At 48.9% G+C, this 72,089-nt stretch overlaps 1 long non-coding RNA gene across 1 annotated transcript; it reads right to left on the minus strand.

Annotated features, from left to right (window-relative positions):
- Nucleotides 1–13,572: 13,572 nt before the first annotated feature.
- LOC141169429 (uncharacterized) lies at nucleotides 13,573–39,309 on the minus strand. The gene is made up of 3 exons (XR_012252294.1): nucleotides 39,243–39,309; nucleotides 35,462–35,548; nucleotides 13,573–13,720 (listed from the first exon to the last, which is right to left on the minus strand). It is a non-coding gene; the product is annotated as an uncharacterized lncRNA (long non-coding RNA).
- Between the last annotated feature and the right edge of the window lie 32,780 nt (nucleotides 39,310–72,089).

Raw genomic sequence — 72,089 nt, forward strand, 5'->3', positions numbered from 1 at the left:
TTCTGCTGGAATTTAAATTGCTGAGGCACACCTTGAGGATGGATATCCTCCGAATCTAAGAGACTTGCGGCCTAGCGGGAAGAACCGGTGACCCCCGCTAGGGCCAAGAAGAAAAGAGACTCACAGGGTGTTACCTGTGACGGTGTGCCTCAGAATGTAGCCCCAGGAGGGGATTAAGGGCTATTGAAGAGTTGACCTGATTTAAAAATGTGGACATGGACACTTCGGTTCCAGGGTCCTTACCAAGAAGGACCGGTGCCTCTGAAAAAGTTGATAGTGGACTGTCCTGAATTGCTGTTCCAGGGCCCTTAACCGAGAAGGGCCGGTCTTCCAGCCAAGAAGATGACCTCAGGACCAGTCGCTTACTAAGAATGTTTTAGTAAAATTTAGTAATGTAATTTTATAACTGTTGATTGATGTTTATTGCCTAGTGTGGTCAGGGACGACCAACATTAAAGTGTCGGGGAATGTAATAGTGGGGAAGGGCGTAGCCTTCCCTTGAGACTGAGAGAATAAAAGGAAGAGTTCCTGAAGACAGACCTCCCCAACTGTGGTAGGCCAAGCTAAGGGGGTTAGCTTTAGTGGTCCGGTTGGTAGAGCAGAGGGGGAACTTAGTGCCCTTATCAAGCCTAGAGAGATATAGAGCTTGTTCCTGGTATAGTTCCTTCTGGGCTGTAGTACCTGAAAACAGCCACAAGATGCCACTGTTCGGGGTGCAGATGTCAGGATGAGTCTGCTAGCCGAGCTATAGACAGTGATGGGTTAAGGTTCTGTGATGACAGCTCACTGAGGGTGGGCATATTAGGAAAGTCTCTGTTTTAATTTCCTGAATCAGGAAGTGATAGAGTAGTACAAGAAGGGATTGCGACCTGATGAGACAGCCTTACTATAGTGGCTGCTAGGGTAGACGGGAGCTCCGAACCCTCAGACAGTGAGATCCCAGTGCGCAGTTCTCCCCACGCAAGAGCACGAGTCCTGTTCGCTCGCCGTAGAAACTCACCAAAGCGTAGTGAGGACACGGGGCACTTCTGGTCTGCAGGCAGCAGAGGAAGCTAAACAGTACTCCAAGCCAAGACGTGGGGGAGAGATATCGGATCCGTTCACTGTTAATACAGAGGAGTCTCTAGGTCCAGGAATTATAGCCACAGAGATGCTCCGCTTAAAGAGGGAACCAGGGCTGAAGCAGTTAACGGCGCCTGTGAGGGAGATGATTACCTGTCGGGCCTTATCCATTATATCTGACTGTAAATACTGTAAATATTCCTCTTCCCCAAGTAAAGTCAAAGTTCTGGTTAAGAACCTCGTGTCCTCTGAAATTATTGCTGCCCTGGTCCCAGAAGAAAATTGCCTGGAGACAGCCGCGATCGGATGGCGTGAAGTAAGTGAAGAGCACTACATACACAGCCACACTTCAGAGAGAGGACACGTATTGTCTGTAGGGTGCCATAGCGAGAGGGGGCTACAGCTCGCCCACGACTACCTCGCTGGGGCACCTTACATTTGGCGTAGTCGGCAGGATGCGAGCTCCTCGCATGAAGAAAGCGGGGAAGAGCCGACACAGAACACTGAGGAGAAAGTGTTGGAAGGCATGCGGCCCAAGATGGCGGCCCGAAGCATGGATTCCAAGATGGTGACGACGGCGGTAAAGTCTGGGAGAAGAACCGCCCATCGTGGGAGTGGACGGCGCTGGAGAGCGCGAAAAGATGTCCAGCCCCTACGAGTTCCGGCCCGAAGAGGGATGGGCCCAGCGGTGAAGATGCGCCCCAGGATGGGACGTCCAGTGAGGAAGAGGGTGCGGCGGAAAGTGAAGTCCGGCCCCGTGAGTATCAGCGCGCGCAGAGAGGGGGCGCGGCTGAAGGCAGAGCGGCCGAGAGTGACGAGTGACGCGGCGGTTGCGTCAGAGGTCCGGCCCAGGAAGAGGCGGAGCTGGACGCGCAGGACGCGCGTCACCGGTAAGCGACCGGCGCCATTTTCTGTCCGGCACGTAAGGAGAAGGAGGTGCGGCAGCAGACGTCCTGAGAGGATGGCAGCCCCAGAGCCTGACAACGTGCGCGAGGCAAGCGGTGAGGCGGAACCCCTGAAGATCACTACACCAGGGGCCGCGGCTGGAAGTCGTCCGCCGGCGGGCGCTGCCCGCGATCCGCTGCCTTTACCCCCAGTGGCTGTTCAGTGGGCCACTAGGCCTGATCCGGAGCTGGGCCTGCTAGTCCACGAGCTTCACATGTGGTGCTGGAGCCGGATGCCGGAGGAAACGTCCCCCTCGGCTGAGGGAGGAGAACATCCAGGTGGGGCCGGAGCAATAGCTGCAGCGAAGCTTACAGAAGGTGAGCGGTCCATGCCCCAGCGGCCGGTCACGTCTGCGGTACCTGCCCCAGTAGTTTCCGTGGCAACAGAGGCCCCCAGGCCTTCAGGGGACGGTGCGGAAGGGAAGCCCCCTAAAAGAAAGGCCCCGCGGGAGAATTTCTGGTCGTTGGCCTTGGAGGCCCTACATTCCCCCTCGGCAGAGCGGTACGCCGAGCCCAGGAGTCCTAAGTGGGCTACCCGGGACCCCCCGATGACCGCGCGAGAACAGCGGCGATGGACCGATACCTTCCTGAGAGGCTGGCTGGAGGGGTCCAACGCGGCAAGAAGGGAGTCAGTGGAGGAAGCTCAGACCCGGGGGCGGGTCATAGAATTCCGTATCCATGAGGGGTACGGGTTTCTGGAAGAAGAATGGACCGGGCACGAGGTGTTCGTGTCCCGCGAGGCGGTAAAACGGGACTATCTGCCTGACCGTTTACACAACCTGCACGTGGGGGACATCGTGCACTTTGTAAAATGTGAGTGCCAAAACGGGTGATATGCGGCTGCGGTCACCCGCCCATATAAATGGGAAGACGTCCTAGAGAAGGACCGACAGGTCTTCGAGAGGAGGGCCAAAAGAGAGGCTAAGCAACGCTGGGCTAGGGAAGCCCCTAAAGGCTTTCTGTCCCCACCTAAGGCCAGTACTCCACCGACAGAGAAGCCTGGGAGGCGGCAGTGGGGAGATATTGTGAGCGACGAGGAGGAGGATGTCGCCAGCAGCAAGGAAGCCGATTTCCTTAGTGAGGTGCCAGAGAAGGAGTCGGCACCACAACACCCAGGAGGGGCTGAGGCAGTTGAGCAGGGGGCTGCCAGAGAGACTCAGGCTGGTGTTAGCCAGGAGGTCCATCATTTTTCTGTCACCAGCTACGGCCCTACCCAGGTCGGCTGTGGCAGTGCTACGTCCTCGGACGAGGACCCCGGGCCTAGCAGATACCCCGATCAGCCGTGGAAGTGGAGGAAGCCACCTTCATCTGCAGCATGGGCCACCTTCATGAGGGAACAGAGGGAGGCCCGGAAGAAGTGAGCTAAGTGGGCTAAAAGGTCCGTTGACCTTTCACTTCTTCTCCTACTAGGACCCATCGGTGGTGGTCCTTTCTGTAGTTTGGGACTGTTACCCAGTGGGGGCGAAGTGCCCCATGTTGACTTCAGTTGAAACAAAAAAAAAAAATGGAGGACTGTTCCCCTACCTCCTAGGCCAGGAAGGCCTTAAGCAGCACCCAAAAAGTTGCGTGCCCGGGAGAGCTGCTCTTTTTGTTTTCTTTTTGTTGCGCTTGTTGCGCCTTTTTCTGCTGGAATTTAAATTGCTGAGGCACACCTTGAGGATGGATATCCTCCGAATCTAAGAGACTTGCGGCCTAGCGGGAAGAACCGGTGACCCCCGCTAGGGCCAAGAAGAAAAGAGACTCACAGGGTGTTACCTGTGACGGTGTGCCTCAGAATGTAGCCCCAGGAGGGGATTAAGGGCTATTGAAGAGTTGACCTGATTTAAAAATGTGGACATGGACACTTCGGTTCCAGGGTCCTTACCAAGAAGGACCGGTGCCTCTGAAAAAGTTGATAGTGGACTGTCCTGAATTGCTGTTCCAGGGCCCTTAACCGAGAAGGGCCGGTCTTCCAGCCAAGAAGATGACCTCAGGACCAGTCGCTTACTAAGAATGTTTTAGTAAAATTTAGTAATGTAATTTTATAACTGTTGATTGATGTTTATTGCCTAGTGTGGTCAGGGACGACCAACATTAAAGTGTCGGGGAATGTAATAGTGGGGAAGGGCGTAGCCTTCCCTTGAGACTGAGAGAATAAAAGGAAGAGTTCCTGAAGACAGACCTCCCCAACTGTGGTAGGCCAAGCTAAGGGGGTTAGCTTTAGTGGTCCGGTTGGTAGAGCAGAGGGGGAACTTAGTGCCCTTATCAAGCCTAGAGAGATATAGAGCTTGTTCCTGGTATAGTTCCTTCTGGGCTGTAGTACCTGAAAACAGCCACAAGATGCCACTGTTCGGGGTGCAGATGTCAGGATGAGTCTGCTAGCCGAGCTATAGACAGTGATGGGTTAAGGTTCTGTGATGACAGCTCACTGAGGGTGGGCATATTAGGAAAGTCTCTGTTTTAATTTCCTGAATCAGGAAGTGATAGAGTAGTACAAGAAGGGATTGCGACCTGATGAGACAGCCTTACTATAGTGGCTGCTAGGGTAGACGGGAGCTCCGAACCCTCAGACAGTGAGATCCCAGTGCGCAGTTCTCCCCACGCAAGAGCACGAGTCCTGTTCGCTCGCCGTAGAAACTCACCAAAGCGTAGTGAGGACACGGGGCACTTCTGGTCTGCAGGCAGCAGAGGAAGCTAAACAGTACTCCAAGCCAAGACGTGGGGGAGAGATATCGGATCCGTTCACTGTTAATACAGAGGAGTCTCTAGGTCCAGGAATTATAGCCACAGAGATGCTCCGCTTAAAGAGGGAACCAGGGCTGAAGCAGTTAACGGCGCCTGTGAGGGAGATGATTACCTGTTGGGCCTTATCCATTATATCTGACTGTAAATACTGTAAATATTCCTCTTCCCCAAGTAAAGTCCAAGTTCTGGTTAAGAACCTCGTGTCCTCTGAAATTATTGCTGCCCTGGTCCCAGAAGAAAATTGCCTGGAGACAGCCGCGATCGGATGGCGTGAAGTAAGTGAAGAGCACTACATACACAGCCACACTTCAGAGAGAGGACACGTATTGTCTGTAGGGTGCCATAGCGAGAGGGGGCTACAGCTCGCCCACGACTACCTCGCTGGGGCACCTTACATTTGGCGTAGTCGGCAGGATGCGAGCTCCTCGCATGAAGAAAGCGGGGAAGAGCCGACACAGAACACTGAGGAGAAAGTGTTGGAAGGCATGCGGCCCAAGATGGCGGCCCGAAGCATGGATTCCAAGATGGTGACGACGGCGGTAAAGTCTGGGAGAAGAACCACCCATCGTGGGAGTGGACGGCGCTGGAGAGCGCGAAAAGATGTCCAGCCCCTACGAGTTCCGGCCCGAAGAGGGATGGGCCCAGCGGTGAAGATGCGCCCCAGGATGGGACGTCCAGTGAGGAAGAGGGTGCGGCGCAAAGTGAAGTCCGGCCCCGTGAGTATCAGCGCGCGCAGAGAGGGGGCGCGGCTGAAGGCGGAGCGGCCGAGAGTGACGAGTGACGCGGCGGTCGCGTCAGAGGTCCGGCCCAGGAAGAGGCGGAGCTGGACGCGCAGGACGCGCGTCACCGGTAAGCGACCGGCGCCATTTTCTGTCCGGCACGTAAGGAGAAGTAGGTGCGGCAGCAGACGTCCTGAGAGGATGGCAGCCCCAGAGCCTGACAACGTGCGCGAGGCAAGCGGTGAGGAGGAACCCCTGAAGATCACTACACCAGGGGCCGCGGCTGGAAGTCGTCCGCCAGCGGGCGCTGCCCGCGATCCGCTGCCTTTACCCCCAGTGGCTGTTCAGTGGGCCACTAGGCCTGATCCGGAGCTGGGCCTGCTAGTCCACGAGCTTCACATGTGGTGCTGGAGCCGGATGCCGGAGGAAACGTCCCCCTCGGCTGAGGGAGGAGAACATCCAGGTGGGGCCGGAGCAATAGCTGCAGCGAAGCTTACAGAAGGTGAGCGGTCCATGCCCCAGCGGCCGGTCACGTCTGCGGTACCTGCCCCAGTAGTTTCCGTGGCAACAGAGGCCCCCAGGCCTTCAGGGGACGGTGCGGAAGGGAAGCCCCCTAAAAGAAAGGCCCCGCGGGAGAATTTCTGGTCGTTGGCCTTGGAGGCCCTACATTCCCCCTCGGCAGAGCGGTACGCCGAGCCCAGGAGTCCTAAGTGGGCTACCCGGGACCCCCCGATGACCGCGCGAGAACAGCGGCGATGGACCGATACCTTCCTGAGAGGCTGGCTGGAGGGGTCCAACACGGCAAGAAGGGAGTCAGTGGAGGAAGCTCAGACCCGGGGGCGGGTCATAGAATTCCGTATCCATGAGGGGTACGGGTTTCTGGAAGAAGAATGGACCGGGCACGAGGTGTTCGTGTCCCGCGAGGCGGTAAAACGGGACTATCTGCCTGACCGTTTACACAACCTGCACGTGGGGGACAACGTGCACTTTGTAAAATGTGAGTGCCAAAACGGGTGGTATGCGGCTGCGGTCACCCGCCCATATAAATGGGAAGACGTCCTAGAGAAGGACCGACAGGTCTTCGAGAGGAGGGCCAAAAGAGAGGCTAAGCAACGCTGGGCTAGGGAAGCCCCTAAAGGCTTTCTGTCCCCACCTAAGGCCAGTACTCCACCGACAGAGGAGCCTGGGAGGCGGCAGTGGGGAGATATTGTGAGCGACGAGGAGGAGGATGTCGCCAGCAGCAAGGAAGCCGATTTCCTTAGTGAGGTGCCAGAGAAGGAGTCGGCACCACAACACCCAGGAGGGGCTGAGGCAGTTGAGCAGGGGGCTGCCAGAGAGACTCAGGCTGGTGTTAGCCAGGAGGTCCATCATTTTTCTGTCACCAGCTACGGCCCTACCCAGGTCGGCTGTGGCAGTGCTACGTCCTCGGACGAGGACCCCGGGCCTAGCAGATACCCCGATCAGCCGTGGAAGTGGAGGAAGCCACCTTCATCTGCAGCATGGGCTACCTTCATGAGGGAACAGAGGGAGGCCTGGAAGAAGTGAGCTAAGTGGGCTAAAAGGTCCGTTGACCTTTCACTTTTTCTCCTACTAGGACCCATCGGTGGTGGTCCTTTCTGTAGTTTGGGACTGTTACCCAGTGGGGGCGAAGTGCCCCATGTTGACTTCAGTTGAAACAAAAAAAAAAAAATGGAGGACTGTTCCCCTACTTCCTAGGCCAGGAAGGCCTTAAGCAGCACCCAAAAGTTGGTGCCCGGGAGAGCTGCTCTTTTTGTTTTCTTTTTGTTGCGCTTGTTGCGCCTTTTTCTGCTGGAATTTAAATTGCTGAGGCACACCTTGAGGATGGATATCCTCCGAATCTAAGAGACTTGCGGCCTAGCGGGAAGAACCGGTGACCCCCGCTAGGGCCAAGAAGAAAAGAGACTCACAGGGTGTTACCTGTGACGGTGTGCCTCAGAATGTAGCCCCAGGAGGGGATTAAGGGCTATTGAAGAGTTGACCTGATTTAAAAATGTGGACATGGACACTTCGGTTCCAGGGTCCTTACCAAGAAGGACCGGTGCCTCTGAAAAAGTTGATAGTGGACTGTCCTGAATTGCTGTTCCAGGGCCCTTAACCGAGAAGGGCCGGTCTTCCAGCCAAGAAGATGACCTCAGGACCAGTCGCTTACTAAGAATGTTTTAGTAAAATTTAGTAATGTAATTTTATAACTGTTGATTGATGTTTATTGCCTAGTGTGGTCAGGGACGACCAACATTAAAGTGTCGGGGAATGTAATAGTGGGGAAGGGCGTAGCCTTCCCTTGAGACTGAGAGAGTAAAAGGAAGAGTTCCTGAAGACAGACCTCCCCAACTGGGGTAGGCCAAGCTAAGGGGGTTAGGTTTAGTGGTCCGGTTGGTAGAGCAGAGGGGGAACTTAGTGCCCTTATCAAGCCTAGAGAGATATAGAGCTTGTTCCTGGTATAGTTCCTTCTGGGCTGTAGTACCTGAAAACAGCCACAAGATGCCACTGTTCGGGGTGCAGATGTCAGGATGAGTCTGCTAGCCGAGCTATAGACAGTGATGGGTTAAGGTTCTGTGATGACAGCTCACTGAGGGTGGGCATATTAGGAAAGTCTCTGTTTTAATTTCCTGAATCAGGAAGTGATAGAGTAGTACAAGAAGGGATTGCGACCTGATGAGACAGCCTTACTATAGTGGCTGCTAGGGTAGACGGGAGCTCCGAACCCTCAGACAGTGAGATCCCAGTGCGCAGTTCTCCCCACGCAAGAGCACGAGTCCTGTTCGCTCGCCGTAGAAACTCACCAAAGCGTAGTGAGGACACGGGGCACTTCTGGTCTGCAGGCAGCAGAGGAAGCTAAACAGTACTCCAAGCCAAGACGTGGGGGAGAGATATCGGATCCGTTCACTGTTAATACAGAGGAGTCTCTAGGGCCAGGAATTATAGCCACAGAGATGCTCCGCTTAAAGAGGGAACCAGGGCTGAAGCAGTTAACGGCGCCTGTGAGGGAGATGATTACCTGTCGGGCCTTATCCATTATATCTGACTGTAAATACTGTAAATATTCCTCTTCCCCAAGTAAAGTCCAAGTTCTGGTTAAGAACCTCGTGTCCTCTGAAATTATTGCTGCCCTGGTCCCAGAAGAAAATTGCCTGGAGACAGCCGCGATCGGATGGCGTGAAGTAAGTGAAGAGCACTACATACACAGCCACACTTCAGAGAGAGGACACGTATTGTCTGTAGGGTGCCATAGCGAGAGGGGGCTACAGCTCGCCCACGACTACCTCGCTTGGGCACCTTACATAAAGACAGGTTTTATTTTTATCAGACAGCACACGGACCTATAGAGTTTTATAGCCTCATTCACACATCTGTAAAAATCACAGATCCGAGAATGATATCCGTGAGACTCAGAACAGGTCTTATTCTGATTTGATTTTAAGGATCAGGATAGGACATAATGGGTCTGGGCGCTGGGAGCAGGGAGGAAGCAGTTCCTGGGTGCACAGTTAGAGAGGTATAAAAGGCGGGCACCATCTTAGTTCAGTCAGTTCAGTTCAGTCTGAAGAGAGGTGACAGGGAGCAGGGGCTTTGCACGAGCTCTGCTCCAGAGGCGGGCCTAGCAACTGAGGCCCAAGCCTGGAGGAAGGAGAAGGAAGGAAGCGGAGCGCAGGAGCTCCAGGAACAAGGAACGAGGGGACCCCAGGGGTGTGGACCGGCTGGTAGCGACCACACGCCCGAATCTACCTGAGTGGAGGGGTCAGGCCAAAGGGGGAGACCGGTCCCCGAAACTAGTGGAGGCGGGAAACTACCCTCAGCTAGAAACCGGAGGCTGTGACATTTCATGTGGCGCAGCCACTTGCCATACCCGTTAGGAAGGCACCACATAGGGTCAGGGAAACGGAGGCCACCGTTTACCTGCCAAGGCCCGAGGCAGCCGGACAGAAGCGTGGTCCCTGGGGGGGTATGAACGGCCAGAGAAAGGACACACAAAGGGGGTCCTGTGAAGCGCTCCAAAGTTATCTGAGAGTCGGCCGAGCCCCTCACCTGGTGAGCACAGTGCGACCCGGGAAGTTACAACCGGCCTGAGTAACGTGGAGTAACGAACTGTGAGTAAAGATCCTGGACTGCATTACAGAGACTCTGAGTCATTATTCCCGCGCACCATCACCCCTAACATCCGCACAAATTGCCCTGAGGCTACACTCCTCCCGTGGGGAGTTATACTACCCTCTGCTGCACTCACCATCAGCCTCAGAGGTCTGCCCCGCAGCGGCGGTTCACTCTGACCGCAATCCACGAGTGGCGTAGTCGGACATTTATAATAACAAAACCCTATAAACAGACTGCCATTTGGTTTGACTGCCCTGAGCCACGGAACCGGGTCCCCGCTACGCAAGGACTACAACCCCCAGCATCCACGGAAGGTCCGGTTCCGGGTATCCCCACACACACACGGCCCAGGGGGCGCGTCATATACAAATGTTAAAAGACTGGCCGTCACTTCCAAAACAGAAATCTTGTGCGTACAGGTGCTTACTAAGAGTAGCCATCTCCATATATAACAAACAAAGCAGCACTCTGCAATGCTAAATATGCGAACATGAAATATATGAAATTTGAATAGCATTACTGCTGTAGAAAATAGCATTGCAGAGTGCTACTTTATTTGTTAGTTGTTATGTATAGAGCCATTCCTTAGTATATAGCGTACATTCTAGTTGTATGTTTACTGTATAGCGCCAACCCTTATTAAATAGTTTACTCTCTTATGCATAGCATTATTCCTTATTACAAAACATCTCCTCTAGTTATTAATGTCCCTTATTAAATAGTGTCCTCTCTTGTTATGTATAAAGTCGTCCTATTATTACTTCGTGTCATCTCTTGTTATGTATAGCACCGTCCCTTATTAAATAGAACATTTTCTTGTTATTTTTGCTTAGCATATAGTCTACTCACTTATTATGTATAGCATCACCCCTTAGTATATGGTGTACATTCTTGTTATGTATAGCGCCATCCCTTATTTGGTTTCCTTTCTTATTGAGTATAGCACAGTCCCTTATTACATAGCATCCCATCTAGTTATATTACTGTATGATGCCGTCCTCTCTTGTTAAGTATAGCCGCTACTCTTTATTACATAGCGTCCTCTATTGTTAGATATAAAATAAAAACACTGCTGGTGGAGCAGTATGTGACCAGACCAGTCTGTCAGCCTGCTCCATTAGAAAAGCAGCTCTCATTATAGTATATATATATATATATATATATATATATATATATATATATATATATATATATATATATATTGCAAACAGCATGCCTAATCTTTGTCAACATAAAAGAAGAAGAGCCCAGACATAGGGGCCTCAACCTGACAGTGTCCACCGCTACTGATAGCCGTAACTTTTTTCTTTTTCTGCTGCTTAACGTATTGTTTTTATTGATACCATTTTGGGTACGTATGATGTTTTGATTGCTTTTATTTCATTTTTCTAGGAGAGGTGGAGCAAAATTTTTTTGCTGACATTTATTTTATGGGTTAAATAATTTAATATTTTGATAGATGGGGCTTTTACAAATGCTTCAATTTTGAATATATTTATTTTTCAATTTTTATCCTTTTGATTTGAATTTTTTTTTAAATGAAATATTTTGTAAACCCCCTTTTTTTAACTTTTAACTTTATTTTTTAGTCATCCGATCACATGTTCTATATACTGCAATACCACTGTATTTCAATATTTTGCTAAAATCATGGTCTCCTATGAAGCTCAGCTTCTGGCTAGGCTTCACAGCAGTACCACAATGGAAGTCATGTTGGCCTTCAGCTGGCCTCGACTGCAATGGCAACTCATTTTTCACCCTGTGATTGTGACGCGCCCCCTGGGCCTGCGTTGTGGATGCACGTGTGCGGGAGTACCCGGAGCCGGATCGCAGGTGGGATGCTGGGGGTGGTAGTCTCCGTGTGGCGGCGACCCGGTCCGTGCCCAGGGTGGTCAATTCAGTGGCAGTCTTAGTGCAATAACAAATGTCCGACTACGCCACCCGTGGATTGCGGGGACTGCCGCTGCAGGGCAGACCGCTGAGGCTGGTATTATGTGTGCAGCTTAGAATGGGATGAGTATAGCCTCCGGGCAGTTAGTGTGGAGATGATGGGAGTGATAGTGCGCGAGTGTCCCAGCACCAGTTGTGCTGGTGCGGTGAAGAAGCACAGAGACGTGGGGTTGCAGTTTCCAATGCTTTACTCACAGTTGTTATTCGTGTCAATCCTGCAGGCGATGACTGCCCAAGCCGTGCTGCGTCCACCAGGCAGGGGGACTCGACCAACTCCCAGGCAATTCCAGAGCGTGGCACAGGGCTCCCTTCTCTTTCCTTTCTCTGGCCGTCCCCACCAGTGACCCACCTTTGTCCAGCTTCCTCGGGCCTTCTATTGGCGAAACCTATCTCCGGTTTCCCTGACCCTATATGGTATGCTTTCCTGGTGGATGTAGTGAGGGGTCGCACCAAGATGTGGTCACAACCTCTGGTCTTTGGCTGAGGAATCTGTTGCCTCCACCAATTTGGGTCCCTGTACCCTGCTCTGCCAACCCGTCACCCGCAATCTCCTGGGTCCTTAGGGTTCCCTCTGTCCTCGTGTCTCTGGGCCTTTCTTGATGTTCTTGTTCCTTTCTTACTTTCCTTTCTGTTCCTTCTTCTCTCTCTCTCTCTGGCCCCGGCCTCCTGACAAGGCCTGCTTGGGGAGCACAGCCCATGCAGCAGCTCTGCTCCTTGTCACTCCTCCTCAGACTGCACAGACTTCCCTTCTCCCTGAACAGACTCCTCTATCTAAGATGGTGCCCACCTTTTATACCTCCCTCTAGCCATGAGCCCATGTGACTAGCAACCAATGGGCCCTGCCTATGCCCAGAAACCCTCCCCTATCTGCTCCTACACCACAGGGTTTTCCTCCCCCCCTCCCCCACTCCAGCCAGGGACAGATGCTGTCGTGCCTGCACTTCTGTGGGAGCACCGTTGAACTGTCCCTCGGAAATGGGGTGTGTGTGGTGCATGCAGCTAAACGAGTCCTGGTCCACACTCCATCCTTACCCGGGAGTGGAATATCACACCTCTGGGTCGAGGTGCAATACCCCTGTAGCAGCCGAGCCCTCGGGGTGCTACAATTGAGTCATGGGAGTAGGGGTGTTTGGGAGAGCCAATGGGTGCCTGACATGGGCCATGGGCGCCACTCCCGGGCCTGTATGCCTTAAATATCATTATCAGTGATTGACTTTGCAATTTAAGTGGTTACCAACAGCGATCGGAGCTTAGACAGATGAAGGCTGTGTAACGCAGCTCCTGAGCCTGATGGAGCATCCACACCTGACATATATGGCAAATGTCTGGAAGGGGTTAAAATCTACTACAATTGTCGGTATGCAGCTCCCATGGAGAACTGTTTCTCCATGGAAACTTACTAGAAACAATCCTGGTACAGTCTAGTGCCACTCAGTTTCCTTTGCCCCCATATCTAGCTAATCCATAGACAGTGAGTGAGGAAGCAGATGGAAGAGGATTTCACACGGCGGCAGGATCAGACTACACATGACTTGTTTGTAGTCTGTTACCATGGAGACACATGGATCTGCATAGGAGCTGTAGACACAAAATGGTCAACTATTTTTTTTTATTTTTGAATACTTGGCTAACTTGAATAATTTTTTAACTCACATCAATGTCCAAAACCGAACTGACCAGAATTATTTTTCATTCTGATGCGGACATATTCCTACCAATGTTCCTATGACTGTACTATTTCTTTGGAATAAAGTAATAGATTATATACATCTTGTAATTGATAGTTGAAAAATGTTTTGTGCAGTACAGAGTATTTCAGATTCAGTGGAAGAATCTATTCACGGAAAACCATTAGATAAAAGGAAACGTGAGATGAGAAACTGGTCGGATTTCAACACAATAAAAATGTCCTAAAGGGGCTGGTTACGCAAATGTCAACAATACCACCATTCACTATGTATATATCTATACGTGAGTCATGGGAGGGAACGGTATATAGAAATGCCGACAATACAAACACTTCAGTTGCGAAATACTGTATATGGTGCAATTACCATTTCTTTAAAGGGACGTGAGGTCTTTAACCCCTTTCCGATTGTGCCAATTTTTTCATTTTTGAGATTTTGTTTTTTTTTCTCCCCTTCCTCCAAGAGATGTATGCGTTCTTGTTTTTTTTTTGCTGGACGAGTTGTAGTTTTGAATGACACCCTTCATTTTACAAGATAACGTAATGGAAAATGGGGGAAAAAAGTAGAGTGAAATATTAACAAAAATTGCAATTCTGCAATTGTTTTCTTTTTTGCTTTTTCGGCGTTCATTGTGTGGTATAAATTACAGTGATACTAAACTTATACACATAATTGTAGGAAAAGGACACATCCAAGTACAACAAACCTCTTAGTTGGGCCTGTTAGGTGTAAACAGGCTAGGACTCGCCTGCAGGAGAACAGGAGAATCCTCCGGGGGGCCACCACCCTCTTACATTGGGTACGGAAAGTATTCAGACCCCTTTAAATGTTTCACTCTTTGTTTCATTGCAGCCATTTGATAAATTCTAAAAAAGTTCATTTTTTTCTCATTAAAGTACACTCTGCACCCTATCTTGACTGAAAAAAAACAAATGTAGAAATTTTTGCAAATTTATTAAAAAAGAAAACTGAAATATCACATGGTCATAAGTATTCAGACCCTTTGCTCAGTGTTGAGTAGAAGCCCCCTTTTGAGCTAGTACAGCCATGAGTCTTCTTGGGAATGATGCAACAAGTTTTTCACACGTGGATTTGGGGATCCTCTGCCATTCTTCCTTGCAGATCCTCTCCTGTTCCGTCAGGTTGGATGGTGAACATTGGTGGACAGCCATTTTCAGGTCTCTCCAGAGATGCTCAATTAGGTTTAGGTCAGGGCTCTGGCTGGGCCAGTCAAGACTGGTCACAGAGTTGTTCTGAAGCCACTCCTTTGTTATTTTAGCTGTGTGCTTAGGGTCATTGTCTTGTTGGAAGGTGAACCTTCGGCCAAGTCTGAGGTCCGGAGTACTCTGGAAGAGGTTTTCATTAAGGATATCTCTGTACTTGGCCGTATTCATGTTTCCTTCAATTACAACCAGTCGTCCTGTCCCTGCAGCTGAAAAACACCCCCATAGCATGATGCTGCCACCACCATGTTTTACTGTTGGGATTATATTGGGCAGGTGATGAGCAGTGCCTGGTTTTCTCCACACATACTGCTTAGAATTATCACCAAAAAGTTCTATCTTCGTCTCATCAGACCACAGAATCGTATTCCTCATAGTCTAGGAGTCCTTCAAGTGTTTTTGAGCAAACTCTGTGCCGGCTTTCATATGTCTTGCACTGAGGAGAGGCTTCCATCCAGCCACTCTGCCATAAAGGCCCGACTGGTGGAGGGCTGCAGTGAGGCTCTTCTCCCATGATTGCTCAGTTTGGCTGGACGGCCAGGTCTATGAAGACTTCTGGTGGCCCCAAACTTCTTCCATTTAAGGATTATGGAGGCCACTGTGCTCTTAGGAACCTTGAGTAATGCAGAAATTATTTTATAACCTTGGCCAGATCAGTGACTTGCCACAATTCTGTCTCTGAGCTCCTTGGGCAACAAAAATGAACTTTTTAGAATTTGCCAAATGTCTGCAATGAAACAAAGAGTGAAACCTTTAAAGGGGTCTGAATACTTTCCGTACCCACTGTATATGAGCAGTACTCGGCACAATATAATTGAATCACTATGTACAGACAAAGGCAGCATCTTATTCATTTACCAATCTACCCAGTTCATGGTTATATAAATTTGTAATTGAGGATAATGTCACATTTGCATGTAGCTAAATAGTGGGGCCTTGGAGTTGAAGTTACTGGTGGGCCCTTGGCACCTCAATCCAACACTGGGTGTAAACCACCACGACAGCTCACAAGCAGGGGAGCGACCTCGGTGTCCCTCATCACCCATGCTTCCAGGCAAAGCCACCATGGCTCTGGATCACGTCATCCCACAGACACAGCGACAATGGCCGTCACACAGCACCAGCACCAGCACCAAACTGATCTAAATTTTTAAAAAAAAAAAAAAAAACATGGCGAAACTGCAAAAATAGTTCCACCTATATTACTCTCGGCTTTTTGCCCGAGGCCGCATGGAAGATTACTTTTTTCGATCAGTTCACTTGGTGCTGGTGCCGTGTGGCAGCCACTGCTGCTGTGGTATGACCCTGTCAATGGAGCAGCATGAGGGGATTGGTTTTCTGTGTGGCATGCCGTCATTTTCATTGCTACCATTTTGGGGTACATAAAACATTTGAATCTATTGTTATTGCATTTTTTGATGCTGTGATGAAAAATGACAATTTTAGTGTTTTAGTATTCTTTTACTAAGGGCGTTTACCATACGGGTTCAATTAGTTTCATTAATCAAATTTTTACGGATGGGATGATCAAGATTTTTTTTATTATGTCTTTTTGTACTGGGTAAATGGTAGTAAACCAAACTTTTTTTTTTTTTTTTTAGTTTCACTTTATTTTGAGTTTGTAATCAGTTATTCTATGTACAGCAATATTTTATTGCGGTGTGTAGTGAAATTGGCCGTGTCCCCTGAAGCCCTGGCACACCGTTGTATGCGGTTTCCCTCAGATATTCGTCTGGATGAGAGCATTTTATATGGCCTGGCACCTGAGGCAACAACATTTCTTATTATTTTCTATCACTGTTACCTTTATACTATTTCACATTATGATATAATAATAATAAAAAGTAATAATAATAATAATAATATGAAATAGTAGAAAGGAAACAGTGATAGAAAATAATAATAATAGTATTAGTAATAATAATATCACTATTACCTTTCTACTAGTTCACATTATATAATAATAATAATAATAGCAATAATAATAATAATATGAACTAGTAGAAAGGTAATAGTGATAGAATATAATAATAATAATAATAATAATAATAATAATATGAAATAGTAGAAAGGTAACAGTGATGGAAAATAATAATAATAATGTGAAATAGAAAAGTAATAGTGATAGTAGCTAATAATAATAGTAATAGTAATAATAATATCACTATTACCTTTCTACTATTTCACATTATATAATAATAATAAAAGTAATAATAATAATAATATGAAATAGTAGAAAGGTAATAGTGATAGAAAATAATAATAATAATAATAATAATGTGAAATAGTAGAAAAGTAATAGTGATAGACATTAATAATACTAATAATAATAATATCACTATTACCGTTCTACTATTTCACATTATTTTTATTATTATTTTATTACATTACATAATTTAAGGAGATGTTACTATATGTCGGTATTATCTGAGTACAATGACGGTATTACATCACAGTCTCTCAGACAAGAAACCATTTTTGGAGAGTATGATGCTTTTTGGGCACCATTTGCACATTGTATGGTGGCACAGCATATATGTGAACCTATACTCCTCTGCATGGTGGCCATATAGACTTATAGACTCCTATGGCTGCTGTATAACATGTATATGAAGACTTTGTCCTCTCTTTGGCAGCATTTTATAGATGGACTTTGTTGCCCATAGCAACCAATCACAGCGCAGCTTTCCTTTCACCTGAGATGTTTAAAACATGAAAGCCGAGCTCTGATTGCTTGTTTGGAGCAACAAAGGCCTTGGATTTTCAGGAGGTTAACATGATCATTACCAGTGAGGGAAATTACCTCAGACCTCGCTGCTAAAAGTAAAAATAAGTCAAATCAGGAACCACAAGAGCTAAAAAAATCATTGAAATATAGGAATTAGGCTGAATTTTTTTCAGTGCCTGTGTATGGAGCGGGCTCGGGAGCTGAGTCCGTTACTCAGAGAGGCGGGTGCAGGCGGTATAACACAATTGGCACCTGTCGCTGACAGCAGCGGCCAGAGTTGGCACGATAGGAGCAAGTGTGTGACTCACGCGCGCCTTCTGTTAGCCCTACCCTGGGAGATGGGGGAGTCGGGTCCTGTGATGTAGATGGGGTGCAGCCGTGGCCCGGACCCGCTCCGTGCCCAGGGCCGTTGCACTAAAAAAAGAGATGGTACGGGCTTATCCGGGTTGAGTGGCTGATCTCGACTACGCCACCTGTGGCACCTGGTGAAGGCCACCAGCGCCGCTGCAGTCCGCCGAGGCATGGTGTTATCGCAGCCGTCGTTGTTACTACTCCCCACAGGCGGAGCAGGGCCTCAGGGCAGAAGGACAGGATGGAGGGGGTAGTAGTCTAGGAGGTCTGGTGCTGCATAGTGCGGTGTAGTGCAGAATAAGAGTCCGGAGGCCATAGGGGTTAACTTCCAGGGTTTTTACTCACGAAAGATATGGCAGTAGTAAGGTGTCTCCCTGCTCCTTGCGGAGTTCTGCGGTCACCAAAGACGGGGGTCCGACAACCTTCGAGTAAGTCCAGTGTTAAATCAGGACCCCGCAACAGAGTGTTCCTACACTTCAGACCGGGTCCTTTCCTGTCTGTGTGTGTGTAGATAGGCCGGGTCTCCCTCTGAACTTCACTCAGAAAAAAAAGGTACGGTAGCAGCTCCGCTCTTTCCGTTACCGGGTGGGATCCTCAGGGCCTACCGGGCTTCCCTGACCAGGACGTAGAGTAGCAAGGTCAGGTGTCGGGGGCCGGTACCCCTCTTGCAGCCGGAATCCCTCTGAGTAGATCAGGTTGGCGATAACAGGTGGCGTATACCGCTTCGTCTGCATCCTCCCTGGGATCCATTTGCGGTGGAGCTACACTCCTAAGCTCCGGGCCTTCTTGGTCATGGTCCTTGACCGGGTTGAGACATACATTATCTACAACCTGCCCCTCGACCCAAGGCCAGGGTACGAGGGCTGTGTCTCCATCCATTGCAGGCCCACACAGGATCCACGTTCAGGGTGGGAGAACACAATCAAAAGACGATCAAAGAACCAAGAACCAAAATGGCTGTGTATTAAATATGAAATTTAAAGTGTCACTAAAATGTGAATCCTCCACCCTCACCCACTAATTGGTTCCCCTATCTCTTGGTTCCCCAGTCTCCCAATTCCAGTAGGGGCTGCACCTAGTGCATAACAGCCCCCTCTGGTGGGAGAAGTGTGGTGTTGGATGTGGAGGTGGGGTCCTGACCATCACACTGTTCTTACCTCAGAGGAGGAACACCACACCCTATTAAAGAGGTGCAGCATCCCTGTGGCGGTCGAACCCTCAGGGGCGCCACACAAATACAAGTGATCACAGGTTTAAGACTAACAATAAAGTAAAATAAAGGTAAATGTTTTAATGATAGAAAAAAAAGCAACATAAAAATAAAAAAAAATCAATATAAAAAATTAGCATATTTGGTATTTCCAGGTCTGTAAAAGTCCAATCTGATAAAAAAAAAATGTAATAATTTATAGTAAAAGTTGTATGGGTTAAATAATTGTAAGGCAGAATTTCTATTTTTCGATCACTCCACTAAAAATGCAATAAAAGCTGATTAAGAAGACGTATGTACCCTAAAATGGTATCAATAAAAACGACAGTCCGCTGCACAATAAACAAGTTTGTATGCAGCTCTATCATCAGGAAAATAAAAAAGTTATTCACCTTAGTGCTTGTTCATACGCTGCGTTTTTTTCTGTGCGTTTTTCAAGGGTAACAAATGCAATACCAGCAAATTGAGTGAGATTTCTAAAATCTCCTGCACATATTGCTCATTTTTTCCTTGCAGATTTGTGCCGTCAAAGTGGTTTTTGAAATTTGCATCATATCAATTCTTTAAACGTTTTTTGCAGCATTTTTCACCCATTTAAATGAATGTTAAAAAAAAAGCATTAAAAAAAGTATAAAAAACAAACATAAAAAGGCATCAAAAAGTGTGTATTTTATGCCGTGTTTTTCCTGCCAACACTCTTGACTTTTAATGCAGAAAAATCTGCTGCAAATACTCAATGTGTGCACATACCCTTGGAAAATGGCGTCACAAAGTTTTTTTTTCCAATGTTCATCATTTTATAATCATTAAAATAATAATAATAATAATAATAATAATAACTACCTAAGTCTGGTTTCACCGCAAATTGAACTAACGTGAAGAATCTATTTTTTTACTGCACCGATTTTCGTAAAGGAGAAAAAAAAGAAAAAAGCAAATAAACCAATGGTAGAATAATCTTTTTACAATTTCATCCCTTTTAAAAAATTTTTTTCCTGTTTTTCAATACGTTATATGGTAGAATGAATGGTGTAATACGACTGGTCTGCAAAAAAAAAAAAAAGCCCCCATATGCCTATGTGGATGTAAAAATCTAAATTATGGCTCTTGGAAGAAAGGGAAAAAATAAGACAGCGTAAAAGTGAAAAATTGGCCATGTCATTAAAGGTTTAGGAACCTAGAGATATATGATGACTAAAGAGCAGATATTCTTGCCTCTCTTGTTTGTCAGCCTGCAATATTTTCTGCATGTTCCTGACTTGTAGAAATCCTGAGAGGGCGGGACTTAATGATCTTTGCGCCCCACCATAGGCGGAGCTGTGGGGGGAGGCTCCTGCTGCAGCCCGTTGTCTGTCTGTCACATACAGTCCAGTGAGGAGGAGAAAAACACGCACGGAAGATTTCTTTATACATTTAATTGTAATATCAGACAAAATAGGATCAAAGAAAGGAAATGAAATGCCGGGATATTATTTTTCTATTTTTTTTTGTGTTCCCATATTTGAAAAATTGTGTAACTTTTCAATAAATATTTGCTGAACCCTGAATACTAGAGGAAAAAAACAAATTTATGTCTTTGTTCTTATAGATGACACATTACTATATTTATACTGATCTATGGGAAGTGCTGACTGCCATAAAATGTAGCGTTCTAGAACATTGTTTTAGGCTATTTTTTTTTTCATTTCTTTTTTTAAAGTTGCTTTTCCCAGCAGATTTGTGAATTAAGAACACAGCAAGGAATGGGAAACATTTTATAGGGTTCACCGGAGCTGGCCTGACCAGACGAGGTGGCATTTCTGGTCTTTATTATCAGCACAGCGAGACCAAACATGCAGATTGCATAAGAGGACTGAGTCACAGCGGTAGTAGTAAATCCTAACTGCTTTCCATAGGTGGTCACTCCGCTAGTTTTCTTACTACCTCATCGTTACCTTCGACGAACTTGTGAAAATATTTAAAATTATAGGCGTGTTTCAGGTTTTTTTGTAAATACAGTAAGAACGTTTTATCCTTTGTTTTGCTTCTTAAACATTTTCAAGAGAAATAAAATTTGGAATTATTTCGGTTTACGCAGCTGATATTGTGCTGGATTATTTTGGGTGTTGGAAAGGTGTTAAAAAAACTATAAAAGATTATACTCGCATGTCCTAGGTTCATCCATGACCACTACCGCTCCCGCCTTGATCCTCTGGTCTTCGCTTTGGATCTTTTGGTCTTGGTCTTCGGATCTTCTGGCTATGACTAGGCCCCAAGTGCCCACATAAGACCCAAAGACCAGACGGAACGCCATTACAGTTGAGTATACTCTTTCAGTATTGATTAACCCCTTACCTTCCCTCGTTTTTTTATTTTTATTTGTTGTGCTCTAGAGAGACCTTAGAGCAGGGATGTCAAACTCAAATACACAGAGGGACAAAATTAAAAGCTTGGACCTAGTTGCGGGCCAACCCTGATATTTATTAAAAAAATGTCTACAGTTGAGGACGCTTTTCCTTAACATCAAATATAACGATGAACTTTTTCGTACTGAAACAAACTTAAAGGGGTTGTCAAAGTACATTTTAATTAATAGATCTTAGAATATAATATTGGAATAATATAATATGTTATGTAAGAGCAGTAAAAAGCATATGGCCCATTGGCCTAATTTAAATATGTAATAACAAAGGATAAAAAACCTTTAATAAAATTATAATACAGATAATAATTAATAAAGTATGATGCAAACAAAAGTGCCCCCAAACACAGTATGATATCCCCACAGTGATTTCCTCCACAGCACCCTCCACACGCACGGTAAGATGACCCTCCTGTACCCTCTTCCCTCAATCTCCCGACAAAGAATGGTGACCCCATCACAGTATGATTCTCCATCTGTAATCCCCACACAGCCCTCCATACTGTATAATGGCTCCACACAGTCTTTCTTACAATGTAATGGTCACAAAAAGTGCTTCACACAGTATAATGGCCCCATATATTGCTTCATACAGTATAATGGACTCACATAGTCCTCCATACAGTATAAAGGGCCCCACATAGTCCTCCATAGAGTATAATGGGCCGACATAGTGCTCCATACAGTATAATGGGCCCCACATAGTCCTCCATACAGTATAATGGGCCAACATAGTGCTCCATACAGTACATAGTGCTCCATGCAGTATAAAGGGCCCCACATAGTCCTCCATACAGTATAAAGGGCCCCACATAGTCCTCCATACAGTATAATGGCCCCACTTAGTCCTCCATACAGTATAATGGCCCCACATAGTCCTCCATATGGTATAAAGGGCCCCACATAGTCCTCCATACAGTATAATGGCCCCACATAGTGCACCATACAGTATAATGGGCCTCACATAGTCCTCCATACAGTATAAAGGGCCCCACATAGTGCTCCATACAGTATAATGGCAGCACATAGTGCTCCATACAGTATAAAGGGCCCCACATAGTGCTCCATACTTTATAATGGCAGCACATAGTGCTCCATACAGTATAAGGGGCCCCACCTAGTGCTCCATACTTTATAATGGCCCCACATAGTCCTCCATACAGAATAATGGTCCCACATAGTGATCCATACAGTATAATGACCCCCACATAGTGCTCCATACAGTATGATGACCCCCACATAGTCCTCCATACAGAATAATGACCCCACATAGTCCTCCATACAGAATAATGGCCACAAAAAGTGCTCCATACAATATAATGGCCCCACATAGTGCTCCATACAGTATAATGACCCCACATAGTGCTCCATACAGTATGAGGACCCCCTCATAGTCCTCCATACAGTATAATGACCCCACATAGTGCTCCATACAGTATGATGACCCCACATAGTGCTCCATAAAGAATATTGGCCACAAAAAGTGCTCCATACAGTATAAAGGCCACAAAAAGTGCTCCGTACAGAATAATGGACCCCACATAGTCCTCCATACAGTATATTGACCCCCACATAGTGCTCTGTCAGGAAAATATTAATGTCAGTAAAATGTTCTTCTATATTTGCCTGACATAGATGTTCACCCCCCTCCCTTACTCCCCTCACCACTTGTCAGCACCGAGCTGTCCCATTTTCAGCACAAAAGCCCCAATTAACAAACGCCTAAGAAATAGCTTATGCAAACAATGCCAGCCAAAGAGTGTTATAACTTCGTTAGGAAGCAAGCATCTTGTGTTTGAAAGACGCAAGAGGTAATTAAAACGCTGGCTTGCACTAATTTGCGTGTAACCGTGAGGCTGCTTCCCGAGCCTCAAAGGGAAATTTGCAGACGCGCTGACTCCGATATGAACTATGAAATATCGTAAGTTCCAAACGTCCGACAGTAACGGGACCCATATGTTTAGTGACCAAATCAGCCCAGGAATGTATATGTAGTTTTTCAGGCTTGTAAGCAAAATCAGGGAGCTGTAGCGCAAAAACACCAGAATAGCAGACTGCAGCTATGTGATGTGTGGTCTCTAAATAAAGATAAAATCATAAGGGAAAAAATGGCGTAGTTTGCAAGCTTCTGCGATCAACGAGCGATGAGTTATTGCAGAAGTTAGCGTCTTTAAGAAAAAATGTATGCACAGGCTGGAGACCGGCCCACATGATGTCACCACAAGGGGCGTGTGGCAAGATCTCCCCTTAGGTATAAGAGAACCCATGGACAGTACAGAATCACTCATTGCCAGGGGGAATAAGGACTATAAGCAACGGGTCCTGCTCAATAACAGCATAATTTAACTGCGGAGCACCTCACCCACCTATATTGAATAGTCTCCGCGATCATATAGTGTAAGTTATCTTCGTTCATCCTGTTTATTTTATGTAACTGCGTATGTATTTTAATGTCTCCTTTGTAACATCCTTATGTATATATGTGGCGCCCCTGAGGATTCGGTCGCCACAGAGGTACTGCATCTCACCCAGAGGTGTGGTATCTCACTCTCAGGTAAGGAAGGAGTACAGCTCGGGACCCTAACACCTGCATCCAACACATACCCGCAGTGGGGGTAGGGCGAGATTGCTCCTAAGGGAGAGCACAGTCCCGGGTCCTTAGCTGTTGGGAGGGGCTATGTAGTGGGTGTGGGTGGAGGAAATAGCTTAGGGGAGCACATGAGAGGAAGGTATAAATAGAGAAGCCATCTTGTAAAGACAGGTCAGTCCAGGCAGAACAGTCTACAGTGGGAGGAGTGGAGCAGGGCTCTGCAGGAGCTCTGCTCAGGCAGAGGGCCTGAGGAGAGGCCCAGGACTGAAGGAGAGGAGAGAGGAGCAGGAAGGGCTCCAGGAACGAAGGAAGGGACCCCAGGGGTACGGGCAGTGCTGGAGGCCACCCGTACGCCCGAATCTACCAGGAGGTGGAGAGGTCAGGCCACACAAAGGGGACCGGTCCCTCAACTAGCAGAGGACTTTATGACTTGAGTAGAAACCGGAGGCTGCAGTATTTCAAGTCCTGCAGCCAACAGTCCATATCAGTCTCACCAAGAAGGTAGCTATAGAGGACCCAGGGGACGGAACAGACGTCGCCCAACAAGGCCCGCAGGTACCGGATTGGGACACTAGGTATGAGGTGCAGGGAGACGGCCAGAGAGAGGACACAGAAGGGGGTCCCATTAAGTACTCCGGAGATATCTGAGGGTTGCTCGAACCCCTCCCTGAGTAAGCGCAGCACGATGAGGGAAGTTACATTGGTACCTGTAACTTGGACTGCAATAACCGTGATTAAAGACCCTGAGGACTGCACTCCACTGTCTCTGTGATTATTGTCTGCACCATCAACCCTGCACTACAACACCCAGCACAACCTATACCATCTACACTGCCCTGGAGCTAAGCTCTACCTGTGGAGAGCCACACCAGCTTCGCTGCACTAACATCAGCTCCAGAGGACCTGTTCCGCAGTGGCGGCTCCCTTTAGCCGCATACCACAGGTGGCGTCACGAACTTTGTACATAAATCCCCTGTAAATAATCCCTATTTTATTGACCGCCCTGGGTCACCGACCGGGTCATCGCCACTGTGACATCTCCCATAGCAACGACCGGCCCGGGGGCAAGTCATATATTTTTCTTAAACACTGCCTCCCTTTTGGATTAAACATAAAATTTAATAGTTCTGTTTCTTTTGTTCTGTAATCTTTCCCTTTCCCGAAGCCATATACGCTACCAAAATGCAGGCGTCCGGCCAGGCCTGTATTATATTTCAAACTCTGCTGATTGTGGCAGCGAATATTATTAATTGGGCTATCGTGAAGCTGACAGTGACTGTATGGAGGGCATTAAACACGGGTTCCAGGCTTTGGAATCCCCGAGGTGTGACGCCATACGCTCACTGGTCGCTTGCCAATATCCACATAGAGAGTAGTCTGGATCGCGTGCTCGCAACTACAGATGAAACACGGACAGCGTGACGGCAAAGGTGAGATATTGAGAGATCTCCCCGGTGTCGTCCCTCTGTGTGTGTTGGAATTCTTGACAAATTGGTGGCAAGCGGTGGGATATTACAGAACATCAGTGGCTGGATCGAACAATCATTCCTGTCACTGAAAACTTGCACGGTTCTTGCGAGAATCCTGTGCAGAGTTTTAAGAAATCAGACTCAGTGTTTTAATATTTTTTTTTTTCTGGGACATTACTATACGTGTAGCAGTTGCAGCAGTTGTATCCCCTCCCTTCTCTTGTTTTTATGTCCTATCTTTTATTTGGCAATAATGGCTACACGTGGAGAGCCCTGGTATCACCAGCAGGCGAAGACCACTATCACTGCCCTCTGTGAGCTGAGGAAAATTGACCCCATGGGCAAAACCAAGGCCCAAATGATTGCTGAACTGTTGCAAGGTGATGCAGAGCCTGTCCGACAGCAGAGCCCTGATGATGGGGCGGCCAGCCAAGGCCCGGATGTAGCTGCTACAGGGGTCCCACCTGTGATTGCCAGCCATACCCGCAGCCAGGGTAGTGTGGACCCTCACCTGCAGATGGCCTTGGAGCAGATCAATGCGGACGATCATGATGGACGACTGCAGCTGATCCTGAAATTCCAGGAGCGAGAGGCTGAGAGAGCTGAGCGACAAGCTGACCGAGAGGAGCGACAGGCACAAGCTGACCGACAACACCAGCTGGAGCTAGCCCGGATTCAGAAGGAGTCATCCTCCACGCAGACCCATGAGTCCAACAGTGCCAACTGCTTTAAACCCCGTCCTGAGCACTTCCCTGTGATGGAAAAGGATGGGGACTTGGACATGTGGTGCCCCTGAGGGTTCAGTCGCCACAGGGGTACTGCACCTCAGATAGAGGTGTGGTATCTCCTCTTCCAGGTAAGGATGGAGCATCACTCAGGACCCCACTTCACCACTCAACACTACACCACTCCTGTCCTGAAGGGGGCCTGAACGCACCAGGGTGCTGCCCCGGTCCGGGATAGAGGAGATGGGGGGGAACCAAAGATAGGGGGAACCATGTAGTGGGTGAGGGTGGAGGACACACTTTTAGGAAGCACTTATTGATTCATATTTAATCTACGGCCATCTTAAGTTCAAGGTCTTTGATTGAGGGTCTTCTGTCAGGGTCCAGCAAGAGGCTGTAGCTGGCTGAAGATTCGCAGTCCTCGTACTCTGGCCTTGAGATGAGGAGCGGGTCAGAGTTAACCATTGTCTCTACCCGGTCAGGGTCCTGTCCTAAGAAGGCCTTGGAGGGGAGCAGAGGAGATAGGCTCCACAGGCAAAAGGATCCCAGGGGGATACGAACGGAGCGGAGTCGCCACCTGTATTCTTTACTCTGGCCTAGCCAGAGGGATTCCTGCTGCTAGAGGGGTAACCGGCCCCCGATATCTGACTTTGTTACTTCACGTCTCAGTCAGAAAAGCCCGGAGGCTTAGTGGATCCCAGGGGGATACGGACGGAGCGGAGTCACCACCTGTATCTCTCACACTGCGTTTATCCAGTGGGACCCAGCCTTACACCACGTTCATACCACACACAGTCAGGAGAAGACTCAGTGGGAGAACTTACAAAGGAGAGGAACATACACCAGTGGGGTCTCAACAGGTGCTCCTGATCTACCTGGGAAGTGCTGAACCCCCTTCCCGGTTGCCGCAGTACGCCGTGTGTAGCAGAGAGAAGCTTTGCGGCTGAAAGTTCATCTAAAGTGAGTAAAGACCCGGATGACTTCATTCACCGCCTCCGCTTGTTTATTCCTGCACTGCACCCACCATTCCTTCTCACACTGCCCTGAGGCCTGCTCCGCCTGTGGGGAGCTGTCCCATCTTAGCTGCCCCTAACACCAGCCTCAGTGGACTGTTGCAGCGCTGGTGTCCTTCACCAGAAACCACAGGTGGCGTAGTCGAACAACCACTCATCCAATAAGCCCATCTCCATCCATTATCATTATTTTTCATGTGACAGCCCTGGGCACGGAACGGGTCCAGGCCACGACTGCATCCCCCGCAACTCCCACACTGACCCGGCTCCGAGTAACCCCGCCGCTCAGGGCCGAGGCGTCACAGACACATTTCTGCGAGGCTTTGAAGGCAGTATCAGCTGCCCACGGACCAGGGGCCAGGCACTTAACTCCAGGAAAAGCCTTGGAGGTGTTTGCTTCCCTCCGTCGAGAACGAGATGGAGACTATGAGGCCGTCAAGCAGGCTCTGATAAGAAAGTACCAGCTGACTCCGGAGGTTTACCGGAAAAAGTTCAGAGCCCTCCAACATGGGCCCTATGATAGCTACAGTGACGTGGTAGACGGGCTCAGAACCAACTTTGAGCAGTGGATCCGAGGACTGTCAGTCACCACCTTTGAGGACCTGAAGGATCTGATGGTGAAGGACCAGTTTCTTCATCTTTGCCCAGTGGAAGTGAGACAGTTTGTGCTTGACCGGGAGCCGAGGGAAGCCGCCAAAGCAGCCCAGATCGCGGATACCTATGAGGCCAACCGCACACCAGAGGTGCGGAAGTCAGCCGCCGCCATCTGGAGAGGGGATAAGCCGACGACCACCTCCAGTGTTCCAGCTAGCGGGCCCTCAGCGGGTCCTGCCCCATCTTTCAGCACCCGGCCTGCATCTGACTCCCGTAAGTGCTACACCTGTGACAAGACTGGTCACATCAGCCTCACCTGCCTGCAGAGGCAGAAGAAGAACCCCACACCTAAGGCCCAGGGGCCTGTTGCAGCAGTTCTTTTTGTGGGTGGGGTGGTTGGAGGGGTCTGTGACAATTTGCAATCAGTCACCGTGGATGATAAAGTCACTATGGGGCTCAAGGATACCGGAGCCGAACGGACCCTCATCCACCCTGAGTTGGTTTCCCCTGAAGATCTTATCCCTGGGAAAACCCCGACTGTCACCGGGATTGGGGGTGTTCACCGTCCTTTGCCCATGGCCCGGGTTTTCCTAGACTGGGGTGTGGGGAGGGGGTTGCGGGAAGTGGGGGTGCCAGAGAACCTCCCGACCAATGTTTTATTGGGGACTGATCTGGGACGGTTGATTGCCCAATATGTTCCTGACAACCCTCCCAGATCTGATATGTCATATAATGCCACTGTCGATGACGTCTGTGATGAGAATGGCAGTGACATGAACACTAATATAATGTTTAATGATGATATGTATTGTGGTAACGGAGTGCTCAGCCACGTCGCCCGGCCGGGTGATGTTGCTGAGGACTCCCAAGACGGAGCCAGCATGAGTGCTAGCGCGATGGGAGCAAGCCCGGGAACCTTGAAGCCAGTGGTCCCGTGCCGCCGACCAGTGTCACGACGGACTGTGACTTGGCCGATTGCAACTACCCCATGACTGGCACGGCTACTGAGGTATTGGGGGATGGTGGGGAGGTGGTGCCTCCAACCTGTCAGGCTGATGGTAAGGGGTTGTTGTCCTCCGGGAAGACGGCCTACATAGCCGCTGTCACCTGTAGTATGAGTACCCAGAACGCACACGATGCGCTGCCTTCTGGGCCCTCATCCCATGGTGGGACAGCAGAACTGGCTGTGGACCCAGAGCCGGTCCCAGACAGTTCTAGCGAGGTGAGGGCCCTAAAGTCGCTTCTGGCTACCCCCAGCCAGGAGTTCCAGGCCGCTCTGCGCTCAGATGTCAGCCTAGAGGCGTTAAGGGACCTCGCGGAGAAGCCCATCTCCGAATCCGATAAGGAGAGGGTATTCTTGGATAAGGGGAGGTTGTACCGAGAAACGGTCCCCTGTAACCCCCAACACAGGAGTGGATGAGGGAGAGACAGCTGGTTGTGCCCTATCAGTTTAGGGAGGAGTTGTTGCGGGTTGTCCATGAGATTCCACTAGCTGGACACTTGGGGGGCCGCAAAACCAAGGCCTGGCTGTCGCACCACTTCTATTGGCCCCAAATGGGGACAGACATTGCCAACTACTGCAGCTCCTGTATCACGTGCTAAAGAGTCGGGAAGTCGGGCCATTCCAGAGGATTGCGGTGGACATCATTGGCCCGCTGGCCTTTCCCAGCAGCTCTGGAAAGCAGTTCATCCTTACTGTGGTAGACTATGCTACCCGGTACCCGGAGGCAGTAGCTCTGTCCTCCATTCGAGCCGATAAGGTGGCGGATGCCCTGCTGGCCATTTCCCAAGGAGATGCTTACAGACCAGGGGACTCAGTTCATGTCTCGCCTAATGGAAGCTCTCTGTAAGAAAATGCAGGTGCAGCACCTGGTATCAAGTTTGTATCACCCACAGACCAATGGGTTGTGTGAACGATTCAATGGTAGCCTTAAGCAGATGCTTAAGATGCTGGTTGAGTCCCATGGGTGCGACTGGGAGCGGTACCTCCCACACCTGCTCTTTGCGTACAGAGAGGTACCACAGGCCTCAACGGGGTTCTTCTCCTTCGAGCTCCTGTATGACAGACGAGTCCGGGACCCCTTGGTCTGGTAAGAGAATCCTGGGAAGGGGAACTGAACACCCCCAAAGTGTCCGTCATAGAGTATGTCATGCAGCTCCATGACAAAATGCAGGCAATGACACAGCTGGTGCATGAGAATATGGTGCAGGCCCAGGCCAGCCAGAAGCTGTGGTACGACCGGAATGCCCGGGAGCGGGTGTACGAAATGGGTGAGAAGGTGTGGGTCTTACTCCCCATGACCCAGAACAAGCTTCAGGCGGCCAGGGAAGGCCCATACCCCATATGCCAGTGCCTCAATGATGTGAACTACGTGGTCACCATTGACCATGCCAGGAAGAGGCAGAAGGTCTTCCACATCAACATGATGAAAGCTCATCGTGACAGGGAGGCCTGTGCCCTTCCTGTATGTAGTGTCCCTGAAGAAGGCGAGACAGAAGTCCTGGTGGACTTACTGGCCGCCGCCCGGGATGGAGGGTCTATTGAGGACGCGGAATTCAACCCGCAGCTATCCACGGACCAGAAGTCCCAGCTGCGAGAGGTGTTCCGGCCTTACTTGACCCTCTTCACAGGTGTCCCCGGGAGGACGCAGCTAGCTGTCCACCAGGTGGACACAGGTAGTCACCCCCCAGTTCGTCAATCCGCTTACCGTGTCTCTCTAGAGGTGCAGAAAGACATGAAGGAAGAGATAGATGAGAAGTTGGACCTAGGAGTGATCCAACGGTCAAAATGTGTGTGGGCCTCACCTGTAGTCCTGGTCTCGAAAAAGGACTGGACCACCCGGTTCTGTGTGGACTACAGGAGGCTAAATGCCATCACAGCTCCTGATGCGTACCCGCATCTATGAGCTGTTGGATAGCTTAGCCGGGGCATGGTACTTGACAATTATGGACCTGAGTCAAGGATACTGGCAGATTCCTCTGTCTTAGGAGGCCCAGGAGAGGTCCGCCTTCATTACACCGTTCGGGCTGTATGAATCCCTCGTCATGCCCTTTGGCATGAGGAATGCACCTGCCACTTTCCAGCGATTAGTCAACCAGCTGCTCGAGGGACTGGAGGGGTTCGCAGTTGCGTATCTGGATGACATTGCCGTCTTCAGTCCCACCTGGGAGGAACACCTGGCACACCTGGAGCAGGTGCTCAGGCGGGTCCAGGGCGCTGGGTTGACTATCAAGCCTGTAAAGTGTCAGGTAGGCATGACGGAGGTGCAGTACCTTGGACACCGAGTGGGTGGCGGAACTCTGAAGCCCAAGCCCGGGAAGGTTAATGCCATCATCTCCTGGCCCTCCCACAAAACCAAGAAGCATGTGATGTCCTTCTTGGGTACGGCAGGGTACTATAGGAAGTTTGTTCCCAACTATTGTGCCCTTGCTAAGCCTCTGATGGACCTCACGAAAAAGAAGCTGCCGCAGACAGTCGACTGGACAGCTGACTGTGATTGGTCCTTCACGGTGCTGAAAGCTGCACTGGCCAGTTCCCCAATTCTGCAGGCCCCGGACTTCACCCGGCGGTTTGTAGTCCAAACGGACGCCAGTGAGTTTGGCCTGGGTGCTGTGCTCAGCCAAGTAAACAGGCAGGGGGAAGAGCATCCAGTGATGTTCCTCAGCCGCAAGCTCTTGCCCGGGAAGTGGCATACGCTACTGTGGAGTAGGAATGCCTCGCGATAGTGTGGGCCCTGCGGAAGCTGCAGCCCTATCTATATGGCGCAATTTCACCATAGTGACTGACCACAACCCCCTCAGCTGGCTGCACCGGGTGTCCAGTAACAATGGTAAACTACTGCAGTGGAGCATGGCTCTACAGCAGTACGATTTTACCATTCAGCACAAGAAGGGTAGTGAACATAGCTATGCAGACGGGCTGTCCCATCAAGCAGAGACCGAGGAGGGAGTCTTAAAGGGGCGATCTGTAAATCACCCCTTATGCCACCTCAAAGAGGGGGAGATGTCAGGAAAATATTAATGTCAGTAAAATGTTCTTCCATATTTGCCTGATATAGATGTTCATTCCCCTCCTTTAGTCCCCTTACCACTTGTCAGCACCGAGCTGTCCCATTTTCCTCAGCACAAAAGCCCCAATTAACAAATGCTTGAGAAATAGCTTATGCAAACAATGCCAGCCAAGGAGTGTTATAACTTTGTTAGGAAGCAAGCATCTTGTCTCTGAAAGATGCAGGAGGTAATTAAAACGCTGGCTTGCACTAATTTGCGTGTAATCGTGAGGCTGCTTCCCGAGCCTCAAAGGGAAATTTGAAGACGTGCTGACTCCGATATGAACTATGAAATATTGTGAGTTCCAAACGTCCGACAGTAACGGGACCCATATGTCTAGTGACCAAATCAGCCCAGGAATGTATATGTAGTTTTTCAGGGTTGTAAGCAAAATCAGAGAGCGTAGCGCAAAAACACCAGAATAGCAGACTGCAGCTATGTGATGTGTGGTCTCTAAATAAAGATAAAATCATAAAGGGAAAAATGGCATCATTTGCAAGCTTCTGCGATCAACGAGCGATGAGTTATTGCAGAAGTTAGCGTTTTTAATAAAAAATGTATGTACAGGCTGGAGACCGGCCCACATGATGTCACCACAAGGGGCGTGTGGCAAGATCTCCCCTTAGGTATAAGGGAACCCATGGACAGTACAGAAGCACTCATTGCCAGGGGGAATAAGGACTATAAGCAATGGGTCCTGTTCAATAACAGCATAATCCATCTGGGGAGCCTCTCCTCCACCTATATTGAATCGTCTCCGTGATCGTATAGTGAAAGTTATCTTCTTTCATCCTGCTTATTTTATGTAACTGCATATGTATTTTAATGTCTCCTTTGTAACATCCTTATGTATATATTTTTCCTAAACACTGCCTCCCTTTCGGATTAAACATAAAATGTAATTGTTCTGCTTCTTTTGTTCTGCAATCGTTCCCTTCCCCGAAGCCATATACAATACCAAAACGCAGGCATCCGGCCAGGCCTGTATTATATTTCAAACTCGGCTGATGGTGGCACCGAATATTATTAATTGGGCTATCGTGAAGCTGACAGTGACCGTACGGAGGGCGTTAAACACGGGTTCCAGGCTTTGGAATCCCCGAGGTGTGACACCATACGCTCACTGATCGCTTGCCGATATCCAAGTAGAGAGTAGTCTGGATCGCGTGCTCGTGACTACAGACGAAACACGGACAGCGTGACGGCAAAGGCGAGATTTTGCGAGATCTCCCCGGTGTCGTCCCTCTGTGTTGGAATTCTTGACATGCTCCATTTAGTATAATGGCCCCACATAGTGCTCCATATAGAATAATGGCCCCCACATAGTCCTCCATACAGTATAATGGCTCCACATAATCCTCCATACAGTATAATGGCCCCACTTGATGCTCCATACAGTATAATGGCCCCACATAGTCCTCCATACAGAATAATGGGTCCCACATAGTCCGCCATACAGTATAATGGTCCCACATGATGCTCCATACAGTATAATGGCCCCACATAGTGCTCTATAAACAATAATGGCCACAAAAAGTGCTCCATACAGTATAATGGCCCCACATAGTGCTCCATACAGTATAATAACCCCACATACTGCTCCATACAGTATAATGGCCACAAAAGTGCTCCATACAGTATAATGGCCCCACATAGTCCTCAATACAGTATAATGACCCCCACATAGTGCTCCATACACTATAACGGCCCCATATAGTGCTCCATACAGTATAATAGCCCCACATAGTACCCTATAATGGCCACAAAAAGTGCTCCATACAGTATAATGGGCCCCACATAGTCCTCCATACAGTATAATGGCCCCACATAGTCCTCCATTCAGTATAATCGCCCCACATAGTGCTGCAGATGCTTTGCACATCTCGGTACAGCAGGCGCATTGTAATGATGTCATCATGCCTGCTGCACTGAGACGTCAGATGCAAAGGAGGAATGATAGGAGAGGGAGCGTCAGCTTTGTAGGATGACGATGTAGTTGAATGTGCGATGCTGTGCTTGGCGGGGAACATGCCCAGCATTGTGGGTCAAATATACTCAGGGGACGGGCACTCATCCAGCATCACGGGCCAAATATACTCACCTTGTGGGCCAGATTTGGTCCGTGGGCCACAGTTTGACATATGTGCCCTAGAGCATAATAAACATATTTTTGACTCTTCCTGCTGATTCGGACAAATTGAATCCAAAAGAATTTTAAAAAATTCACTTGTCTCTTCTGAACTCATCTGCCAGTGGTGCAGCTACAAGGATCTGACTATTTACAGATGCAGCATGGCCTGTAAGCCTTCCACAGCCCCCCCTCATCACTGTGCCGCTATCTCGTACCTTAAAGCCCCACAATAGTGAATTTTTTTATTTGCCTGCTTGCTAGGAATCATGTGTGCAAGTGTAGAGATGGTAGTAATATACTGACTTGTCATCGTCTTCCGACACCGGGGAGATCGCATAATATCTTACCGCTGCCGTCACTCTGTCAGGATTTCACAGGATTGAGCAGGGATTCACGAGCACACAATACCGACTACTCACTACGTAGCTATCGGCAAGCGAGAAGAAAGCGTATGGCGTCACACCTCCGGATTCCAACGCATGGAATATGTGTACACGCTTCGTACGGTTACTGCCAGCTTCACGATAGCCCAATTATTATTATTCGCTGCCACCACAGCCAGAATTGAAATATAATAGAGGCCTGGTTGGACGCCTGCATTCCGGTAGCGTATATGGCTTCGGGGGAGGGAACGATTACAGAGCAAACGAAACAAGACTATTACATTTTATATTTAATCCAAAAGGGTGGCAGTGTTATGAAAAATATACAAGGATTTTACAAAGGGGACATGAGTATGGATCAATCTTCAGTTGGATCTTTTATGCCGAAGGGGGGATCTGCCCACACGCCCCTTGACATCATGTGGGCTCGGCTCCACCCTTCATGTTTTTTGTTAAAAACTCTAGCTTTTTCGATAACTCCTAACTGGTTGATCCCAGAAGCCTAAAAGTGATACCATATTTTTTATAATGAATTTACCTCTCCGTAGAGACTACACATGGCATAGCTGCAATCTGTTATTCTGGTACTTTTGCGCACCAGCGCGGCTCACAGCTATGGAAAAATAAGCACATTGTTCCTTGGCTGATCCAGTCATTAAAAATATAGGTTCCATTATTATCAGACGTATGGAACTTGAGATATTCCATATTCCGTATCGGCGCCGGCCCAACTAAAGATGTCTGTTGAATTCCCTTTGAAGCTCTGGGAATATTGGGAGTATGTGTGAAGCCTAAACGAGCTTCTATCCTCACCCAGGTGTAAATTATCGCATGCCTGCATCAGTGGAAATTGCCCTCACATTTTAATTGAGTTAATAGCACTTCTCTTGTGCCAGCATTTGTTTAAGCTACTTCTGCTGTGGGTGATAATTTGCATACAGACAGATGGTAGATTATCAGCTCCTCTCTCCTGACAAATACTCTAGGGGAGGGGTGAGAGGGGCTTCAGAGGGAGAAATTCTTAATATTTTTCTGACAGTGAGTGACCTCCGCACTACACAGATATGGTGATGTGATGCTGAAACACTGCTAAAAACAGGAGAAGATGATGATTGGTGAGTATAGTACTACCATCACTATTACTCATACATATAATGTTCCTTAATAAACGGGCTAGTGAAACAAAATTGGGCTTTAATGATTGTGCAGAGTGCTCTTCTCTGCCTCATCATAGAGAGAATGCAGTCCTCTTTCAGCCGGGAGAGGTGAGTAACCACAAGTCCCAGCTGTGCAGCATTAGTCCATTCCCTGTTCTCCACAAGGCAACGTGAATTTTACAATGTGACTTCCATAGTCAATGGGATAAAACAACGTGCTCTCGCTGTGGACTTACCTGGACCTTCTGATTCCAAAGGAAGAAGCTGGCATTGATGATTGATGTGTCTTTTGACTCCCTTTCAGTGCACCTTTTCCCGTGTCCCTTGATCATTTTCATTCAGAAAACCAAAAAAAAACGGATGGATGAGACCTCCAATGGGATCTTCTTAATCACAACAATTTCTTTATTCTACTTACGAATAAACTTATAAAAGTGCATATATAAAACCACATATAAATCATGGAATGAGGGACTGTTCTCCAGTCAAGCTTAGCTTCGATATCTTTCCCAGGGCTTATTGGTAGTTTAGGAGCCCCTCCAGGGACCCATTTGGTCGGTGAGTCCAATCCATAGGCTCGGACAATGCTTTCTAACCTGGGAGAAATCCAAAAAGCCATTCAGGGAACTTGCTAGTACTGACTCGCCCCCAGGGCCGTGGGGTACTCGGCAGCCGGGCCTCTGGATGCCGATGGGGGATATCACGGTGGCTGGCCCGGTCCGTGGCCCAGGGCGGTCACCAAAAAGGGGATTATTTATAGGGGATTTGTAAAGTGTTCGTGACGCCACCTGTGGTACCTGGTAATGATTACCAGCGCTGCTTCAGACCTCCGGGGGTGTTGGGATGGCAGCTGAGGTGTTTCTGCTCCTCACAGGTGGAGCGGGCCCCCGGGGCAGGGATGGTGTGAAGGGATGCAGGAGAGATGGGACCCAGCCGGGTCAGAGGAAGAACAGACACACACACCGGGGCTAGTTTCAGTACCTTTACTGCAGATGGTAGTCAGGTACGGTCCGGGGTACTTGTAGGTGGTGTGCACTTCTGGTCTTGCTCCCCAGTGAGCGGGTGTAAGGCCTCCTTTCTGTATCTTCCTGTCTCTCTCCCTGGAGCTTCTGACCTGCCTGGAACAGGGTCTAGCTCCCTTGATGTTTCTCTCACCCGTCTTGCTTGGCAGCGAGGGCTTTCCCACTGGTTACCACGATCCCTGGACGCTGGGGCCTTCGTAGTACCTAGTCCTCTGAATGTGCGGTATTCACGGGTGGACTGAGGGATATGAAATCCTCCTCAGTATGCCGGATTCCCTACTGGGCATAGAGATCCCAATAGGCTCGGGCCCGGTGCCCGCCTTGATCAGGGGACGAACCCTCTGTGGTTCCTCTGTCCCTCATGGCTCTTCTCTTCTCCTTGCCTTCTAGCCCACTCTAGGCTCTCACTGGCCAGACTAGCCCGCAGCTTGGGCCTAGCCTGGCTTTCAGCCACACAGACTTCGGCTTGTCTGGTGCTGCAGCATCGTGTCACACTGACTGCTTCCCACTGACTGACTTCCTGAACTCCACCCCCCAGCATATATATACCTGACAGGGCTCCATCTAGTGGACTTGGGTGGAGGTGTCTGTGACACACACCCTGGGCCTTGGGGAACCCGAAACTGGGCCTTTTAGGATGAATGCTGGGGGTTGTAGTCTCCGTGGCGGCGACCCAGTCCCGTGGCTCAGGGTGGTCAAACCAGTGGCAGTCTATTTATGTGTTTTTTATGATTAATGTCCGACTATGCCACCCGTGGATTGCGGTCAGGATGAACCGCCGCTGCAGGGCAGACCGCTGAGGCTGGTGTTGTGGGTGCAGCAAAGTGTAGTACAACTCCCCACGGGAGGAGTATAGCCTCAGGGCAGTGTAGGGTGATGATGGTGGTTGTGGTGCGGGGCGTCCCAGTACTAGTAGTGCTGACGCAGTGAGAAAGCACAGAGACAAGGTGTTGCAGTTCAGGTTCTTTACTCACAGTTCTCATCCAGGTCACTTGTGCACAGATAGGACCGCCCGAGCCGTGCTGCGTCCACCAGGCAGGGGGCTCGATCAACCCCCAGGCAATTCCGGAGTGTGGCACAGGACTCCCTTCTATCCTTTCGTCAGCCGTGCCCCACCAGTGACACTACTTCTGTCCAGCTGCCTCGGGTCTTCTCCTGGGAGGACTGGGTGTTCACTTCCCTGACCCTATGTGGTGTGCCTTTCTAGTAGGTGTTGTGAGGGGTCGCACCAGTAAATGGTCACGACCGCCGGTCCTTGGTTAAGGATTAGTCGCCTCCACCAACTTGGGATCCGGTACCCTGTTCTGCCAACCCGTCACCCGCAATCTCCTGGGTCCTTAGGGTTCCTTCTGCTTTCGTGTCTCTGGGCCCTTCTACACTTTGGGTACTTCTCTTTCTCTGCTGTTCCTTTCTGTTTCTGTTCCTTTCTGTTTCTGTTCCTTTCTTCTGGCTCTGGCCCTCCTCCTAGGCCTGCCTCGTGGGGCTGGGCCCAGACTGAGCCACAGCTCCCTGTCAGCCCTCTCTGGCTGAACTCCCCTTCTCTTCTCCTCCTGACTGAACTGACCCAGAACTAAGATGGTGCCCACCTTTTATACCTCCCTCTCTGTGTATGAGCCCAGGTGACTTGCAACCAATGGGCTCCTACCTATGCCCAGAAACCGTCCCCTCCTGCTCCTACATCACTGGGTTTTCCTCCCCCCTCCCCACTCCAGCCAGGGACATGTTCTGTCGTGCCTGCATTACTGTACTAATGGGAGCACCGTTGAGCTGTCCCCCGGAAATGGGGTGTGTGTGATGCATGCAGCTAACTGAGTCCCGGTCCACACACCATCCTTACCCGGGAGTGGGATATCACACCTCTGGTTGAGGTGCAATACCTCTGTAGCGACCGAACCCTCGGGGCGCTACATCTGCATGTATTGAGGCCACTGGGGAGAATCCCATCTGTGCAACACCCAGGAGTTCTGTGACAGCCTGCAGCCGCAGGGCGTCACAGTACCACTTCTTTCCAGAGCGTAGGTTGGGAATGTCTAGGTAGAAGATCTACTTCTTGTGGTTGGCAAGTGCTTTTTTCTGCAAGAACAGGTTACAAGGCCTTTGATGACTCTGTCCTCAGTGGGGTCCTCAGCCTCAGTTTGTGTACAAAAATGCCAATCCCATTGCAGCTATACAACGTGGGTAACATCTGTTGGGTCCGCAGCTCTTACCCCCATATTTATGTCTCAGGGTTCAGGAATTGGGCAAGTAGAAGGGGCATATAGCTGGCCCTTGGGGTTACGAACAGATCCTGGGTTTAGAGCAGATGAAGGTTTTAGGGAACTGCTAGAAAGTGTTAGGAAGCTTTTGTCTTATGTCTTATGCATGCTTGCAGTGTGTGTGTAGGGGGGGCGGTAGGTAGGAGTTCTTGTAGTTGGTGGCAAATTGATGGTTTGGAGATTCATCGTAGGTATGGATCCCTCAAATTTATGAGAACAATTGGTCGACCCGATGAAAGTAGGACTTGTAACTTTTGAGGGTGATTTGTGGTGCCCCTGTGCTGGTGGTGATGGCTGGAGTCTGGAGAATACTTTTTGCAAGTCTTAGAAATCCTCTGTTTTTTCTTTCTTAAAAAATGTTGATTCTAAAAAATATTATATACGTTATATGCTAATAAAATGACTGCTGCGGACAATAAATTCCAATGTAACCAGTCTCCTGTCTAGAGGAAGACATGGTGGGTAGGAGGAAAATGGTGGGATGGGAACTGGTGGCTTTGAGGGATAATTGAGGTGAGGGATTGTTGGTAAGTCACACCGGACTCTACAATACCCATATTATGAATTTTATATTTTCAGGTGAAGGTTTTTATTTTTTTTGCTCATGTCTGTTACATTAATGCAAACACATAATATGTAGGACAGTCAAGACAGAAAACTCTACAAAGCGGCTTTGATTTGTGCATGTAACGTTTGCAATACATAGAATAATAAAAGATTGTGCGAATAGTTCATTTTACCATCCATGCCAAACACCCGATGCCAGCGCTGTGGTCCTGAATAACATGGGCGTCACCTTACCAGTTCCAGGTGCCTGCAGAAAAAACATCAGGTTATCCGAAACCGCTTGTATATATAATGTACACGTGCATAAATAAGTACACTGACATGTGCAAAAAATTCACCGGTATATAGTGCTGCCGCATGCATGATGTAGAGGAGAACTAGCAGTAGATGAAAGCCACTTAAAGGGAATTGCTGTCAAAAAGTGCATTTAATTATTGCTCCAGTGCAGTTAAAATAAAAAGGGAAGCAACTTTGTACAAAGGATTGATTAAAAATGACTTACCGTTTTGTGGCTACAGGTTCGGTCCAATGCAGACCTATGTGTCTCCATAGTTGTAGTCAATGGGTTTTAAAAGTCTGTCCTGTGGTCATTTAAAATCTAGTTCTTGCAAATATATATTAGGACAGATGGGAAGAGAGTGTGATACCAGGATCAGACTACACAGGATTGTTTGTACTTTGTGGTCTATGGAGATACATACACTATATGGAGAAAAATATTACTTATTAAATTCAGTTTATTCCTTCAGTCCTACTGTCCACGATGTTTAATATCTGGCCCCGTTGCTATCTATGTATAAACTCTGACTTCATTGCCCACAATATATAACATCTTCCGCCATTACCCCGGCGTATACAGTAACATCCGACCCCTCGGTGTATAACATCCGACCCCCCCCGGTGTATAACATCCAACCACCCGGTGTATAACATCCGACCGCCCGGTGTATAACATCCGACCCCCCGGCGTATAACATCCGACCCCCTGGTGTATAACATCCGACCCCTCGGTGTATAACATCTGGCCCCCCCGGTGTATAACATCCAACCACCCGGTGTACAACATCCGACCCCCCGGTGTATAACATCCGACCCCCCGGTGTATAACATCCGACCCCCCGGTGTATAACATCCGACCCCCCGGCGTATAACATCCGACCCCTCGGTGTATAACATCCGACCCCCCCGGTGTATAACATCCAACCACCCGGTGTACAACATCCGACCCCCCGGTGTATAACATCCGACCCCCCGGTGTATAACATCCGACCCCCTGGTGTATAACATCCGACCCCCCGGTGTATAACATCCGACCCCCTGGTGTATAACATCCGACCCCCCGGCGTATAACATCCGACCCCCTGGTGTATAACATCCGACCCCTCGGTGTATAACATCTGGCCCCCCCGGTGTATAACATCCGTTGCCCCATCCAGTATATAACTTCCGGCCCCCCCACCATGACATCTGCCTGTACTAAGGTGACAGAATGGCCGGTGGAGCAGATCTCACTGATACCAGTGCAGTCCTGTAATAGGAGCCACCGGGGTAACCAGTCCGTCCATGACATTTCTTCTCCCATCACCTGTGAGTGATATTACCGAGAAGTGGAACGTACCGCAACAGCTCAGCCACCAAGAGGAGACCCGTAAAGTTACAGAACGGGGGGCCGAGTGCTGAGGAGCAGAGGGCAGGAAAGTCCCCACCGCTCTGCTGACCCCATAACTGCAGAGTCCAGACCTCCTCTGGTATAAAGTTAATAAGCATAAGAAGGGTTTATAGATCCATTAATTATACAAAAGGAGTTTCCCAATTTAACCAGAATCTAAGACAGTTACTCCTTTTACTATATCAAAGAAAATCACATGAAATAGTCAAATACGGTAATAATTTAATTACCGGTATATTTCATACTTTATTTAACACAGCAAACAGAAACAAATCAAAATTATTCTGCCTCTAAAAACATTAGTTAAAAACAATGGGCAGTGTGGTCTACAGGTGATCTTATGACGCGTGGGTAAATATAAGTACCATTATATAGATCCATATTGTTATGAGCAAATCATTCTGTCATATATTACATACATTTTCCAAACTAATATATAATATAATAAATTTAGACAGTAAAGACAGTATAGAATCAAGCACCAAATTACAAATTGTCTACCAGATAGTATATATGGTACAATAGGTCTAGACAATATAAACAGTCAAACATCTAGATACAGACTACGTGCCATAGCAATAGCCCCTCACTGCCCTGTACCCCTACGCGCGTTCCTCTGTTATAAACGCTGTGCCACCGCTGGGAGCTTCCTGGCCGAGCAACTGCATGCAGCCGTACATCACCAAGCACAATGCTGAGTGTCGGATGGAGTGGTGTAAAGCCGCCACCACTGGACTCTGGAGGAGACGTGTTCTGTGCAGTGACAGATCGCTCTTCTCTATCTGCGTCTGATGGAGGAGTCTGGGTTTGGTGATTTCAGGAAGACGTTACCCCCTGACTACATTGAGCCGCTGTACAGATGGTGGAGGAGGATAAGGCTATGGGCTGTTATCAGGGGGCAGCCTCGGCCCCTTAGTTCTAGTAAACAGAAATCTTAATCTTCAGCACAAGACATTGAGGAGAATTGTAGCTTCAGCTTTGTGGGAACAGTTTGGGGTTCGCCCTTTTCCTGTTCCCCATGACTGTGCCCAGTGCACAAGCTCCATACAGACATGGAGGGAAGAACATGAGCAGCCGCACAGAGCCCGGACCTCAGCCCCATCCTATAATGGAGGATGTGAGCCCACCCTCCCCCCATCAGGGTCTGACCCCACAAATGATCTTCTGGATGAAGGGGTGAAAATTCCCACAGATGCCTCCAAAATCTTGTAGAACATCTTCCCGGAAGAGCGAGAGCCATTATATCTGCAGAAGGGAAACTTCATATTAATTTCTATGGATGTAGAACAGGAAGTCAGAAAATCTCTTGTAGATGTAATGTAGAGTTGTCCCAATAATTTTATCCATATAATGTGGCTCTGCATAGAAACTCCAGGAGTAAAATAGCAGGATATTTGACTGGAAAGAACAAAGCCTTAGCTTGTGTTTTAAAAATATGATTCAAATATTTAAATTTTATCTCAGCGTGCTACAAGGCAAGCCTTATTCTGACTTCATAACTAGGCTGGGAGTGTGGGACTTTTGAGACACCGTTTCTAGGCTGTCTCTATGTACCAGTACTCATACGAAGAGATTTCATCAGATAGCTTTACTCGACTGCAGAGGCACGTATGAAGATTGTGGGGAAGATCCAGGGAGGAGCCGCCATTGTGCTCAGACTAGCGTAGGGACAGGGTAAAATAAATAAATAATTTTAAAAAATGACATGGCGTCCGCCCTATTTGTAATAACCAGCCAAGAGAGAGCAGACAGCTGTGAGCTGGTCTTATTATACTTGGAAAGGGCCAATATCCATGGTCCTCCCCAGCCTATTAATATCAGCCCCTAGCTGTCTGCTTTGTCTTTGCTGGTTATTAAAAATGGAGGGACCCCAAAAAAATGGCATGGGGTCCCCTCTATTTTTGATAGCCAGCTAAGGCAAAGCAGAAATCTGGGGACTGATATTAATAGGCTGGGAAGAGCCATGGATATTGGCCACTTACCAGCTTAATAAGACCAGCCCTCAACTGCCCCAGAAATGGTGCATGCATTAGGTAAAAAAGACTATTCTGAACCAGTGGTGCACAGAGATAATCCTCACACGAATATGGCAGACATACACTGACTCAAGAGGGAGAAGGCAGGGGTTACTGACATCAAAGCTGGAGAGTCATACAGAGAGAGAGACAGGACAAACTTCTAAAAGCCAAACTTGATAGCATAGCAGTGTAACATAAATACTATATGATTCCCAAATTGTGGGACATGACATGCTCCTGTGAAAACAATAATATTTTCCAGTATCCCTATGACAACACTTCCTGTTACTCTATTTTCACAGCTGAAGAATTGCCATAGGAACCTTATAGCAACCAATGAAAATCCAACAATAGCTAAGAAAATGAAAAGAAAATTGTTTTGTGTCCTAAGAAAAAAAAAACTTGTGATATCAGTCCGAGACCATTGTGAAAGTACAGGAAGAGTTGGTATAGGGATAGAAGTAGAAAATCTCTTGTCTAGATCCTTGCACTTAACTTTACAAAGCTGAAAAGTATCTAAAATGTTGGATGTGACTAAAAAGATATAAAATTGGACCACAGCTGTTTGAGGCATGTGCCATTATTTGTGCAATTGATTGGAGTACGCCAGACACCAGGTGACATAAGGATGATAAAGTCTCCAAGACATGCACTTCAATGGACCGCGATAACGCTTGCTACTGTGTCAGTATCTGTGAGAAACAATGTAGCACAAATCTAGTTACCATATATGAGTATCAAACCTGAATCTACTGCTGAGTTAACAGGGGCCTTAATCTAAGGAGTCACTCCTTCACCCCAGAGGTGTTGGCTGAGGGAAGAACAGGGCACAAAACACTATCAGGTATGAAAATGCCAGCTTGAAAGCAGATTGTAGCAGTTCAGATCAGTTTCTCACTGGCTGCTGCGCTCTGCATAGGTAGCAACTGTGATATTTAAGGCTGAGCAGCTGCTAGGGTTAGGGTTAGGGCTAGGAATAAACATAGGGCTAAAGTAAGGGCTAGGGTTAGCTTCAAGACTAGCATTTGAGTTAAGGCAAGGATTAGGTTTAGTGTAGGGTAATAAAATATTTACATAAAAAAACGCAAAAATGTAAAATAAATGTTATAATATGTAAAACTTTGTATATTTCAAATTTAATGTCAGATTTCAACAAAAAAAAAAAAATTAAATGCCAAAAGGCAAACTATAATGACATCAGTATTTTCTTAAAATACCATACATGTGCTTGGGGGATAAGGACTGGTGGATGGGGGGCGCTAACGATACATGGGTTATGGAGTCGCAAAATGCTTAAATTCTTGCCTTGTCCTGGATGCTGGTAACTCACGCTACGCCACCGTATCCCCCCAAGTTCTTCATCAGTAACCTTATAGAGTTCACCCACCTGTTGACAAATGGATCATGCGTGAATAAACTTTAGCTTTGCCTCAAGATATTTTAGTTTGAGCTTATTCTGTTTGTTTTGGCGGCAGTTGTTCTATTCTGGATACAGAACTCATTTCAGGCAACATTTTGGACAATGACGGAGAAGAGAAGATTCTTTTGCCTTCATGCATCATCAGGAGCATTTTTAAATCAAACTTTTCTTTGTGGACGCGTTGCCGTTATTTGCACCACATTTATTGAAGTATCGCATTACTTAAGATATTACACTTCTTTCTAATCTAAAAATGTATTTCCAGTTTTTACACACCGTCCCTCGTAATTGGAGTTATCATGTGACTTTTTTGTGACTTCACAAATCATAAATCTGTCTAAACTAGAGATGAGCGAAACTTTTAAACTTTTCAAATTCCAATTCACCAGATTCATCTTTTTTTAACTTTAATTTGCAGATACAGAAAAGTCTTCAGTTACCCTGAAAACATGTGTGTAACACTCTGAGATCCCCTAAGACTGCATTAAACACCTTTCAAGCGCTTTTATTCAAACACAGCCTTAATAATCTCCATTTGACCTCAGCATATATTGCTGTGGTTAAAAGGATGATAGCTGTTTGTCACTGCTTTTCTGTCACACACTATATCTGTTATATTTTGTGACAGAGTCACTGCTATGCTATATGAGGGGAGGTATGTGTCATGCAGGTTGCTAGCCTGTGTGAACTAGAACCAATAAACTTTCTGCCAGCATGTTATATGCTGGGGGGTTAACTCTTTTAAAGGGCGTGGTTTTATGGGAATGACATAGAACTGGGTGGGACATCATTCCCCATACCTCCACCTTAGGGTGTGGCTGAGCAACGTTTAAATGTTCAGTCCTGTTTTTTTTTCTCTGTATTGTGTTTGGAGAGGCAAGGTCTCCAGATGGACAGCCAGAGCTCAGAGAGGAGCTGGAGGCTGGACATAACTTGTGTGAGCGAACCGCACACACACATGTGTGTTACGCTCGCGCCCGGACTGACTGGCGTGAGCGTGATTAGTGATCCCACTGTACCATGAACCGAGAAGTTCCTGGAGGGGCGTAGCTAAGTATCAACCCGGTCTGACCAAGGTCGCACGGCAGCTCAGTCGACTCTGTGAACCAGGGAGGAACCGAGCAGAGGAACCAGGTGCTACTCCAGGTCAGACCCCGGTCACAGCTGCTGACCCACACCGGGGAATGCAGGAACAGGCAGGTTAGCTGGTATGCAGACAGGTGGGTACTGGCAGGCACGGCTGGTATGACAGCAGGTGGGTACTTAGCAGGCACGGCTGGTATGTAGGCAGGTGGGTACTGGCAGGCGCGGCTGGAATGCAGACAGGCGGGTACTGACAGGCACGGCTGGAATGTAGACAGGCAGATACTGGCAGGTATGAATGCAGGCTGGATAGGGACCAGTACAGACTTGGATACAGGAACAGAGCCGCAGGTGAGGTGAACTAGCAGAGCAAAACCACAGGAGCGGTGAACAAGCAGAGCGGAGTAAAACTGCAGGTGCGGTGAACAAGAAGAGCGGAGCAAAACCGCAGGGGCAGTGAACAAGCAGAGTGGAGCAAAACTGCAGGTGTGGTGAGCAAGCAGAGCGGAGCAAAACCGCAGGTGCGGTGAACAAGAAGAGCGGAGCAAAACCGCAGGTGCGGAGAACAAGCAGAGCGGAGCAAAATCACAGGTGCGGCGAACAAGCAGAGCGGAGCAAAACCGCAGGTGCTGTGAACAAGCAGAGCTGAGCAAAACCGCAGGTGCGATGAGCAAGCAGAGCGGAGCAGAACCGCAGGTGTGGCGAACAAGCAGAGCGGAGTAAAACCGCAGGTGCGGTGAACAAGCCAAGCGGAGCAAAACCGCAGGTGCGGTGGGCAAGCAGAGCGGAGCAAAACCGCAGGTGCGGCGAACAAGCAGAGCGGAGCAAAACCACAGGTTCGGAGAACAAGCAGAGCGGAGCAGAACCGCAGGTGCAGTAAACAAGCGAAGCAGAGCGGAACCGCCGAGGCGGTGAACAAGTAGAGCAGAACAGAACCGCAGTTGCGGTAAACAAGCGGAGAAGAGCGGAACCGCCGGAGCGGTGAACAAGCAGAGCAGAACAGAGCAGAAGGCGAAGGCGGACAGGACAGAGCTCTGTTCACATGGAACAGACTGGAAAATACAGGAAGATGGTTAGAACACAGGAGGTAGATACGGAGGCAGGGAAAAGGGACAAGCAGAACCAGATACACACAAGGTACTTACAATGAAGTAGCGAGTGGACACGAAACTCACAAACAGAAGTACAGAGACAACGAGTTGGAGTTAGGTGCAGGTTCACACACTGCAGGCAAAGGGAAGGTACGGACATAGGGAGAAACAAGTAACGGGCTAGGACACTGTTCAGACAGGAACTGAATCGGGAACAAGATACAGGAACAAGCCTGGGAACTCAGCCCCCAGGGTGGTGGAAACAGACTAGAAGTCAGAGATACAGGTAGCGGTCCTGGGTACTCGGCCCCCAGGGTGGCGGAAACAGACTAGAAGTCACAGGTACCGGAAAAGGCCCTGGGTACTCAGCCCCCAGGGTGGCGGACAGACTAGAGTCAGGACAAGACCTGGCACCTCAGCTGCAAAAGACAAACTGAGTGAAAGTGTTGCTCAGGCTCCTCCTACTGAGTGGAGGGGGTTTAAGTATCCAGTGACTCACAGCAATAGGCTGGGGACTCATTAGGACTGTGCACACAGTAGCTATAAGAAACAAGCAGAAAGCCGCGCCGACACCATAAGCAATCAGACAAGAGACATGGACACAGCAGGTACTGGAGCAAAGAGTGCAGCATGGACTGACAGGTAAGATTGCGGTCTTGCATGGTGGGAGGTGGTGCACCATGCAATCACGCCGCCAGGGATGTTACAATATGGACTGTGGTATTGTTTATCTTTTGTTGTTTTGCCAGTCAGGCCATGTTTATTGTTGCTGGAGATGAAGGGCTTTATGCCATATAATAAAGCCTGTAGAGAAAACCCAGTTCCTGAGTCTACTTCCAGTAGCAGCCGAGCGAGTCGACCTACCACAATTTATACATCCTCTTTCTACTACAAAGCGTCAGCTGTATAAAAGCCTCGGCTTTTATACAGGCTATGTTAGTTTCACCTGATTGGCTGTGCTATAACATGTGATGTGATAGCTGCAAGGCATTATAGGGAAGCCCAAGCGGCCACGCCTGATGTCATGTGAGCCCTTTGCAGCTCATGCAGTTTTCTGCTTTGTATAAAAACGGTGGTGGGAAATTTTCAGATGATTCAGTTGCATCGAATCACAAGTTATGTGAATTTGCTGGGTCTAGTGAATTTCTTAGAATTCGACACAAATTCGATTTGCTCATCTCTAGTCCAAACCTTGATTTGAATAGTTAACCACTGCCATTGTTGAAAAGTGGAGTGCATAAAATCCCAAAAAGTTGCAAAAAAAATGGAATGTGCCAAAATTTACAATTTGTTGACACCAGAAAACTGGACTGCAAAGCCTTGATACACGCCCCCTATTTAATCCATATTTTTTATGTAAGAATCAAAGGTCCATGATTAACATGGGCCAATTGTCAAAAATTAAATGGTTAATTTCAAGATTATATGAGAGCGTATTCATTGGGGAGCAGAGCTGAGGATGATGGGATAGTTTACACCTGGAATCATCAATTAATTGTCAATGGGGTTAATATACAGTAGCAATATTTCTTCTAATTTAGCATAATGTCTTAGGTTGCCATACATAGCAATCCATCCTCGTTTTTATTTTTCTTCCCCTACTTCCAAGAGCTAAAGAGATATAACTTTTTTACATTTTCCATCAACACAGCCATATGAGGGCTTGTTATTTTTTTGTGGTACGAGTTGTACTATTCATTGTACCATACAATGCATTGAAAAACTGGATAAAAATTCCAAGTGAGGTGAAAGGGTAACAAGATCTGAATTCCTCCATTACTTTTTGGAGGTATTATTTTTACAAAGTTCATTGTGGAATAATAATGACCTGTAACACAATTCTCCAGGACAGTACAATTACAGCAATACCAAACTAATGCTATCGTCCCACCAGGGCCGGCTCCAGGTTCTTGTGGGCCCTGGGTGAAAGAGTCTCAGTGGGCCCCTTTAACACATACGTGATTCATGATGCACAGATACCGCAGAGAAATATATATATATATATATATATATATATATATATATATATATATATGCAGTACAATGCCAAAGACTTCACTTCTTACATTACATGAGTGATATCTACAGTATTGTAAATTCCACAATAGCTCAGAAACCGGTGAATCCTCTCAACACACAGTGCAGACCGGACAGTATAGTCCTCCATACAGGATTATGGGCACCACTATGTCCTCCATACAGTATTATTGGCCCCATATAGAGCTTCATACAGAATAATGGACTCCATATATTGCTCCATACAGAATAATGGACCCCATATAATGCTCCATACAGAATAATAGACCCCATAAAATGCTCCATGCAGAATACTGGCCCCCATATAATGCTCCATACAGAATACTGGTGCCCATATAACGATCCATACAGAATACTAGCCCCCATATAACGCTCCAAACAGGATACTGGCCCCCATATAACGCTCCATACAGGATACTGGCCCCCTTATAATGCTCCACACAGGTTACTGGCCCCCATATAACACTCCATACAGGATACTGGCCCCCATGTAATGCTCCATACAGGATACTGGCCCCCATATAACGCTCCATACAGAATACTGCCCCCATATAATGCCGCATGCAGACTGTTCCCCCACATAATGCCCCATGCAGGCTGTGCCCCCCAACATGATGCCCCATACAGGCTGTAGCCCCCACATGATGCCCCATGCAGGCTGTGCCCCTTACATAATGCCCCATGAAGGCTGTTCCCCCCACATAATGCCCTATGCAGGCTGTTCCCCCGACATAATGCCCCATGCAGGCTGTTCCCCCGCCTTACATAATGCGCCATTCAGGATGCCCCCCCCCACATAATTGCCCCTTTGGTCAGACCTCATCTGGAATACTGTGTACAGTTTTGGGCACCACATTTTAAAAAAGACATAGACAAACTGGAGCAAGTTCAGAGAAGAGCGACCAGAATGGTGACTGGTCTGCAAACCATGTCCTATGAGGAACGGTTGCAGGATTTGGGAATGTTTAGCTTGCAAAAAAGAAGACTGAGAGGAGACTTAATAGCTGTCTACAAATATGTCAAGGGCTGTCACATTGTAGAAGGATCATCTTTATTCTCATTTGCACAAGGAAAGACTAGAAGCAATGGGATGAAACTAAATGGGAGGAGACACAGATTAGATATTAGAAAAAACTTTTTGACAGTTAGGGTGATTAATGAGTGGAACAGGCTGCCACGAGAGGTGGTGAGTTCCCCTTCAATGGACGTCTTCAAACAGAGGCTGGACAGACATCTGTCTGAGATGATCTAGTGAATCCTGCTTTGAGCAGGGGGTTGGACCAGATGACCCAGGAGGTCCCTTCCAACTCTACCATTCTATGATTCTATGATTCTATGATTCTATGTCCCCCCACATAATGCCCCATGCAGGATGTCCCCCCCATATAATGCCCCATGCAGAATGTCATCTATGGCGCCCCTGAGGGTTCAGTCGCCACAGAGGTACTGCACCTCACCCAGAGGCATGGCATCTCCTTCTCTCAGTTAAGGATGGAGTACTGCCCGGGACCCCAACACCTGCATTCAACACTATACTACTCCAGGCCGGCTGAAAGGGCATTATGCACTTCATTTGCTGCCCTGTCCCTGGCTGGAGTGGGGGGAAGCAAAGTGAGGGGGAACCAGTAGTGTGTGTCAGTGGAGGACGCAGAACAGGGGAGCACTTAGAGAATATATATAAATAGGAAGCCATCTTAGAGGAGTTAGTTGGTTGGTGAGCGAGCAGTAAGAAAGGAGGAGAGGAGGGGAGCAGAGTCTCTTCAGGAGCTCTGCTCCAGAGTGGGGCCTAGTAAGAGAGGCCCAGGAGAGGAGTGGGAGCAAGGGAGGAATTCTCCAGGAACAGAAGGGATCCCAGGGAGTACGGTGAGTGCAGGACGGCACCCGTACGCCCGAATCTGCCAAGCGTCAGAGGGATCAGGCCGCAAGAAGGGAACCGGTCCCTGGGCTAGCCAAGTTACTCCAGATCTTGGCTGGAAAACCGGAGGCTTCTGCACTTTCATGGTACAGTTGCCACGACCGCACCTAAGCCGCCGTGAAGGGCACCAAGTAGGTCCGGGAACTCCAAGTTGCCCAGAGGGATCTCAGAGTACCCGATCGGGGCTTTGTGTGGCGGGGCGCAGGGCAGGAGGGAGAAGACCCAGCGCAGGAAGTCGGTTAAGGAAGGAACATAAAGAAAGGGGCTCCCGTTAAGTGCTTCTGATATACTTGAGGGAGTGCTGAACCCCTGCCTGGCAAACGTAGTGCGACGCGGGAGGCTGACAACTGGACAGTGTACCTGAGGAACCTAAAGAACTGTGAGTAAACTCGGATGACTGCACTCCACTGTCTCTGTCAGTTATTTCTACCACGCTACCGCCCCAGCACTACAACGCCCAGCATCACCATCTACACCTACACTGACCTGGAGCTGTGCTCTGCTTATGGAGAGCCGCACCAACCCAGCTGCCCTAACATCTGCTCCAGAGGACTGCCGCAGCGCCGGTACCCATTACCAGAAACCACAGGTGGCGTCACGAGACAAAAACTGTTAACAAACCCCTTTTTAAAGAGTGACCCCAGAGTACGGGCCCGGGAGCCGACTGCCGTGACATCTCAAGGAGGAAAAGGCCCGGGTACCAAGTCCTCCCATATCCCCCTGGGTGAGTCACATCCCCTCCATATAATGCCCCATGCAGGATGTCATCCCCCCCACATAATGCCCCATGCAGGATGTCCCCCCCACATAATGCTCCATGCAGGATGTCCCCCCCATATAATGCCCTATGCACGATGTCATCCCCTCCATATAATGCCCCATGCAGGATGTCCGTCCCCCCATATAATGCCCCATGCAGGATGTCACCCCCTCCATATAACGCCCCATGCAGGATGTCCCCCCCACATAATGCACCATGCAGGATGTCACCCCCCCATATAATGCCCCATGCAGGATGTCACCCCCCCATATGTGCCACCGAACCCAGAAGGGTGCATGGATGGACTTCTCCACAAAAGGCCCTCACACATTCACACACCTCCACCCTACCACCTCAGACTAGCAGGGGGAGCCCGTTAGGGATATAGATATGGAGGGTGGAGCTAGGCAGCTCAGTTAGTTCCAGTGAGTGTTCAGAGACCGAGAGGAACACAGCTCAGAGTTGAGCAGAGAGCGTGCTGACGCTCAGAGAGCAGCACGCTGGCTGCTGTGCTTAGGCGAGCCAAGGCCTACAGCACCTGTGAAGGCCTAGTGAGGGCCTTGAGTGGGCCGAAGGCGAGAGGAGAAGGAAGAAGTAGCGAGGGGGCAGAGGAGCATACCAGGCTCACCCCAATATATATACCGGACACCGGGTCCGCGCTTACAGGGACCCTTTACACCCAGTAGGAACCACCGGAACCCCTGGAGGACTACAGGTCCCAGGTTCACCAAATGCTGATTGCAGTACCAGGGCTAGGAGTCACGGAGGCCCCAGCGTCCAGGGAGAGTGATCTCCAAAGAGAAGGCCCTACCATTAGGTCAGCAGGTGCAAAGAGAGACAGTAGCCAAGCTAGGCCTAGCTCCAGGCAGGTCAGAAGCTTAGAGAATAAAGCAACGGATCAGGAGGCCCTATACCCGCTCACTGGGGAGAGTCCAAAAGTGCGCCCTTCGCCTGGAGTACCCTGGACCGTGCCTGCAACATCACCAGTAAAGGTACTGAAGCTTACCCCCGTGTGAGTGTCCGTCTTTCCTCTGGGACCGTCCTGCCGTCTCTCCCCTGCACCACCATCTATTACACCCCACGCTGCCCTGGAGTTAGCTCTACCTGTGGAGAGCCACACCATCCCTACTGCCGTAACACCAGCTCCAGAGGAGCCGCATTCCACAGGTGGCGTCACGAACATTTTCCCAAATCCCCTATAAACTATTCCTCCTTTTTACTGACCGCCCTGGGTCTCGGACCGGGCCGGCTGCCGAGTACCCCACGGCCCAGGGGGCGCGTCAGATCCATGCAGGATGTCTCCCTCCCACATAATGCCCCATGCAGGATGTCACCACCCCCATATAATGCTCCATGCAGGATGTCACCCCCCCATATAATGCCCCATGCCTCCATACATAAAAACAAAAAAAATCAAATACTCACCTCAGTTGCCGCTGCCGCTGCTCTGCTCTGGACTCCTCAGCGTCGCCGGCGTCTTCCCGCTCTGCGCTGTAACTGCTCAGGAGATGGCGCGGTGGAAAGACGTCATCGTGCCCTCTGACCTGAGATGTCAGAATGCAGCAGCCGCGGAAGACACCGGACCTGCTGCGGAGGCACGGGGAGAGGTAAGTATTGTACCAGGGCGCTGAGCAAGCAGGGGTGGGAGGGGGCTGGCACCGCTCTCCTCCGCTCACAGGTCCCTTAGCACTCCGGGGTGTCTGATGGCGAGTGGGCCCCCCTGCCTGCTCAGGGCCCCGGCACTTGTCCAGGTGCTGATGCCGGGCCTGTGTCCCACGATGAGTATTTGGTACATTTTTGATGCTGTAGCATTTCCGCACTAATTAGTTGAATAAGGTTACTTGCGTTTTTCATTGCATTTTTCAGAGCAGTTTTTACATGTGTTAACATTTAGTTATTTTCACCAGTGTTTTTTTCTCTTTTTGATTATCAGAAGGATCTAGATAAGATTGAACAATGGGCAGCGACTAATAGAATGGTATTTAACAGGGAGAAATGCAAGATTCTACATCTGGGCAAGAAAAATTAAAATTATATCTACAGAATTGGAGGAATAGAACTAAGCAACAGCACGTGTGAAAAAGACTTGGGTATAATAATAGCTCACAGACTGTACATGAGTCAACAGTGTGATGCAGCAGCAAAAAAGGCAAACACAGTTCTGGGATGTATTAAGAGAAGCATAGAGTCTAGATCATGTGAAGTAATTATCCCCCTCTACTCCTGCTTGGTCAGACCTCATCTGGAATACTGTGTCCAATTCTGGGCATCACATTTTGAAAAAGAAAAACTGGAGCAAGTTCAGAGTAGAGCTACCAGCATGGTGAGTGGACTGCAAAGTATGTCCTACGAGGAATGATTAAAGGAGCTGGGAATGTTTATCTTGCAAATAAGAAGGCTAAGAGCAGACTTAACAGCTGTCTACAAATATCTGAAGGACTGTCACACTATAGAGGGATCAACCTAATTTTCATTTGCACATGAAAATCTAAGGGGCATAGGGTGGTAGTCGTGGATGAGGGGCTGCTGTTCTCCTGCACCCTGGCTCCTCATAAATGAAAAATAATGTCCTTCTTGCCACAGCCTGCATTGATGTGCCATCCTGGAGGAGATCCCAGAGGAGACCATCCACAACCTCATCAGGAGCATGCCCAGGCGTTGTAGAGAGGTCATACAGGCACGTGGAGGCCACACACAATACTCAGCCTCATCAGGAGCATGCCCAGGCGTTGTAGGGAGGTCATACAGGCACGTGGAGGCCACACACAATACTCAGCCTCATCAGGAGCATGCCCAGGCGTTGTAGGGAGGTCATACAGGCACGTGGAGGCCACACACAATACTCAGCCTCATCAGGAGCATGCCCAGGTGTTGTAGGGAGGTCATACAGGCACGTGGAGGCCACACACAATACTCAGCCTCATCAGGAGCATGCCCAGGCATTGTAGGGAGGTCATACAGGCACGTGGAGGCCACACACAATACTCAGCCTCATCAGGAGCATGCCCAGGCGTTGAAGGGAGGTCATACAGGCACGTGGAGGCCACACACAATACTCAGCCTCATCAGGAGCATGCCCAGGCGTTGTAGGGAGGTCACACAGGCACGTGGAGGCCACACACAATACTGAGCCTCATCAGGAGCATGCCCAGGCGTTGTAGGGAGGTCATACAGGCACGTGGAGGCCACACACAATACTGAGACTCATTTTGACTTGTTTTAAGGACATTACATCAAAGTTGGATCAGCCTGTAGTGTGTTTTTCCACTTTAATTTTGGGGGTGACTCCAAATCCAGGCCTCCATTGGTTAATAAATGTGATTTCCATTGATGATTTTTGTGTGATTTTGTTGTCAGCACATTCAACTTTGTACAGAACAAAGTATTCAATGAGAATATTTCATTCATTCAGATCTAGGATGGGTTATTTCAGTGTTCCCTTTATTTGTTTTAGCAGTGTACATTAGAGGTTTTTTTTCACATGAAAATACGCACCAAATGCTCTTTGCGATATCTTTTAACCTTATGCATATCTTTTATATTTTAGTAGTTTAAAAAAATTCCAAATTTCGTTAACATTTTTTTCCTCACTTGTTCCACCAGTTTCTGACACCAGTGACTTTTTTCGGTCAGTGGACCTTGTTGAGGGTCTGTTTCTTGTATAGCGAGCCATCGTTTTTATTGATACCATTTTGGTGCAGATATGACATTTGGCTTTTTATTGCATTTTTGGGAGGAGGTGAGCTGATCAGAAAACGGCAATTCTGGCATTTTGATTTGTTTTTCTTTTTACTGTGTTGCATCATGAGGGTAATAAAATTTGTATTTTGATAGATCTAAGTTTTATGGAATCAACAAAACTAAATATATTAATTTTTTATTTCTTAAATTTATTTTTTCATTTGGAAAAGGAGAGAAAATGATTTAAACTTTCGTGCTTTATTAATTTTATTTATTTTTTACTTTATTTTTAGCCTCCCCTAGGTTGTTTGAGTATTGTAATATATACTGCATGTAAAGAGGAGGAGGGGAACACGACTGAGATGCTGAGATTCAAAGATTTCCTTATTTTTTATTTTTAATTGTAACATGAAAAAGAGAATACGATAAAAATGGAGGAAATTAAGGTTAACTTTAATGTTCCTTTAAGAAGGATGTCTTCTTATGTCAATCCATGGTGATACCTAATTAAAGGTTGGCCCGAGGGGGTGTCTCATTCTTGCATCTTCCAACTGTAAAGTCCACCAAAAAGTGTTTAATTTCTCTGCAGCACCACCACAGGTGAAATAAAGTATTACACCCTATCTTTGAAAATCACTAGGCTTTTCAAGTAATGCATAGACATGCTGGATTCCCCAGAGTCATACACGCAATTAATAGCTAATTCCTGTCGCCTGCTGAGTTGAAAGTAGTTGTCATAAGCTGACAACTAGTAGACGGAGAAGGAATTTAGCTACAAAAACACATTTTATTAATATAGACTGTATAAAAACAGTATGTCTTCAATGACATGGGCTTAAGAGGGTGCAGAAGTGGCAGTCACACGTGGGCTGGTGTTCAGGGGGCCAAAAATCCCTTCTTCTACATGGTTATAAATGGCACTTGGTAGGTGGAGGTCTTGGAGCATATTTTGCTTTTAGGCCCAGGAGTTTCAGCTTACTCCTCTACTGTCACAGACGAATGGATATGTCCCTGGAGATATTTCTGGAGTTACCATCACACAAAGAATAACATCTCGTATACAGAGTCCTCCACATTGAATTACATTTCTATTTGCCTAGGTGGATTCTTTACATTTCTGAGGATGTTGATCCACTCAAGTACGGGATTAGCAGATGTTGTCATGTGCAGTGGACATATTTGAGAGTTTAATCTTTGTATCAATCATTGACGATAGCTGTAGGTAAAATATAGCTATGAGACATAGGCCTCCTTGACTAAAACTAGGAATGCTAGGAGCATGCCTAATGGTACAGGGTGGCAAGTGCCATAAAATGGTGATGGTTCACTTGGTGAGGGTGGATTCACTGAGCCACAGGTCAGGGCAGACAACACAGACTGAAGGCGATGGCACTGTTAGCAGGACTTGCCAAATCACAGGACGAGGACAGCAGGTAGACAAGTAGGGTATGGAACACCAGAAGACAGAACAAGGAGTGACACACACAGAAACTGAAGATGTACAGTCAATTCAGGACTTGTCGTTCTGCAGTGAAGTAGCGTGAATGACTCCAAAGATGAAAAGTTAATCAACAGACAAATGGATAGCCACAGGGAGCAGAAATCAACAGGCAAACTTGTTTGTACAGTATAAATGATACACTCTGATGCAGCAGGGTTTGTAGTGTGAACAAATTCAGAGAAGATTTGCAGTAGACAAAGGGATAGTTGCAGATCTGAGTAAGGCAATAAAATAAGATTTTAGAAAGAAACAGGACACAAGAACACAAAGCTTACTGAATACTCAGACATGCCCGAGTGTCTGAGTGAGGTCAGCTTTAAAAGGCCTCAGCTGATGTTACTGGAACCCGTGTGGAGCACAGCAAAGGCCAAATGAAATAGGGGAAGGGAGTGGGTCCTTGGTGCCCAGACAAGTGTATGGGTGCCACACAGGAGAAGTCCTGCAGAATGGTGTGATATCTAGAGAGAACAACAAAAATCATTTCTCCTCCTCCCTGCTTCCACTGTTTTTGATCACTGATACTTCACTGTGGCTCAACACTTTAACCATCACATGACTAGAACTAGATAATCATACATTTCACCAGTTCGACTCCCATCTCCTTTTGTTAATGCAACAATCCCCTCCATCATTCATAGGCAAATGGTTCTCATATATCCACAAATATCCCGAGGAAGGAGTGTGTCACCTTCGAAAAATAATAAAACCGCAATACTACAGCTCTCGTGTATCTTGGATCCTTAGTATTTGATTGGCAGTTGTCATTATGCTGGATTCAGATGGGCTCGGAAGGGGTTAAAAAACAAAAAGAAATATCATACTTATGACGCGCCCCTGGGCCTGTGTCGCGCAGCGTTGCGCACGTGGGAGCTTACCCGGAGCCGGATCTTTTGAGGGTTGTAGTCTCGTGGCGGTGATCCGGTCCGTGCCCAGGGAGTCAGACTAAGTGGCGCTGTATCAGCGGTAGATGTTGGATGACTACGCCACCCGTTGAATGCAGCTTTGGAGCTGCCGCTGCAGAGCAGACCGCTGAGGCCGGTGGAAGGATGGTGCAGCGGGGATGGTATTGTGACACCCCAGGGGTCTGGTTGCCACAGTGATAGAGATATTATGTCTGAGAGCAGGTGGGAGGTCCTTTGGTCAGGGATCCTGTGCATGCCACACCTCCTGCCCAGTCTTGGGAGGGGAAGAACTTCCCCTGTATAAACCCGGGGCTGAGGCAGGGTGAGTCAGACAAGGAGAGTGGAGAAGAGAAGCAGCATAGGAAACAGCAGAGTTACAAGGAGTCAGGGGCTGGCAGCTACAGAGCTCGCCCTGACTAAGAAGATTCTTTACCGGACCCGGAGTCCGAGGCTGTGGGGACTAACTCCTACCCAGCAGCAGAATCCGTCGGGCAGGGGATTTCAGGTCCTCTGGCCCAGAAGCCCGAAGGCACGGTCACACGCGTGGGACCAGCACCGCCATCGTGGAGCGGAAGCCATTAGAAGGCCCCGAGTCACCGGCCATACGGGTGAGCACCACACGGTACACTCAGGGACGTGGGCTACTTACATCAGCTTCTAGCAAGGTAGCCAGAAGAGTACAGTCAGTTTGGGAGGCCTACAACTACGCCTGGCCAGGGGAGATCCCATCTGCTCAAAGACTGACCAGGCCCCGTTTGCTAGCAAGTACTCCGGGAGGGTCTGTCGTTGTTACCAGTAAAGACCCTGAACTACACCGTACCGTCTCTGAGTGGTTCCTGCTACCCCCATCATCCACGTCGGCTGCCCTGAGGCCATACCCCTCCCGTTGGGGGTTATACTATCACGCTGCACAATCCTACCACCGGCCTCAGCGGTCTGCCCTGCAGCAGCAGCTTCCTGGCTGCACTCAACGGGTGGCGTAGTCATCAACTATTTACTACTAATAGACTGCCGTCTAGTTTGACTCCCTGGGCACGGACCGGGTCACCGCCACGAGATTACAACCCTCCACGGATCCGGCTCCGGGTAAGCTCCCGCGTGCGCACCGCAGCGCGACACAGGCCCAGGGGCGCGTCAACTTTGGCGTAGTCGGCAGGATTTCGTGCCCGCAACCACCGGGTACTGCGTGCCTGAAAAGCAAAGACTGTTCAAACTTACCAGTGGTGAAGGTTTCCCGCCATCCGGCGCCATCTTCGACCTTCTTTCCGCCATCCGTGGAGTTTTCCCGCCATTGGACGCCATCTTGAGGACGCCGCGCGGGAAGAAGAGGGGCGTGGACTCCGAAAGCGCGCGAGAACTGAAGCCCCGCCTCACGTCCGGACGTTGCGTAAGGTCCTGGAAGGAGCCCAGCAGACGCCGACGTCACAGGAGCGCGACGGAAGGTCCTCAACCCTGACGATCCACTGCGGAGCCGCGGCCTACGGAAGAGGATCATCGCAAGGTAGGCCACGGTCCACTAGGGGGGAGGAAGATGTCGGATACGGAGGAGAGCTTCACTGCCTCAACCCCCGCCAGCGCTACCGCTGCTGCAGTTATGCCCTTCACCATGCCCTATATCCCGGGAGCAGCTTGGCTACCCCAGTACTCAGGGGAGTCACATACCCTGCATGACTTTAGAGAAAAGCTGGATAGCCTCTTCCAGGTGTACCCCCTCACAGAAGAGCAAAAAGTGAGCATCCTGGTGGCCCAACTAACCGGGGCAGCCAAAAGGGAAGTAAAATCCTGGCCACCTGGGAGGAAGACTGTCGCAGGGATACTAACCCGGCTGAAGGACACCTTTGATACCCGCACCTCAGCCGAGATTAAGCTTAGATTCTACGGGTGCAAGCAGCGAGCGCATGAGAGTATAAGGGACTATGCACTAAACCTACAAGAGGCCCTGAGGGCCATAAAGCAGACCGACCCTGATGGGGTGGGAAACGAGGACAGGCTGTTGACTGAACAATTTATAGAGGGTTTATATTGCAATGCCCACCGAACCCAGTTGCGGGCAATGGCCTTACAGGATCCCCATCTGGACTTTGCACAGTTCAAGGACAGAGCCATCCGGGTGCTCCGAGAACCGGCACCAGGTGGCGTTGTGACCCACAGACGCCCCACTACCACTTACTACCAGGAGGCGGCGCCCTTGTCAGCAGGGCCTGTGGGAGCTGATGCGCAGGCTTTGGACAATGACCCGGCTCCAGACCTACACCATCAGGTCCAAGAGCTAGCTAAGAGCGTTGCTGCGCTAACCCGAACTGTGCAGTCTTTACAGGTTTCCACCCCAGGGAAGATCCAGCTGGCATCCGGACCGGAGGACATCCCGTGGCGTCGACCAAGGAGGACCCCACCGGCCAGAGGAAGACCCAGTGACCGATACAGTGAGGATGGACGACCCATCTGCCGCCGCTGCAATCAACCCGGACATATGGCAAGGTACTGTTCTTTAAACGGGCACAACCTGGGGTAGAGGGCCAACCCCCAGGAAAAAGATCACCAGGCCCATCGAACTGGCGCGACAGATATGTGGGAGGACGTCCAGTCTTGCCTGTGGTACTGGATGGCATTCCCATGAGTGCCCTACTGGACACCGGGTCACAGGTCACCACCATCCCGTACGTGCTCTTCAAGCAGTACTGGAATGACTCGGATATTACCCGCTACCCCGACGACGACTTGAGTATCATCGCCAGCAATGGTCAGCCCGTGCCACAGATCGGATTTAAAGAGGTGACCATCAAAATTGGTAGAGTCGAACTGGCCGCACAGGGACTGATCATTGTAGATATCGATAAACATGAGAGTCACCCAAAAATAACTCTAGGAACTAATGTAATTGAAAATTGTCTTGCAGAGGTGATTTTCCTTTTACAGCAGGTTGCCAAGAATGCCAGCTCCGGCGAGCAGCGGGTGCTCCAGAAAGAGATCCGGGCACTGATGCAACGGCAACAAGTGGAACTCTCCGGCGGTGAGATTGGTAGCGTAAGAATGTGTGACCCTTTTCCTATTGCCATGCCCCCAAAAAGTGAAATGATGATTTGGTGCCGGGCAGCTATTGGTCTGAGAGGTAGAGATTACCAGGCAATGGTAGAACCAGTTTACTCAGACAGTAGGCCCACCATTTTGACAGCACGGGGGGTGGTCAATGTACGCCATGGGAGGGTGCCCATTCGCATAATAAATATCGGGGAGAGGGAAGTGTACCTGCCCCGGTATGCCACGCTAGCCAAATTATATACCACTAATCAAAGTTCTATACAATCTGTGGAACCCTTGCCTCCATCTCACCCGGAGGAAGGTAACGGCTCTAAGAAAGACATGGAGGACTGGTGTCAGCAACTACATTTGGGTACTGACTCCACTCCCTCACATCAGAAACAAGGAGTCTATCGGGTGGTTCAAGAGTATGAGAGAGTGTTTAGTAAACACCCGTTAGACTTCGGGCGAGTCAAGGGGGTAGAACATCGCATCCCCACGGGAGATCATCCTCCCATAAAAGAGAGGTATCGACCCGTACCCCCTGCACATTACCAACACGCCAAGGGGATGCTTAGAGATATGAAGGAGGCTGGGGTAATCCGGGATAGTTGTAGCCCCTGGGCAGCCCCATTAGTTTTAGTCAAAAAGAAAGACAACACCATGAGGATGTGTGTAGATTACCGGAAAATCAACCGTATCACACACAAGGATGCGTACCCCTTACCAAGGATAGAGGAGTCATTGGCTGCTTTAAGATCTGCTAACTTCTTCTCTACCTTGGATCTCACTAGCGGGTACTGGCAGGTTCCTGTAGCAGAGGCGGACCGGGAGAAGACCGCATTCACCACCCCGATGGGACTTAGCGAGTTCACCTGCATGCCGTTCGGACTCTGCAACGCACCAGGAACCTTCCAACGCCTAATGGAGTGTTGTCTGGGCCACAGAAACTTCGAGACGGTCCTGTTGTACCTGGACGATGTCATCGTATATTCCAAGACGTATGAGGACCACCTGAAACACCTGGCGGAAGTGTTCGAGGCTCTGGCGAGTTACGGCCTAAAGGTGAAACCCTCCAAGTGTCACCTCCTGAAACCAAAGGTGCAGTACCTGGGACACGTGGTGAGCGCTGACGGAGTGGCTCCCGACCCCGATAAGATCACCGCAATTAAGGGATGGCCAAGCCCCTCCAGCGTAAAAGAAGTGCGGCAGTTCCTCGGGTTGGTAGGCTACTACCGAAGGTTTATTCCCGGTTTCACCAAAAAGGCAGCACCTATGCAGGACCTCCTGATAGGCCAGTCCCGGAAGGCCAAGAACCAGAAGCCGCCCTTCAAATGGGAAGAGCTGAAAGAAGAGTCCTTCCGCCAGCTGAAGATGGCCCTCACGGGGGACGAAATCCTGGCGTACCCGGATTATAGCCAGCCCTTTATCCTCTACACCGACGCCAGTAACATCGGGCTAGGAGCCGTACTGTCCCAGATCCAGCAGGGGAAGGAACGAGTAATCGCCTACGCCAGCCGAAAACTGCGACCCACCGAAAGGAACCCCGAGAATTACAGCTCATTTAAGTTAGAGTTCCTGGCCGTAGTATGGGCAATCACTGAGCGCTTTAAGCATTACCTCGCTTCTTCCCGGTTCACCGTGTACACGGATAACAACCCGCTGACACACCTGGACACGGCAAGACTCGGTGCCCTGGAGCAGAGGTGGATGGCCCGTCTGTCCAACTACGAGTTCACAATTAAATACCGGGCAGGACGCTCCAATACCAACGCGGACGCCCTGTCCAGGATGCCCAACCTGCCGGACGGAGGAGAAGATCCGGAGGGACTGGAAGAAGTTGAACTCCCTGCGTTCCACCGTCATGGGACTATTCAGTATTCCCACCGGGTAAGGAGTAAGCAGGCTGCTACGTTGAACCCCTTACCCCACTACAACTGGGCGGAAACGCAAGACAGCGACCCTGCCGTCCGACTGGTGAAGGAGATGCTGACTCGGCCGGAGGCTCGCCTTGAACCAGACGCTCCGGAGGAAGCCAAACAACTATGGGCAGAGAAGAGTCGACTGTTCCTTTACAAAGGGAAGTTGTGCCGCAGAATGGTTAACTCCCGGACGCATGAATTACTCTGGCAAGTAGTGGTGCCACGAAGAGACGCAGCCATGGTGATGGAGGCATACCACGACGGAGCTGGACACTTTGGGTGGAAAAAGCTGGAGTTCCTGCTGCGCGAGCGGTTCCACTGGGTAGGCATGAGGGGAACCATCGAGAAGTGGTGCAGAGATTGTGGCCCGTGCAACCTGAGAAGGAAGGACCGAGCCAGCCAGAAGACTCCCCTGCAGTCCATCGTCACCCGGCAACCGTTGGAACTGGTAGCCTTGGATCATGTAAAACTGACCCCAAGCAGAAGTGGCTACGTCTACGCGTTAACCATCGTGGATCATTACTCCCGGTTCTTGGTTGTCGTCCCCGTCAAGGACTTAACGGCTCAAACAGCAGCTAGAGCCTTCCAGCAGCACTTCTGCCGTCCACACGGGTACCCGGACCAAGTGCTGACGGACCAGGGACCTGCCTTTGAAGCGGAGGTCTTTCAGGAATTCTGCAATCTGTATGGCTGCCGGAAGATAAGGACGACACCCTACCATCCGCAGACTAATGGACTTTGTGAAAAAATGAACCAGGTGGTAATGGATCTTCTAAAAACGTTGCCCCTGGAAGAACGCAGTCTGTGGCCTGAAAAGTTGCCCGATCTGGTGGACCTATACAACCACATCCCGGTAGGTTCCACCAACTGTACCCCGGCTTACCTAATGAGGGCAAGACCTGGTAAGTTACCTGTTGACCTGGAAATGGGAGTCCTGACCCCCGAGGACACTTCACCAGAAACAGACTGGGACACAGAGAGGCAGCAGCAGTACCGGAGAGTACAGGAGAGCGTGGAGCGAAGTCTCTGTCAGGCTAGGGAAAGACAAGAGAAAACTTACAACCAGTATGCTCCCGCTGTTCCCCTGGTACCCGGAGAGCAGGTCTTGAAGGGGAAGAGACGGCACCACAAGTTGGACGACCAGTGGGAGAAGGACCCGTACACCGTACTGCCCTCAAGCCACGAGAACCCGAAGGTCTGTACCATCAGTAAAGACGGAGGGGAAACCACAGCCATTGTATCCCGGGACCACCTGAAGAAGTGTCCCGAACAACTGAGGAACCCTGAAGAGGAACAAGAAGACCATCGACCCGTGGAAGAAAGGGAAGATATGGTTAGTACCGTGCTCGGGGACTTTCCTCAGTCTTGGACTCAAGTCAATGGTGCAGTTGTGGTACCCGTACTCACCTTCCTCCAACCATCATCCCAAGAACCTACGGAGCAACGGGTAGAGCTGGAAGAACAGCCGGTCCAGGAGGCAAAAGACTCCACACAAGCAGAACAGGAGAATCAACCCTCTGCTTATAGTGAGCCTGCCGTACCCCTAGTGAGACAAAGAGCCGGTAGACAGCTGCCCAGTTTACCCTTGACAGCTCCTACACCCTGTAGTTCAGGGCCAGACAGTCAGCTCCGTAGGTCCACTCGGGCCACTAGAGGCCAGTTACCCGCACGCTGGAGAATTTAAAGTGTATAAATTGTTTTATTTATGTTTTTCTGTGTCTTGTTGCTTGTGTATAATTTTGTGTTTCTAGTTATTTTTAGGAAACCTTGGTGGATTTACCGGGAATCCTTGTATATAGTTGGAGCGTAACCCAGGATGGACTAGAGACTGTTAAGGACTCGGGGTAGGACAGACCCCTACCTGGTTACGTCTCCCTGTGTTGGTGAAATGGACACCTTTGCTTTTCTTCAAAGACTGCATCCGGTTGCGGACACGCCGTAACCATCTTATGTGTTTTTCTTATAGTATTGTTATTGTTATACTTTGTTATGTTTTTCTAAATGTGTTTAGTCCCGGAGTACTAAATTTCACTAGGGGGGAATGTGACACCCCAGGGGTCTGGTTGCCACAGTGATAGAGATATTATGTCTGAGAGCAGGTGGGAGGTCCTTTGGTCAGGGATCCTGTGCATGCCACACCTCCTGCCCAGTCTTGGGAGGGGAAGAACTTCCCCTGTATAAACCCGGGGCTGAGGCAGGGTGAGTCAGACAAGGAGAGTGGAGAAGAGAAGCAGCATAGGAAACAGCAGAGTTACAAGGAGTCAGGGGCTGGCAGCTACAGAGCTCGCCCTGACTAAGAAGATTCTTTACCGGACCCGGAGTCCGAGGCTGTGGGGACTAACTCCTACCCAGCAGCAGAATCCGTCGGGCAGGGGATTTCAGGTCCTCTGGCCCAGAAGCCCGAAGGCACGGTCACACGCGTGGGACCAGCACCGCCATCGTGGAGCGGAAGCCATTAGAAGGCCCCGAGTCACCGGCCATACGGGTGAGCACCACACGGTACACTCAGGGACGTGGGCTACTTACATCAGCTTCTAGCAAGGTAGCCAGAAGAGTACAGTCAGTTTGGGAGGCCTACAACTACGCCTGGCCAGGGGAGATCCCATCTGCTCAAAGACTGACCAGGCCCCGTTTGCTAGCAAGTACTCCGGGAGGGTCTGTCGTTGTTACCAGTAAAGACCCTGAACTACACCGTACCGTCTCTGAGTGGTTCCTGCTACCCCCATCATCCACGTCGGCTGCCCTGAGGCCATACCCCTCCCGTTGGGGGTTATACTATCACGCTGCACAATCCTACCACCGGCCTCAGCGGTCTGCCCTGCAGCAGCAGCTTCCTGGCTGCACTCAACGGGTGGCGTAGTCATCAACTATTTACTACTAATAGACTGCCGTCTAGTTTGACTCCCTGGGCACGGACCGGGTCACCGCCACGAGATTACAACCCTCCACGGATCCGGCTCCGGGTAAGCTCCCGCGTGCGCACCGCAGCGCGACACAGGCCCAGGGGCGCGTCAGTATAACCCCCCAACGGGAGGGGTATGGCCTCAGGGCAGCCGACGTGGATGACGGGGGTAGCAGGAACCACTCGGAGACGGTACGGTGTAGTTCAGGGTCTTTACTGGTGACAAAGATAGACCCTCCCGGAGTACTGGCTAGCGATTGGGGCCTGGTCAGTCCTTGAGCAGATGGGATCTCCCCTGGCCAGGCGGAGTTGTAGGCCTCCCAAACTAACTGTACTCTTCTGGCTACCTTGCTAGAGGCGGGTATAAGTAGCCCACGTCCCTGAGTGTACCGTGTGGTGCTCACCCGTATGGCCGGTGACTCGGGGCCTTCTAGTAGCTTCCGCTCCACGACGGCGGTGCTGGTCCCATGCGTGTGACCGTGCCTTCGGGTTTCTTGGCCAGAGGACCTGAAATCCCCTGCCTGACGGATTCTGCTGCTGGGTAGGAGTTAGTCCCCACAGCCTCGGACTCCGGGTCCGGTAAGAAATCTTCTCAGTCAGGGCGAGCTCTGCAGCTGCCAGCCCCTGACTCCTTGTAACACTGCTCCCACAGAGCTCCTGTTGTTTCTTCCCATAGCTGCTTCTCTTCTCTGTCTCTACTTCTGGCATGGCCCAGGAGCTGGGCCCAGCCGGAGCCACAGCTCCCTGTCAGCCCTCCTGGCTGAACTCTCCCTCTGAACTCTCTAACCCTGCCTCAGCCCCAGGTTTATATAGGGGAAGTCCTTCCCCTCCCAGGACTGGGCAGGAGGTGTGGCATGCATAGGATTCCTGACCAAGAGACCTCCCACCTGCTCTCAGACGTAATATCTCTATCACTGTGGCAACCAGACCCCTGGGGTGTCACATTCCCCCCTAGTGAAATTTAGTACTCCGGGACTAAACATATTTTTAGAAAAACATAACAAGGTATAAACAATAATAATACAATAAGAAAAACACATAAAGATGGTCACGGCATGTCCGCAACCGGGTGAAGTCTTTGAAGGAAACAAAGGTGTCCATTTCACCAAAACAGGGAGACGTAACCAGGTAGGGGTCTGTCCTGCCCCGAGTCCTTAACAGTCTTTTAGTCCATCCTGGGTTACGCTCCACTAACCGTACAAAGGATTCCCGGTAAATCCACCAAGGACTCCTATAAATTACTAGAAACACATAATTATTTACAGGATATGGCCGCTCTCAGTCCTCGGCCAGTGGGGATAAGGATTGGCTGCTCACAGTCCTCAGCCTGGTAAGGGATAGGGGATGGCTGCTCACAGTCCTCAGCCTGGTAAGGGATAGGGACACACGGGGAACAATTCACTAATCCCAACGGGGACCATATTTTAATTAGCAGCAGTCCTTGTACCCTTACGGGTAACTATTTACAGCTCTTTATTCACGCTACTTCCCTTCAGTAGCTATGTCCTCTTTGTGCTCCCTCCTGAGGGTAGTCCTCAGACCCGTCCGGGTCCTCTTGGCTTTCCTCGTATTGGTAGTACTGCAGCTCCTCCTCGGTTAGCTGGGTTAGTATCTCTGCGACAGTCCTCCTCCCAGGTGGCCAGGACTTTACCTCCCTTTGGGCTGCCCCGGTTAATTGGGCCACCAGGATGCTCACTTTTTGCTCCTCTGTGAGGGAGTACACCTGGAAGAGGCTATCCAGCTTTTCTCTAAAGTCATGCAGGGTATGTGACTCCCCTGAGTACTGGGGTAGCCAGGCTGCCCCCGGGATATAGGGCATGGTGAAAGGCATGACTGCAGCAGCGGTGGAGCTGGCGGGGGTTGAGGCAGTGAAGCTCTCCTCCATATCCGACATCCTCCTCCCCCCTAGTGGACCGTGGCCTACCTTGCGATGATCCTCTTCCGTAGGCCGCGGCTCCGCAGTGGATCGTCAGGGTTGAGGACCTTCCGTCGCGCTCCTGTGACGTCGGCGTCTGCTGGGCTCCTTCCAGGACCTTACGCAACGTCCGGACGTGAGGCGGGGCTTCAGTTCTCGCGCGCTTTCGGAGTCCACGCCCCTCTTCTTCCCGCGCGGCGTCTTCAAGATGGCGTCCAACGGCGGGAAAACTCCACGGATGGTGGGAAGAAGGCAGAAGATGGCGCCGGATGGCGGGAAAACTTCGCGGATGGCGGGAAGAAGGCAGAAGATGGCGCCGGATGTGGGGAATCTTCACCACTGGTAAGTTTGAACAGTCTTTTTCAGGCACGCGGTACCCGGTGGTTGCGGGCACGAAATCCTGCCGACTACGCCAAAAGTTGACGCGCCCCTGGGCCTGTGTCGCGCAGCGTTGCGCACGCGGGAGCTTACCCGGAGCCGGATCTTTTGAGGGTTGTAGTCTCGTGGCGGTGATCCGGTCCGTGCCCAGGGAGTCAGACTAAGTGGCGCTGTATCAGCGGTAGATGTTGGATGACTACGCCACCCGTTGAATGCAGCTTTGGAGCTGCCGCTGCAGAGCAGACCGCTGAGGCCGGTGGAAGGATGGTGCAGCGGGGATGGTATAACCCCCCAACGGGAGGGGTATGGCCTCAGGGCAGCCGACGTGGATGATGGGGGTAGCAGGAACCACTTGGAGACGGTACGGTGTAGTTCAGGGTCTTTACTGATGACAAAGATAGACCCTCCCGGAGTACTGGCTAGCGATTGGGGCCTGGTCAGTCCTTGAGCAGATGGGATCTCCCCTGGCCAGGCGGAGTTGTAGGCCTCCCAAACTAACTGTACTCTTCTGGCTACCTTGCTAGAGGCGGGTATAAGTAGCCCACGTCCCTGAGTGTACCGTGTGGTGCTCACCCGTATGGCCGGTGACTCGGGGCCTTCTAGTAGCTTCCGCTCCACGACGGCGGTGCTGGTCCCATGCGTGTGACCGTGCCTTCGGGTTTCTTGGCCAGAGGACCTGAAATCCCCTGCCTGACGGATTCTGCTGCTGGGTAGGAGTTAGTCCCCACAGCCTCGGACTCCGGGTCCGGTAAGAAATCTTCTCAGTCAGGGCGAGCTCTGCAGCTGCCAGCCCCTGACTCCTTGTAACACTGCTCCCACAGAGCTCCTGTTGTTTCTTCCCATAGCTGCTTCTCTTCTCTGTCTCTACTTCTGGCATGGCCCAGGAGCTGGGCCCAGCCGGAGCCACAGCTCCCTGTCAGCCCTCCTGGCTGAACTCTCCCTCTGAACTCTCTAACCCTGCCTCAGCCCCAGGTTTATATAGGGGAAGTCCTTCCCCTCCCAGGACTGGGCAGGAGGTGTGGCATGCATAGGATTCCTGACCAAGAGACCTCCCACCTGCTCTCAGACGTAATATCTCTATCACTGTGGCAACCAGACCCCTGGGGTGTCACACTTACCTCGCCGCTCATTTGTCCCTGCCTCTGCAGCTCCCTGATGGCTGTCCACTCGTTACCTAAGTTCAGACTCTAATTTCCTCTTCACTCTTCAGTCTAGGCCTTGATGTACATTATGACATTACACTGTCATAATAAGAATCACTTTATACAGTGGTGTGAAGAAGTGTTTGCCCCTTCCTGATTTCTTATACTTTTGCATGTTTTGTTTCAGATCACAAAACATATTGAAATATTAGATAAAGATAACACAAGTAAACACAAAATTCAGTTTTTAAATGAAGGTCTTTATTATTAAGGGAAAAAGAAATCCAAACCTACAGGGTCCTGTGTGAAAAAGTAACTGCCCCCTAAACCTAATAACTGGTTGGACTGCTCTTAGCAGCAACAACTGCAATCAAGCATTTGCTATAACTGGCAATTAGTCTTTTACAACTCTCTGCAGAAATTTTGGCCACACATCTTTGTAGAATTGTTGTAATTCAGCCATATTGGAGGGTTTCCGAGAATGAACCGCCTTTTTAAGATCATGCAGTCCGTCCATGCAGAACATGGAAGGACTGTTTGGAAGCCTGTGTGTAAAAATGACAAATGTACAGTTCATTTTAATTGTTGGCATCTCAATAGGATTAAGACTTTGACTAGGCCACTCCAAAGTCTTAATTTTGTATTTCATAAGCCATTCAGAGGTGGACTTGCTGGCATGTTTTGGATCATTCTCCTGTTGCATAACCCAAGTGCGCTTCAGCTTGAGGTCACGAACAGATGGCCGGACATTCTCCTTCAGGATTTTTTGGTAGACAACAGAATTCATGGTTCCATTTACCACAGCAAGTCTTCGAGGTCCTAAAGTAGCAAAACAGCCCCAGACCATCACACTACCACCACCATATTTTACTGTTGGTATGATGTTCCTTTTCTGAAATGTTGTGTTACTTCTATGCCAGATGTAATGGGACATACACCTTCCAAAAAGAACAACTTTTGTCTCTCCAGTCCACAGAGTATTCTCCCAAAAGTCTTAGTGATCATCAAGATGTTTTCTGGCAAAACTGAGACAAGTCTTTGTGTTCTTTTTGCTCAGCAACGGTTTTCAATTTGGAACTCTGCCATGCAGGCAATTTTTGCCCAGTCTCTTTCTTATTGTGGAGTCATGATCACTGACCTTAACTGAGGCAAGTGAGGCCTGCAGTTCTTTGTATGTTGTTGTGGGGTCTTTTGTGAACTCTTGGATGAGTCGTCGCTGCACTCTTGGGATAATTTTGGTCTGCCGGCCACTGCTGGGAAGATTCACCATTGTTCCATGTTTTCGCCATTTGTAACATTTTCGCCATTAACATTTATAACATTTTTCAGACTGATAGATCTCAATTACTTTGTTTCTCATTTGTTCCTGAATTTCTTTCGATCGCAGCATTAAGCCTAATTTTTGAGGATCTTTTGGTCTACTTCAGTTTGTCACACAGGTCCTATTTAAGTGATTTCTTGATTGAGAACCAGTGTGGCAGTAATCAGGCTATAGTGTGTGGCTAGGGAAATTGAATTCAGCCTCCCAAAGATGTGATAAACCACAATTAATTTATGTTTTAAAGGGGGCAATCATTTTTTCACACAGGTCCCTGTAGGGTTGGATTTCTTTTTCAATTAATAATAAAGACCTTCATTTAAAAACTGCATTTTGTGGTTTCTTGTGTTATCTTTGTCTAATATTTAAATTTGTTTTGTGATCTGAAACATTTAAGTGTGAGAAACATGCAAAAGAATAAGAAATCAGGAAGGGGGCAAAACTTTTTCATACAACTGTAGGCTCATGAGGGGAAATGTGGATGCCTGGGTTCTGCAAATCATGATGTTATAACGAAGAGAAGACTGGACCCAGAGCAAGAACTCTCCTCCTGACAATTGGGGTGACTACAGCCTGCTTCAAAGACAAAGGGACTTTTTAAGATGAAAGGATGGAAGCTTTATTTAGTTTTACAATAAGTTTGAGGAGAAAGATGGTTGGGGAGAAGATGGAGAAGTGAAAAAAATGTTTTCCTCCACCATGGGATCAAATATACAGAAGATACAATATAGAACATGGGGGAGAGATTGGGATAGACTTTCGAGGTATACTTTATGTCATCAGTGTCTTCCCTTCAGTAAGTCAAGATCATTCTAAGATCAGTAGAATGAAGAGAGACTTCAGGGCCAAAAAAGGAGTCATAAGATTTGCAGGAGCTTTTGGGATTGTTTGAGAGAAAAGGCATCAAAAGAATTGGCCATTTACATGTTATGCTACAAAATGGCATATATTGGTTTAAAAAAAAAGTCACACTTCTCCAACTGAAGCCCTCTTTCACCCCATTAACCATGTTCTCCTGTGGGTCTCCTCGGCGAAATTCCGTCTAAGCTGGAAGAAACAGTCTCCTTGCTCTCTCTTCTGGCTCAGAAGGAACTTCACTACTACAACTGCAGCCAATCAGTTGCTGCTGATTGGCTGCAGTAGTGAAAAGAAAGGTTGGTGAAATGGGCAGCAGTGCAGAGGAGTGGTGGAGGGGGGAAGGTGACCAATAAGTGAGTATGTCATTTTTTTATTATGAAGACCACAATGGGCCATTTTGCAAAATAAAATGTATTAGTGTACGACTTCTTTAAGGAAGAGAACTATTTCAGTCTGGAACGGATCAGGACTAGATTGTAGGATGGCAGTATAAATGTGTAGTAGAGGAAAGCCATGTGAGCCAGATAAGTAGTGGATTTGGGATGTGTTAGTCTATAGCTCCTATAGACACGGACTGTAGAGGCGTAGTTGCATGTTGACTCTGATATTTTGGACATGGATTTTTCTAGCTGAAAAACCCTTATCAAAAAAAAAAACAAGTTTTGTGGACTGGTTCTTTTTAGTTTTTCTGCATGGGATGTTTTATTGATCCAATTGTCAAATTTAGGGCATTTTTTCAAGCAGAGAAATGCTTCAAGTATTGACATATTTTCTCCACGTGGAATAAAACAGCACCATGCGCACTACAAGAAAGTTTTCCCAATTATTCCAAAATTATTTCAAGCGGTTTTTAATGTGCAACAGAATCCTCTCCAAAATCCAAGTAAGAAATTGTGTAAATGTATCCTCACTCTGTCCATGCCGCTGTATCATTAGAGTCAACTGTGGACTTTTTCCTGAGCAAGAGAGGGATGAGATAACAGAGGGTTGGAGGCGAAACCTAAAGCTTGTAGGGCTAAACGCTAAATCTGGAGGTTGTATGTGTTAGGTTAGTTAGAGAAAGTCAAAGGAATGGTGATCTGAAGGATGATTGTTGGAGAAATCAAAGAAAGTCCAACCCTGGTTTGACCATTTTCTGGTGAGACTTTTAGCAGCTGCCAGGCCCATACACCAAAAGCCCCATTACACAAACCAATAATCAGCCCACTAGACTCTTATATGGTCGATTGGCCCCATATTAGGGGCAGAAATCGGTCATATTTCCAAGGTGATGTTTAAGGCAAACCCAGATAAGATTTCTACAACCATTTCCACAACTGAATTCCTCCAAGAAGCAGGAATGTGATGGTTTGAGATATGATGAATTCCTTCTGCCATAATATTTAGGGTAGCTGGGAATGTCACGGCTCCTCGTTAGAAGTGAAGAAGAAAGGCGTCTGGGATGTTCTCAGGTTACATGTTTTGCAATATTAGCAGTAATAAAAGTAATA

This window comes from Phyllobates terribilis, unplaced genomic scaffold (assembly GCF_046119375.1).
Source record: "Phyllobates terribilis strain yellow unplaced genomic scaffold, ASM4611937v1 Scaffold_1__5_contigs__length_1240528914, whole genome shotgun sequence".
In the NCBI taxonomy this organism is placed as follows: domain Eukaryota; kingdom Metazoa; phylum Chordata; class Amphibia; order Anura; family Dendrobatidae; genus Phyllobates; species Phyllobates terribilis.